Source organism: Hemiscyllium ocellatum, unplaced genomic scaffold (genome assembly GCF_020745735.1).
Source record: "Hemiscyllium ocellatum isolate sHemOce1 unplaced genomic scaffold, sHemOce1.pat.X.cur. scaffold_763_pat_ctg1, whole genome shotgun sequence".
In the NCBI taxonomy this organism is placed as follows: Eukaryota; Metazoa; Chordata; class Chondrichthyes; order Orectolobiformes; family Hemiscylliidae; genus Hemiscyllium; species Hemiscyllium ocellatum.
In genome coordinates, this window is record NW_026869221.1 from 134,088 (window position 1) to 206,176 (window position 72,089).

General features: G+C 48.7%; 1 protein-coding gene across 1 annotated transcript; it reads left to right on the forward strand.

Moving 5' to 3' along the window:
• Nucleotides 1–25,120: 25,120 nt before the first annotated feature.
• On the forward strand, nt 25,121–44,151 carry LOC132814239 (SLAM family member 6-like). The gene is made up of 5 exons (XM_060823431.1): nt 25,121–25,239; nt 41,499–41,837; nt 42,059–42,349; nt 43,651–43,785; nt 43,979–44,151. Exons 1-5 carry the CDS (start codon nt 25,182–25,184, stop codon nt 44,149–44,151), a joined length of 996 nt encoding a protein of 331 aa, XP_060679414.1. The 5' UTR covers nt 25,121–25,181.
• The last annotated feature ends 27,938 nt before the right edge of the window (nt 44,152–72,089 follow it).

Sequence of the window (72,089 nt, forward strand, 5' to 3'; positions counted from 1 at the left end):
AAGAGGGGTGTCGGCACAGTGAGTGAGCAACAACTTGGCAGATCAAAAACAGTGTGGGAAAATGTGAGGTGATGCACATTGGCAGAGAGAACAGAGGAGCTGAATATTATCTAAATGAACAAAGACTGCAGTATGCTATGGAACGGTGAGATTTGGGAGTTATCATGCATGAGTCACATGATGATGTTTTCACTGAGGATGAACAATCAGTCCTCAAAGGCCTAACCTTCATCCCACTACGCTCCCGGATCCATGAGTATGACACTGGACGTGGCATTAAACATTTCTTCCTCTGTCTCCGTCTCCGGGCTTACTTTTTCTGTCAAGACTCCTGCCCACCCTCCGAGAACCCCTTCTCACACCTCCACTACACCCCATCCACCTGGACGATCAGTGCCGCTCTGTTACCTGCCCTCAATCTCTTCATTTCCAGCTGCCGCTGTGACATTGACCACCTCAACCTGTCCACCGCCCCCCCCCATCCACTCCAATCTCTCACCCTCTACTGCCTCCGCTCCAACCCCAACCTCACCATCAAACCTTTGTCTAAGGGGGGAGGGGAGGAACTGTGGGAGTGTGGCGCCCCGGCATCTATAAGGCTGAAGCCAGGCACCAAACCGTGGACACCTCTTCCTACTGCCCCCTCAACCATGACCCGACCTCCCATTGCCAAACCATCATCTCCCAGACCATCCGCAACCTCATCACCTCTGGGGATCCACAGATTCCAACCTCCTCGCCTGGGAACTCCGTACCACCTGACTCTACCTCCTTGCCAAAATTGACAAACCTGGGTGCCTCGGTCGATCCATTGTCTCAGCCTGCTGCTGCTCCCACCGAACTTATCTCCGAACTTATACCTTGTCTCTGTCCTGTCCTCCTTGATCCACGATCTCAATGAGTCACATAAAACCCGTATCCAAGTTCAGTGGCAAGGCAAGTGGAACGCAGGCCTTCATTTCAAAGGGAACAAGTTGAAAAAGTAGTTAAGTTTTCCGAAAAACCATACAAGGCACTAGTAAGACCACAGCTGGAATACTGTGAATAGGTTTGGGCCCCTTACTGTAAGGAAAGCAGTTCAGAGAAGGCGCACTGGCCTGACCCCAAATATTGAGCGACTATCTTACGAGGAGAGGTTCAGTAGGTTGGAGCTTTTTTCATTGGAATTGAGCAGGAGAAGTGGTAACCTTAACTGAAACCTACAATATTCTTAGGGGACTGGATAGTGGAGAGGTTGTTCCTCCTTTTAGGAGAGTGGAGAACCAAAGAGTATAATCTCAGAATAAAGGGTGGCACATTTAAGGCACTTAAGGAGGGATTTCTTCTCTCAGACTGTAGATAAACTCTTTACCTGAGGGGGCTCGCAGTGATTCACTTCCTTGACAAGACTTGCCCTCTGGTGGGTAAATTTACAATGAATTCCGTCACCACCTCTCTGTGGTTCTGATCTTCTCTGCAATGCCTACATTTGTTGTCTATTTTCACTTGTTAATCAATTCCTCGGTCCTCCTTTGCTAACTGTTCTCAATCCTCAGCTCTGTCGTTTCTTCTTGCCAGTTTGTGTGCCCTTTTCTGTTTGTATCTAATACTACCTCAGACTTCCCTCGTAAGCCATGGTTTGGCCACTGTTCTCTTGTGCCAGACAGGGACAAACGGTTTTTGTAGTCCACTCATTCGCCCTTCGAACGGTTGCCTTTGCTTCTCCACTGTCATTCCTTTCTGTAGCATTCCCCAATCTATCATAGCCAACACACACCTTATACTCTCTTAGCTTCCCCTAATAAGGTTCAGAATCAATTATCTCCCTGTCCACCTTGATGAGGAATTCTGTCATATTATGGTCACCCACCCCCAAGGGGTCTCTTGCAACTACATTACCCCCAATTATTCCTTTCTCGTTGTGTAACACCCAATTTAAGATGGCCACATCTCCAGTTGGTTTGTCAGTGTATTGATCCAGAAAACCATCCCATATTGACTCCAGGAATGCACCCTCTACGTTATCGTGAATAGATTTTAAGGGGATACAGATGTAAGTTTGCATTAGCAATTAACAAGCTTTCCACCAGAGGATAAGTTTCTTTTAGCAGGGAGCTTTTGGCCCTCCCTGTTTATTGTTGAAACCGAGAGTGAGTATCTTTTATCCTAGGTAGCGGCCTCAGCCAGCTGATGGCTGTCCTAGAGTTTAAATTGGTCGTGTTTCATATTTGTGACAAGATGCGGGTAAGTGGGACCTGATTTCCACCCTGTCCTTCTCACCAGGCTCATGACGGTACATGCCATCATTAACATTACCACGAAAGCTGTGCGGGCTCCGAGTTTACACACACACACACAGACACAGAGACACAGTCACAGAGACACACACACACACACACAGATCAGTGTCAGCAATGCAATCGCAACAGTGACCCTCCGGTTCCAGAAGCTGCTGTTGAGCACGGGGTATGCATTGCTGGGAAGAGAGTCAGTGGGAACCTCAGATGTCAGCGTGATAAAGAAGGGCAGGGTCACTACATGGAGGAGGGGATCTATATGAGGGAGTGGGCACTTTGTGGAAGGAGCAGAGACTCGGGGACAGCAGACCTTTGTCTAATCTGTTTCTCCTCCTCCCTCCCTGTTCCTCTTTGTAACTCCTGTCCCTCCCGCCCTCCCCATTGCACCTCTTCCCCCTTTTCACACCCTCCCCTCCTTATCCTTCATTACTCTCTTGCCTCCCCTTACTCTTCCGTTCCTCTGCCCTCATTGCTCCCGACTTTCCTGACGGTGGTCCCTCCCCACCGATCCTCGTCTGTCCCGTTCTCCGGCTTTGCAGACCAGCTCCGGGCACTCTCCTCCAACACCCGCTTGATGACCGCCGTCAGGGGCGGAGGAGTGACGTTCCCCGGGGGCCCGAAAAGAGACCCTGACTCCATCGAGTGGACCTACAGCAGAGCAGCGGGCAGTAAAAGCACCAGCATCTGTAACTGGTACCGCAACAATGCTGTGGACTGCACTGCAGCCTATGGGCGGCGGGTCCAACTGCACCTCAACGGCTCCCTAACCATTCGAGATCTCCGCATAGCCGACTCCGGCTGGTATCACCTCACCATCGTGTACGGCTGGTCTGACTTCTACAAGAAGAACATCAGGCTTCAGATTCGTGGTGAGTAGCTGCCTGCCTTTACTCCTCAACCACCCCGTCTTCCTCACCTTCCAATTCCTCCCCATCCTCCCGTCGCTTTATCCTCTTCCTTCTGTTCCTCCATTTTTCTACTTGCTTCTCTGCACTCTCTTCCTCCAGGATAATTCTACAGCCACAGTGAGTCACTTCCACTATCTCCTCAGCAGCTTGATTCATATCTCTCAGTCCCCCCTCTCTCTCAGGGAGATATCTGTACAGTGACTGGTGTCTCTCAGTCCCCTCTCTCTCAGGGAGATATCTGTACACTGACTGGTGTCTCTCAGTCCCTCTCTCTCTCTCAGTGAGATATCTGTACAGTGACTGGTGTATCTCAGTCCCTCTCTCTCTCAGGGAGATATCTGTACACTGACTGGTGACTCTCAGTCCCCTCGCTGTCTCTCAGGGAGATATCTGTATACTGACTGGTGTTTCTCAGTCCCCTCTCGCTCTCAGGGAGATATCTGTTCACTGACTAGTGTCTCTGTGTCCCCTCTCTTTCTCAAGGATATATCTGTAACTGACTGGTGTCTCTCAGTCCCCTCTCCCTCTCAGGGAGATATCTGTACACTGACTGGTGTGTCTCAGTCCCTCTCTCTCTCTCTCAGTGAGATATCTGTACACTGACTGGTGTCTCTCAGTCCCCTCTATCTCTCAGGGGAGATATCTGTACACTGACTGGTGACTCTCAGTCCCCTCCCCCTCTCTCTCAGGGAAATATCTGTACACTGACTGGTGTCTCTCAGTCCTCTCTCTCTCTCTCTCTCTCTCTCTCTGAGATATTTGTACACTGACTGGTTTCTCTCAATCCCCTCTCCCTCGCAGGGAGATATCTGTACACTGACTGGTGTCTCTAAGTCTCTGTAGAGCTTTACTCTGTATCTGACCCCGTGCTGTCCCTGTGCTGGGAGTGTTTGATGGGGACAGTATAGTGGGAGCTTTACTCTATAACTTATCCCATGTTTTCCCTGTGCTGGGAGTGTTTGATGGGGGACAGTGTAGAGGGAGCTTTACTCTGCATCTAATCCCGTGCTGTCCCTGTCCTGGGAGTGTTTGATGGGGGGACAGTGTAGAGGGAGCTTTACTCTGTATCTAACCCCGTGCTGTCCCTGTCCTGGAATTCTGATGAAGGGCTTATGCAGGAAACATCGGTGCTCCAGCTCCCTCGGATGCTGCCTGACCTGCTGCGCTTTTCCAGCACCACACTCTCCACTCTGATCTCCAGCATTTTCAGTCCCTCACTTTCTCCTAATGTTTGACGGAGTCCGTGTCAAGGGAGCTTTACTCCATATCTAAACCTGCTGAAGCTTCCTCCATTAGCCTGTGCTTTTCAATTGGATTGTAATAAATGTTCTTTCCTTTTTAGCCTCAGCATCCCGGACAGATCCAGTCCAACTTTTTCTCATACACGGACTGTTCCTTTTCAAGTATATATTGTGGTGAACGAACGAGGAGGAAGGTAATCAGTTTTCAGTTTGAATACAGGTCGTAGTTCCTGTTTCTCCAAGTCTCTGATGATTTGTCAATGGGGGAGGTAAGGAAAGAATGGAGATCCACTTGATTTAACTTATTCATGGGACTTGCTTGTCAACGGCTGGTCCACATTCCTTGCCCGTCCCTAGTTGCTCCCCTTGAGAAGGTGGGGGGTGAGCTGCCTTCTTGACCCTCATGTAGACCCACAATGCCCCTGAGGAAGGGAATTCGAGGATTCTGACCCAGCCACACTGAAGGGACGGCGAGATATTTCCGGAGAGGGGCTCGGAGGGGAACCTGGAGGTGTTATTGTTTTTTGTTGGAATGGGGTTTGTGATCATACAAAAGTCTGTAGCAGTTTCTGAGAGTTTACTGAGTCTGTGAAGAAGCAGTAGTTCAGACACATCACTTAATTAGTCCCGGGAAAGTATACAGTGGTGACAGGTGAGAATGTTTCACTGATCCTGGTATTTCCTAGAGACTGGAAGAGCACCGGGCAATGATATTGAAGTGCTGGTCTCGAATGACATGTAGGCTTGGTGGGAACAGTGTTGGTTCTTTCTACAGGCTGGGCTAGGGGATTTCCAAGTGTTCTTGAAAGAAGATGGATCCTCTCTCTTTCCCTCCCTCTCTCTCTGTCTTGCCTTCGCTCCCATCTATCCCTGTTAATATCCCTGATTCCAGCTGGTACTCTTTGATGTGTTACTGGGGACAGGCAATAAATGCTGGCTGCTGAGACAATCAAAAAAAAATTCTTGGCTTCCAAAACACTCTGCTTATGGGCGGCACGGTGGCTCAGAGGTGAGCACTGCTGCCTCAGAGGTCTCGGGTCCGAGGTTCGATTCCAGCCTCAGGCGACTGTCTGTGTGGAGATTGCACATTCTCCCCGAGTCTGAGTGGGTTTCCTCTGGGTGCTCCAGTTTCCTCCCACAGTCCAAAGATGTGCAGGTTAGGGTGGATTGGTCATGCTAAATTACCCATAGTGCTCAGGGATGTGTAGGTTAGGGTGGACTGGCCATGCTAAATTACCCGTAGTGCTCAGGGATGTGTAGGTTAGGGTGGATTGGCCATGCTAAATTACCCATAGTGCTCAGGGATGTGTAGGTTAGGGTGGATTGGCCATGCTAAATTACCCATAGTGCTCAGGGATGTGTAGGTTAGAGTGGATTGGCCGTGCTAAATTACCCATAGTGTTCAGGGATGTGTAGGTGAGGGTGGATTGGCCATGCTAAATTACCCATAGTGCTCAGGGATGTGCAGGTTAGGGTGGATTGGTCATGCTAAATTACCCATAGTGCTCAGGGATGTGTAGGTTAGGGTGGATTGGCCATGCTAAATTACCCATAGTGCTCAGGGATGTGTAGGTTAGAGTGGATTGGCCGTGCTAAATTACCCCATAGTGTTCAGGGATGTGTAGGTTAGGGTGGATTGGCCATGCTAAATTACCCCACTGTGATGGGGGAGAGTGTAGATGGGGCAGTGGGAGGGGGGTGAATGGGGGTGTACAGACTGTGATGGGGGAGAGTGTAGATGGGGCAGTGGGAGGGGGGTGTACAGACTGTGATGGGGGAGAGTGTAGATGGGGCAGTGGGAGGGGGGTGAATGGGGGTGTACAGACTGTGATGGGGGAGAGTGTAGATGGGGCAGTGGGAGGGGGGTGAATGGGGGTGTACAGACTGTGATGGGGGAGGGTGTAGATGGGGCAGTGGGAGGGGGGTGTACAGACTGTGATGGGGGAGAGTGTAGATGGGGCAGTGGGAGGGGGGTGAATGGGGGTGTACAGACTGTGATGGGGGAGGGTGTAGATGGGGCAGTGGGAGGGGGGTGAATGGGGGTGTACAGACTGTGATGGGGGAGGGTGTAGATGGGGCAGTGGGAGGGGGATTGAATGGGGGTGTCCAGACTGTGATGGGGGAGAGTGTAGATGGGGCAGTGGGAGGGGGGTGAATGGGGGTGTACAGACTGTGATGGGGGAGAGTGTAGATGGGGCAGTGGGAGGGGGGTGAATGGGGGTGTACAGACTGTGATGGGGGAGAGTGTAGATGGGGCCGTGGGAGGGGGATTGAATGGGGGTGTACAGTCGGTGGCACGGTGGCACAGTGGTTAGCACTGCTGCCTCACAGCGCTTGAGACCCGGGTTCAATTCCCGCCTCAGGCGACTGACTGTGTGGAGTCTGCACATTCTCCCCGTGTCTGCATGGGTTTCGTCCGGGTGCTCCGGTTTCCTCCCACAGTCCAAAGATGTGCGGGTCAGGTGAATTGGCCATGCTAAATTGCCTGTAGCGTTAGGTAAGGGGTAAATGTAGGGGTCTGGGTGTGTTGCGCTTTGGCGGGTCGGTGTGGACTTGTTGGGCCGAAGGGCCTGTTTCCATACTGTAAGTAATCTAACCCCAAACTACACCATGTCTCCTTGACAGCTCATTTGGCCATTTGAGGTCTCGAGGATCACGTTGGTGCCAAGAACCAGTGTCCTGAGGCTCATGTTGTTTCATAAACCAGCCATTCTCTCCTCCCATATAGTCCAAGCTGAATCTGGGGGGAATCCACTCGCTAATGTGGAATCTTGCTGTGTATCTACAAGCTGTTCATTCTTGCTGTTTGTGTGCGAGGTCGTCGCTGGTTGCTGACACCCCATCTTCCCTGCTTTCTTCGCAGGGTGATCCCACTCCGACCTCGAATCCAGCCAAGGTCAAAGGTTGCCCGTCAACCCGCGGAAGAAGGGGGTGGGTGCCGTCGTCGTCGTCAGTCCCTGGACCGAGAATCCCCTCCTGGCTGGAACCTCTGACCAAACTGGGACCTGGTGGGACAGCCAGTCTGATGGGGCCATCAGTGAGGTTGACCCGATAGCTCACTGCCCACCCTTGCCCCTCCCTGCCCCGTGATCGCCCCACGCGTTGTCAGCCTCCGTCGCCCCACTTCGCAGTTCCCAGTGTGTTCAAACCTGATTCACACTGTCGCAAAGGACCCCTCCCCACCCTGAGTACCTCAGGTACTGCCTCTCTATCTCCCCCCTCCCCATCTCTCTGTTCAATCCTGTGGTCTGCACTGAGTTGCTGCAGTGCGGCTGCCGGATGTCCAGCAGGATTCCAGAGTTCTCCAGCTTCTTTGGAATTCACCGAGGGTGCTCATGTGACCTGTGCCCAGGCCTTGACTCTGCCTTGGCATTATTACAAGCTGGCTGTCATGTGATTCGGCATTGACTTCCACGCTCCCCTTCATTTCACATCTGAACACCCGAGGGGCAGCAGCAGCTACATGGGCAGGTGACCCTCACTCCGGCTGGAGGGCTTGGCTACTGCCCATCCTCCAGCCCGCCCACGCCGCGCCGGTCCCGAGGGGTGGCGGGTGGGGGCAGCGAGGTGAGGGCGTGTCTGGGGGGCGCCGGGCGAGGGTCCCCGCTGTAATGCTCAGAGCTCAGCACCGAGTGCAAGGTTTCTCTGAGACCTTCCAAATAAAAGTGCTCAGATGCTTCAAGGTTGTCAAGTGTTGGGCCTCTGTTACCTGCAACCGCGCTGGCTCTGGCCCCCGGGAGGGAGTGGGTGCCCCGGGCACTGCCACCACCAGCAGCCACGCTGTTTTGCGCACAGCCATCGACGTTGGCACGCCGACCGCGGCATCGACTTCCACATGCGGAGAACCGGGCAGCTGGTGAAGGGAACGCCACCAGTGAACCTTCTGGGAATCGCTGGAGTCAGGGAGAGTCCCTGAGATCCCTATGTGAGAAAAAGCAGAGGGTAGAAGATGTGAAATTATAGCCCGGTTACCCTGACCTCAGTCGTTGGTAAGGTTTTAACGTCCATTATTAAGCATGAGATTGGAAGTGCATGGTAAAATAGGGCTGAGGCAGGGTGGCATCATCAAGGGGAGGTTACGCGTGAGAAATCTGTTAGAATTCTTTCAAGAGGTACTGAGCAGCTTAGACAAAAGAGAGCCAGTGGATGTGATCTATTTGGGTTTCCAGTCGGCATTTGATGCCACACAGGAGGCTGCTAAATAAGATTAGCACCCATAATGTTATAGGGCAAGGTGGAGGATTGGCTGGCTGGCAGAAGGCAGAGATTGGGGATAAAGGAGTCTTTTTTTCAGGAGGGCATTCGGTGACGAGTGGAGTTCTGCTGGGGTCCATTGTCGGGACCACAACTATTCACGTAACGCATTAACGATCTGGGAGAAAGGATGAGGTAATTGTAGCTAAGTTTGCAGATACTTGGAGGGACAGGTAGTGTTGAGGAAGCAGGAAGGCTGCTGAAGGACTTAGACAGGCCGGGAGAGATGGAATTCAGTGTGGGGAGGTGTGAGGTTATGCACTTTGGTAGGAGACTGACAGGTCTGGAAAGGGTGGACGTAGCGGCGATGTTTCCACGAGTAGGAGAGACTAGGACCTGAGGGCACAGCCTCAGAGTGAAGGGGTGTCCCTTCAGAACTGAGGTGAGGAGGAGTTGTTTCAGCCAGCGGGTGGGAAATCTGTGGAATTTATTCCCGCAGAGGCCTGGAGAGGCCAAGTCATTGAGTGCATTTAAGACAGAGATAGATAGGTTCTTGATGAGTCAGGGGATCAAGGGTAATGGGGAGAAGGCAGGAGAATCAAGTTGAGAAGCGCATCAGCCATTACTGAATGATAACACAAACCTGATGGGCCGAACGGTCTAATTCTGATCTATATTTAATGGTCTAATGGTAATGTTAAGGATATTGTTTGTCATGAGTGTGAGAGTTAGTGAGTTATTAAGTTTGATTGTGAATTTGGAGTGAAGGTTTGAGATACTGAGTGGGTCTGGTTAGCTGTTGCTAGGTTGGTTTTGGCCTGCTAGATTTGGAGCGCTGGGATTAGATTTTCAGATTTGGAGTCCTGGCTTCAAATAAAGGATCAAAGGGAGAGGGAAATCCCACGTTTTTGAAGAGTTGAGGAGATATTGTAGAGCCCCACGATTTGGTGACATCGAGGAGAGATCCCTCGGTGTAAGGCTGTGCTGGGATGTCCCACAGCTTGTGGAGAAGGAATTGAGGAGTCCCACTGTTTGGGACGGGCAATGAGGAGTGCCGACGTTGGGAGGGCATGGGTCTACAGCTTTGGGTGGTGGGAAAGTGCTGAGAAGTCCCATCATTTGCGGGAGGCGTGTATGAGGAGCCCCACAGTTTGGAGTTCACAAGATAAGGAATCTCCTACTTTGGGCTGAGGCTGGAATATGGAATGGACTTCATTTCCATCTCAGCTGAGGGGTCCCAGAGCGGTAAATTGTATTTCAGCAGTGACTTGGTACAGTACATAGCAGCATAGCACTTCAGAGGAAGGCAATCAAATAATATCGAACACCGAGCCACATAGGAGACGTTAAAGACATTGACTAAGAGGTGAGTTGGAAGAGGTACTTTAAAGGGGAGAGAGTAGAAAGTGGAGTGTTCAAGAGAGCAGAGCCCAGTCAGCTGAAGGCATGGTAGTTGCCTTTTGAGGCGTAAGCGTTTGTTTAAGCGTATCTATCTCTGTGTTAAATGCACTCAATGAGGTGTTGCTGCTCCCTCTGCTTGGCCTCGAGTTAAGGTGCTTACCGCTGGCTCTCTCTTTCTCTCTTCCTGCCTCTCTGTCCAATCGGTTTAGTTCAGTTGGCTTCATCGTTGGTTTGCAGAGCGGTGTGATGCCACCAACGTGGGTTCAATTCCCAACACCAGTTTGAGGTTACCATGAAGGACTCTTCCCCTACCTGAGGTCTGGTGGCCCTCAGGTTAACTCACCACCATTCGCTTCTCTCTAATGAGAGAGCAGCCCCCCCCCCCCCGCCACACCATGGTCTGGTAGGACGATGGCAACACAACATCCCTTTCTCAGTGTCTGTTTGAGGGTGAGAACTGAGAGTCCAAGACTAGTGTCTTAAACCCAAGTCATTATTCACAAGGATGGGAAGACAGAGTTGACTGGAGCAAACTGGAAAAATAGGTTAAAAGGTTAGAGAAGCAAACGTTTCAAGAAATATTTCACAACTTTCAACAAAGATATACTCCGGTAAGAAGACAAAACTGAGAGGACGCCTCGTCCCGTAGCTAAGTAAAAATGTTCAGGATCAAAATCAGATTGAAAGATGAAGATTACAGCACTGCAAAGGGGCAGGCGGAAGCTGGGGGACACGGGAACTGGTTGTGTTCCAGGATCCCCGAGAGAGTCCGCTGAGCTGTTCCTGCTCAAGGCCTCGCTTCAAGGAAGAAAGGCTCCAGACTGGTGAGTGTTTGTCCCCTGGCTTAACCCTTTCTTATCCAAACAGATTTACCGCAGTGGAAACTTCGTTTTAGTTAACCTTACTGATAGAGGGGTAGGAAATCCGCTGTCTGGTAAGGAGTTAGTAAATCACACAACCCAGGTTATAGTCCAACAGGTGTATTTGGAAGCACTGGTTTTCGGAGCGCTGCTCCTTCGTCAGGTAGCTGTGTCTTATGATTCTGCTCCACAACCACCTGAAGAAGGAGCGTCGCTCCGAAAGCTGGTGTTTCCGATTAATCCTGTTGGACTATAACCTGGTGTTGTGTGATTTTTAACTTTGTCCACCCCAGTCCAACACCGGCATCTCCAAATCATTACGTAAGACCGTATAAAGTTCAAGCCCTTAAAGTGTTAGATTAGTGGAAATGTGGTTTACAGAGAAGTAAGGTAGACGCTACTTAGTGGAAATATGGTTTACAGAGAAGTAGGGTAGACACTACTTAGAATTTTTTTGTTCGTGAGATACTATCTGTGTGAAGTTTAGTGAAAAATTAGGCAAAGTGACTGCTTAATTGACTAGAACCAAATAAAATAAGAGGGTGGTGTTTACATACGTATGTTTCCTAATTAAACAGTAACTAGAAGGTGAAAGCCACAGTCTTTCCTTCATTTCCTTCAGGCTGGCCTTCAATAACAAGAGGAATTGAATGCAGAGGCAAAGAGGTTCTTCTGCAGCTGTACAGGGCCCTGGTGAGACCATACCTGGAGTACTGTGTGCAGTTCTGGTCTCCAAATTTGAGGAAAGACACTCTGGCTATTGAGGGAGTGCAGCATAGGTTCACGAGGTCAATTCCTGGAATGGCAGGACTACATTACACTGAAAGACTGGAGTGACTGGGCTTGTATACCCTTGAGTTTAGAAGACTGAGAGGGGATCTGATTGAGACATATAAGATTATTAAAGGATTGGACACTGGCAGCAGGAAACATGTTTCCGCTGATGGGTGAGTGCCGAACCAGAGGACACAGCTTAAAAATACGGGGTAGACCATTTAGGACAGAGATGAGGAGAAACTTCTTCACCCAGAGAGTGGTGGCTGTGTGGAATGCTCTGCCCCAGAGGGCATGGGGGCCCAGTCCCTGGATTCATTTAAGAAAGAGTTGGATAGAGCTCTCAAAGATAGTGGAATCAAGAGTTATGGAGATAAGGCAGGAACAGATACTAATTAGGAATGATCATATTGAAGGGCAGTGCAGGCTCGAAGGGCAGAATGGCCTACTCCTGCACCTACTGTCTATTGTCTATAGTCAGGGGTTCTACATGAGGCGTCTCCGGGAGAGTTTAACAGATGGCTTCACTTGCAGGAAGTGTGCTACAGCTGCAGTCCTTAACAGATCACTTAGACCGACTGGAGCAGTAGGTAGACACCCTTAGGAGCATACAGGAGGCCGAAAGGGTGACAGATAGGAGTTTCAGGGAGGTGGCCACACCCAAGGTTAAGGAAGAGAGATGGGTGATGGTCACACAGGGCAGGCAGTCAGGAGCAACACCACCCCACCCCCACCCCAGTGTGGCTGTTCCCTCTCTCAAACAGGTATGCCACTTTAGGTTCTGTTTAGGGCGATAGCCTACCAGGGGGTGACAACAGCAGTAGCCACAACAGAGGCACCACGACTGGCTCTGCGGGTCAAAGTCTAGGGAAGTGGAGGTCAGAGGCCCAACAGTTAGAGGCACACACAGTTGTTTCTAAACCAGACTCCAGGGTGGTGTGTTGCCTCCTAGGCGCCAGGCGAAAGTGAGGACTGCAGATGCTGGAGATTAGAGTCAAGAGTGTGGCGTTGGAGAAGCACAGCAGGTCAGGCAGCATCCGAGGGGCAGGAAAATTGGCGTTTTGGGCAAAAGACCTTCATCAGGAAGAATGAAGGGCTTGTGCCCAAAACATCAACTTTGCTGCCTGACCTGCTCCTCGCTGCCAGGGTCAAGGATGTCTCCAAGTGTGCTCAGGGACATACTGAAGGTGGGGGGAAGGTTATGGTCCACGTTGGTACCAGTGACATAGTCAGGACGAATGATAAGGTCCTGCAAGGAGCATTCATGGAGGTTGAAAAGCAGGAACCTCCATGATTGTTATCTCAAGATTGCTCTATGTGCTATGTGGAAGTGAGGCAAAGACAGAAAGGTGTAGAGCTGTGTACACGTGGCTAAAGAGCTGGTGCAGGCAGGAGGATCTTTGAATCATTGGGATCTCTTCCACGGCAGGTGGGACTTGGACAAAAAGGACTTAACTGGAGAGGCACCAGCCTCCTGGCAGGGAAGGTCAGGGAGCGAGCAGAGGATCGAGGTTCAGAGAATGAACAGGCACACTCTCACAACCAAAGTGAGGGAAGGAACCATAAAAGGTCAAAACGTGAGTTGCAACTTGGAACAGATGATCGAGGTGAGGCTCAGGTTTGCCCGGGGTTAACAAGAATGTGAAAAGCAGAGTGCACAAGAGAACATTAAACACACAAAAACTAACCGGGAGGTAAAAACCGAAAGAAATGTGGTAATCAGAAACAAACACAGACATTACGGGAAAAACTCAGCAGCTCTGGCAGCATCCATGGAGAGAAATCAGATATAACGCTTCGGACGCCATGACCCTTCCTCCAGTTCTGAGGAAGGGTCACCGGACCCGAAGCGTTATCTCTGATTTCTCTTCTCAGACGCTGCCAGACCTGCTGAGCTTTTCCCGCAATGTCTGTCTCCATGACAAATCGGTAGAACGTGTTTAAGAACCTTGCACCAAAATGGACGCAGTGTTTGGAATAAAATTGATGAGTTGACAGCACAGATGGGGCCAAATGGGTACGACATGGTGGGGAATGCCTGAAGTATGGTTACAGGAAGGTCAGGGCTGAAGACCAGAGTGAAATGTCCCAAGGTTACACGCTATTCCGAAAGGGTAGACCACCAGGAGGTGGAGTTGCTTTACTGGCTAAGGATGGCATCAAGGCATAAGGATAACATAGGGATTACTTCATGATATTATTAAGAATTGATATTGGCGCCAGGGACCAAAATATTGATTAGATGAGATTAGATTCCCAAAGTGTGGAAACAGGTCCTTCAGCCCAACGAATCCACACTGACCCTCTGAAGAGTAACCCACCTAGACCCATTTCCCTCCGACTAATACACCTAACTCTATGGGGTAATTTAGCATGGCCAATCCACCCTAACCTGTACATCCCTGAACACTATGGGGTAATTTAGCATGGCCAAACCACCCTAACCTGTACATCCCTGAACACTATGGGGTAATTTAGCATGGCCAATCCACCCTAACCTGTACATCCCTGAGCACTATGGGTAATTTAGCATGGCCAATCCACCCTAACCTACACATCCTTGAACACTATGGGGTAATTTAGCATGGCCAATCCACCCTAACCTACACATCCCTGAACACTATGGGGTAATTTAGCATGGCCAATCCACCCTAACCTGCACATCCCTGAGCATTATGGGGTAATTTAGCATGGCCAATCCACCCTAACCTACACATCCCTGAACACTATGGGGTAATTTAGCATGGCCAATCCACCCTAACCTACACATCCTTGAACACTATGGGGTAATTTAGCATGGCCAATCCACCCTAACCTACACATCCCTGAACACTATGGGGTAATTTAGCATGGCCAATCCACCCTAACCTACACATCCTTGAACACTATGGGGTAATTTAGCATGGCCAATCCACCCTAACCTACACATCCCTGAGCACTATGGGGTAATTTAGCATGGCCAATCCACCCTAACCTACACATCCTTGAACACTATGGGGTAATTTAGCATGGCCAATCCACCCTAACCTACACATCCCTGAGCACTATGGGGTAATTTAGCATGGCCAATCCACCCTAACCTACACATCCTTGAACACTATGGGGTAATTTAGCATGGCCAATCCACCCTAACCTGCACATCCTTGAACACTATGGGGTAATTTAGCATGGCCAATCCACCCTAACCTACACATCCCTGAACACTATGGGGTAATTTAGCATGGCCAATCCACCCTAACCTACACATCCCTGAGCACAATGGGTAATTTAGTATGGCTAAAGTGTTATTTGGATTGACAAATATTATTCACTGTCCAGCCTTACTGTGCTCGGTGGATTGACACTAGCCTATTCCCTGTACAGGCTTAAGCATTGCATTGGATTAACACTGAGGTGTTCACTGTCCAGCCTTACTGCCCTCACCAGATTGACACTATTGCATTTACTGTGCGACCTTAATGTGTTCAGTGCATTGATACTGATCTATTCATTGTACAATCTTACTCCAATGTGTTCACTTTACAGCCTTACTGTCTTTGTCTTATTAAATTGGAGAGGGTTCAGATAATGTTTACCGGGATGTTGCCGGAACCGAAGGGTTTGAGTTATAGGGAGAGGCTGAATAGACTGGCATGTAACCCACTGGAGCATGGGAAGTGTCACAAAGCTTTTTTTTAAAGCTGTTCCCTGGCTCAAGGAGACTCTGTCCTTGACTTTTTTCAGGGGGGTGGGGTAATAGACCAGGCTGGGCTCCCATCAGTCTGGTTTGGTACAGAGATGAAAAGGATTTTGGGAGGCCTTTTGTTTCTATGTAAACAGATGAGACTTCAGGCCAAAGTGGTCATGCTTTAGAAGTGACCTGTATGAAGAGAGGGGAGTGGTCAGCTCTCTAGCTGAGCTGAGCAGTTTTAGTTCAGCCTTGAACTGGTTGGAAGTTCAACAGGGAGCTGTGTGGAAACTCTCTCTCTCTCTCTCTCTCTTTCTGCCCTTCAACTTCACCCTGTAAATATGTGTTCCATTTATGCTGGGTTTTAAAGGGTGGTACAGTGGCTCAGTGGTTAGCACTGCTGCCTCACAGCACCAAGGACCCAGGTTCGATTCCAGTTTCAGGCAACTGTCCGTGTGGAGTTTGCACATTCTCCGCCTTGCCTGCGTTGGTTTCCTCCGGGTGCTCCGGTTTCCTCCCACAATCCAAAGATGTGCAGGTTAGGGTGAATTGGCCATGCTAGATTGCCCATAGTGTTAGGTGCATTAGTCAGAGGGAAATGGGTCTGGGTGGGTTACTATTTGGAGATTCGGTGTGGACTGGTTGGGCCAAAGGACCTGTTTCCGCACTATAGGGAATCTAATCTAAAGGGAGTTTGCTTATTGGGAGTGTGTGTGTATTTGGAACAGCATAGTTAAGTCTAGCTGGATAGGTTGAGTTCTGTAGCTCTTCTTTGTGTTTCATTGTGTAATTTTGTGAATAAATTGTTTTGCCTGTTATAAAATCTAGCAGTCAACCTAGCTATCTTACTCCGGGTAATTTTCACTGTACACTTATTGGAACAAATTGCAAAGTCAGGTCTAGGGCTGCCTGCTGAAGTGTGATTTGGAGATGCTGGTGTTGGACTGGGGTGTACACAGTTAAAAATCACACAACACCAGGTTATAATCCAACAGGTTTATTTGGATGCACACTAGCTTTCAGAGCGACGCTCCTTCATCAGGTGATAGTGGAGGACACAATTCTAAGGCACAGAATTTATAGGAAAAACTTAGTGTGGTGTAACTGAAATTATACATTGAAAAATACCTTGATTGTCTGTTGAGTCTTTCATCTGTTCTAATACCATGTTAGTTTCACTTCTTTCATGTGTAAATCACAAAACCTTTTTTTAAAAGTTGCATTCTTGGGTTAGCTGTAACAATGGGCGTTAGCTGGACAATATGTTAAAGGTGTTAGCCCCCTGTGTTCTCTGTCTGTGCCATGATGTTTAGATTGATTCTCATCTAAACAGTGAGAAAACAGAGTTCTACATGGATTCATGCAGTTTTTGAGCAAAGTACAATGTAAGTACAAATTCACCCCACAAATGTGTCCGTGTGGGTGTTTGTCTGTCTGTGTGTGTGTGTGTCTGGGGTGGGGAGTTGTGAGTGTCTGTGAGAGAGAGTGTATATGTGTGTGCATGAGGATGAGTGTAGAGTGGTTTAAGTGTGTGTGTGTGTGTGTGTGTGTGTGTGTGTGTGTGTGTGTGTGTGTGTGTGTGTGTGTGTAGTGCAATGGAGGTCACCTGTAATGTGACATGAACCCAAGGTCCCGGTTGAGGCCCTCCCTATGGGTACTGAACTTAGCTATCAGCCTCCGCTCGGCCACTTTCCTCTGCTGCCTGTCCCGATGTCCACCTTGGAGGATGGTCACCCGAAGGTCTGAGGTTGAATGTCCTGGACCACTGAAGTGTTCCCCAGCTGGGAGGGAACCCTCCTGTCTGATGATTGTTATGCGGTGCCCATTCATCCGTTGTTGTAGCCTTTGCTTGGTTTCCCCAGTGTACCATGCCTCAGGGCATCCTTGCCTGCAACGTATAAGATAGACAACGTTGGCTGAGTCACATGAGTACCTGCCATGTACAAGGTGGGAGGTGTCCCCAGGTGTAATGGTGTCCATTAGTGGTCCAGGACATTCGACCTCGGATCTTCGGGTGACCATCCTCCAAGGTGGACTTCGGGACAGGCAGCAGCGAAAAGTGACCGAGCAGAGGCTGATAGCTAAGTTCGGTCCCCATAGGGAGAGCCTCAACCGGGACCTTGGATTCATATCACATTACAGGAGACCACCATTGTACTATACACACACACACACACACACACACACTCCTATCCTTTACACACGGACATACGTATTTTTCAATGTATAATTTCAGTTACACCACACTAAGTTTTTCCTATAAATTCTGTGCCTTACAATTGTGTCCTCCACTATCACCTGATGAAGGAGTGATGCTCCGAAAGCTAGCGTGCTTCCAAATAAACCTGTTGGACTATAACCTGGTGTTGTGTGATTTTTTAACTTCGCTTGAGTATGTTTTGAGTGATCTGGCCCAGTCCCTAACTTTATAAAATCCTGAGAGGCATAGATAAGGTGAAAAGCAAAGATCTTTTCTCGAGGGGCTTGGGGAGTTCAGAACTACAGGCAATAGGTTTAAGATGAGAGGAGAAAGATTTAAAAGGGACTTGTGGGGCAACCGTTTCACACAGAGGGTGGTTTGTATGTGGAATGAAATGCCAGTGGAAGTGGTAGATTCAGGTAGAGTTGCAACATTTAAAGGACATTTGGACAGGTTCATGACTAGGAAATGTGGGCCAAATGTCGGCAACTGGGACTACTTTAATTTCAGAGACTTAGTCAGCATTGGCGAGTTGGACGGATGAGCCTGTTTGCGTGTTGTATGACTCTGTGACAGTTGAAGAGCAGTGACAAATGCTTGGAGGTATATCAATGCTTCCCAATTAAAGTACATTCCTGACGGGAAGAGGAATTGTAAAAAGGTGAAAACTCATCCATGGCTAAACAAGGAAGTCAAGGATAGCATAAAAACGAAAGCTAGGGCACATCCGATTGCAAAAGTTAAGAGGCCGTCTGGAGGATGAGGAGAAGTGTAACAGACAGCAAAGGCTGACAGAGAAAACCACACGTGAAAGAGCTGAGGTGGGCTGTGGAAGGAAACTAACAGAAAAGAAGCACTGATAACGAGAACTTCTCAAAGTAAATAAACCGAAAGAGAACAGTGAGAGGAAATGCTGGCCTGTTAGAGGTAGTAATGGGAAACACAGAAATGGCAAAGACACAAAGCTAATGTTTTGTCTGTTGTAACAGTGGAATATAATAATTTCTTCCCAAAAAAACAGTTATTACAGAGGAACCTGGTGAAATAACTGTAACTAGGGAGAAGGTATGAGGTAAACAGATGGGATTGAAGGCAGTTAAGTCCCCAAGGTCTGATGCCCTGCACCCTTGGGTATTACAGGAGGTGGCAGTAAAGATAGAACATAGAACATTCCAGCACAGAACAGGCCCTTCGGCCCTCGATGTTGTGCTGACCTGTGAACCAATCTGAGCCCATCTAACCTACACTATTCCATTTTGTTCATATGTCTATCCAATGACCATTTGACTAAAAGACTACCTCTGACATCTGTCCGACATCTATCACCCCTCAATTCAAAGCTATGTCCCCTTGTGCTAGCTATCGCCATCCAAGGAAAAAGGCTCTCACTGTCCACCCTATCTAACCCTCTGATTACCTTCTACGTCTCAATTATGGCACCTCTCAATCTTCCTGTCTCCAACGAAAACAGCCTCCAGCCTCTCAGCCTTTTCTCATGAGACCTCCAGACCATTCAACATCCTGGTAAATCTCCTCTGAACCCTTTCCAAAGCTTCCACATCCTTCCTATAATGCGGTGACCAGAACTGGACACAAAATCCCAGTTGCGGCCGCACCAGAGTTGCAGCATGACCTCGCGGCTCCAAAACGTAACCCTTCTACTAACACACCATATGCCTTCTTAACAACCCTATCGACCTGGGCGGCAACTTTCAGGGATCTATGCACATGGAATAGTGGATTAGTTAGTTCTAATATTCCAAAATTCTCTGGATTCTGGATAGGTGCTAGTGGATTGGAAAGATGCTAATGTGACACCCTTATTCAAAAAGGAGATAGGCAATAAGTGGGCAATTATAGACCGGTTACTTTGACCTCTGTAGTGGGGAAGTTGCTGGAGTCAGTCATAGAGAAGGAGGTAACTGATCACTGGAAAAACAAAGCTCAATCCACCAGCATCAGCACGGTTTCATGAAGGGCGTCATGCTTGACAAACTTGCTGGAGTTCTTTTGAGGATGTAACCAGCAAGTAGATAATGGGGACCCAGTGGATGTGGTACATCTAGGCTTCCAGAAGGCATTTGACAAGGTGCTGCATTTGAAAAGTCTGGTCCAAAAGGTTAGGTGCCAGCAGGTTGGGGGTAGAGTTTTTGGCTTGGTCGGAGGAACGACTGACTGCCCGAAAGCAGAGGGTCAGGATGGAAGAACCCTTCTCTGGATGGCCAACTGGGACACCCCAGGGCTGGGCTGTCAAACCTCAACTATTTACAATCAACTGAATGGCCTGCGAGCAGGGACAGGGTGGAACATAGCAACATTGGTGGATAATACTAAGATAGGACTGGGAGTGATGAAGAGATAAAGAATTTACAGGTGACCAAGAGCTTGCCCCAGGTTTTGGCAGATGGACGGACTGTGATGTGGATTAGTGCGACGCTGTCCATTAAAAATAAAAGGTCAAGCTATTTAAATAGAAAGCTGATTCAAAGTACGTCAGTGCAGGGGGAGCTGTGTGTCTGAATTGCAGGGAGTAGGTACGTAGGTGCAGCAGACAGTAAGAGAGACAAAGGGAATCCTACCATTTATTGCAAAAACACTGGATTATAGAAGTGTTGTTGTGATTGTATAAGGCATCTGAAACATGTGTTGCTGGAAAAACACAGCAGGTCAGGCAGCATCTGAGGAGCAGGAGAATCGACATTTCGGGCATGAGCCCTTCTTCAGGAATCATTCCTGCTTTTTTGTCGATTCTCCTGCTCCTTGGATGCTGCCTGACCTGCTGCGCTTTTCCAGCAACACATTTTTCAGCTCTGATCTCCAGCAGTCCTGACTTTCTGCATTGTATCAGGCATCAGTGAGACCACACCCTGGAATATTGTGTCCCGTTTCGATCTCTTCACTTGAGAAAGGATGCGGGTGTCCTCGGAGGGCGTTCAGAGGAGCTTCACCGGATTGATTCCAGGGTTCGATGTTGGTATGCAGATTCAGCAAGTGATTAGATGGATAAATTGAATCTTGCTGTTATTGCAGTGGAATACCAAAGCACATAAGTACTGCAACAGCCTTACAAAACCTGAGTGTGACTGTACCTGGAGTATTGTGACCAGTTCTGGGTGCCTTGCTGAAGGAGAGATGGAATTGCATTCGATACTGATTCTTGACAGAGTTATCTTATCAAAGTGGTTTAGTTGGTTGTGCCTGAATCTGTTGGGATTGAGAAGGATTGAGAAGTGACCATAGAATCCCCTGCAGTGTGGAAGTAGGCCATTCAGCCCATCGAGTCCACACCGACCCTCCCCAGAGCATCCCACCCAGACCCACCCTTCTGTCCTAAACCAGTATTCTCCATGGCTCATCCACCTCGCCTGAACATCCCCTGGGCAATTTGCCATGACCAGTCCACATCAGCTGCACATTTCTACACATGCGGGAGGAAACCAGAGCACCCAAGGAAGCCGGCGCAGAGTCAGGGAGAGTGTGCAAACACCTCACAGGCTAGAATTGATCCTAGGTCCCTGGCCCCTGTGAGACAGCAGTGCCAAACACTGAGCCACCATGCCACCCAAACGTGTAAAGATCCTGAGAGAGGAATGTACTGGGCCAACGCTGAGCAGGTGAAACCAAGCCGAGGAGACGCAGTCTGAAGTTTGGAGGATTGTTTTAAGCTGGAGAATGTCTTTCTTCTGTACGGGCTGTGATTGTCTTCCCCAGAGAGCTGTGCAGTCTGGGCCATTGAGTATATTCAGCCTTGAGTTAGACTGATTTTGGATCTGTGAGAAGTCGGGGGTTATGAGAAGCAGATAGAGAAGTGGAACTGAGGCCCCGATCAGGTTACCCATGACCTCAATGTTTCCTTGAATCGTCGTTCTTTACTTCTAAGTGCTATTTCCAGCGTTCTTTGTATTTGTGCTAGAACTCTGTCAGTGTTTGGTGTAAGAATAATGGGCAGAGAGTGAAATTCACACCTTGGGCAAACATCAGTATTGGTAGCTGTTCATAGCAAGGGGAGCGGCTAAGTGTGTTTTTTAAAGTCTAACCATGCTCTGTTTTGTTTTTTTTGTAAATCTACAATAGTGAGTAGGGTGAACCTTTTCATTGTTTTATTGAGACCTGCCTCTAGATTCTAGGTACTAAGTTACCCCAGAGCAGTGTTTCTTTTTAAGAGCAGTAAGACTGGGCTGTTTTCTGGATCTGTGGATTGCAAAGGTACAAAAGATGGCCTTTAGCAGAGGGATGTGCTCGTCCTGTCGGATGCGAGAGACCAGGGAGAATTTCCACGTTCCTGTTGGTTGTGTCTGCAGCAAGTGTGTTTGGTTGTGAATCCTGTCGGATCGCATGGATGTGTTGGAGGCAAAGAGGAACCTACAGGAGCCGGGGGGTGTGACAGCGGCTGGCAATTTCAGGAAGGTAGAAAAATGGCAGATACACTTGTGCAGATGGGTTACCTCTTGGAAAGGTAGGCAGGTAGCGCAGATAGCATGGCTATCCCCGTCTCAAACAAGTACGCTGTTTTGGCAAAGGTAGGGGGGTGATGGACTCTCAGGGGACTCCAACACTGACAGCCGAGCTTCTGGTGTCAAGAATGGCACTGCTGTAACGAGGGGTACATCAGGTCCCCAAGCATTCGATTGTGATAAGAGTCTCTGTAGTCAGAGGCACAGACAGGCCGTACTGCAGGCAGCAACAAGATATCAGAGTGGTGCTCGGCCTCTTGGGTGCCAGGTCCAGGATGGCCTTGGAAGGACTGTAGTATATTCTCAAAGAGGGGGGAGAGAGAGAGAGAGACACCAGTAGGAATACATTGGAAGAGAAAAGGACAAGGTTCTGAGGAGAGGAGATAAGAAATTAGGCAGGAGGTTTAAAGGCACATCCTCAAGGCTAGTAATATCTGGATTACTCCCGGTGCTGTGAGCTGGTGAGGGGAGGAATAGGAGGATAGAGCAGATGAATGTGTGGCTGAGGAGCTGGTGCGGGGGAGAAGGGTACACATGTTTGGATCATTGGAATCTTTTCTGGGGTAGAGAGAGGGAGACGGACTGAACCTGAATTGGAAGGGGACGAACATTGGAGATTTGCGAGAGTCGCCTGGGAGGATTTAAACTAATAAAGGGCGGGGTGTGGGGGGGTGGGGCGGGCGGGGTGTGGGGGGGGGGGGGGGGGGGGGTCCAGAGAGATGGGACCCAGAGAGCTCGTGAGAAGAGGGGTCAGTCTGAGGCCGGTGAAGTTGGGAAAAGGAGCGAGTCAACTAGGCAAGGCAGGCAGGAGCAAAGCAGAGAACAAGAGAGAAGTTAAACTGCATCGATTTCCATGCAAGACGTCTGTCAGGTAATGGTTGGGGCACATGGGTCTGGGATATCTTAGCTGTTACAGAGACGTGGCTCAGGAAAGGCCAGGGGCTGGCAGCTTAATGTTCCAGGATACAGATGCTTCCGGAAGGATAGAAAAAGGGGTAAGAGAGGAGGGGCAGTGGCGTATTTTGATTAGGGATAACATTACAGCCATAACGTCACCTCCCCTGGGCGCCTGTCCTTTCTTGATCTGAAATGGTTAACCTCACGCTTGCTTACATTAAAATCCACCTACCACAACTCTGCCCACTCACCTCATCGATCGACATCCTGTTGTCACTTCCTGCTGCTGTCAACGCGTCATCGGCAAATTTGGGCAGTTGATCTTTTTTCAATGCCATTATCCAATGAATGTTGTGAATAATTGAGGTCCCAACACAGTAATTTGTCAGGAATTTGCCCTCAATTCTGTGGGCTTCCACCCCAGCGAACAGTCTCTTGTGTGGGCATTTATCAAGCCCCCTTTTGGTGATCCAGTGTAAAGGGGAGGGAGCAGGAAGGGGATGGGAAGCTGGAGGCCTGAAGTTACAGGATCGGTGGGGGGGTGCCGATGACCCGGCTGTAGGAGCAGGCCTGAGGTCTCAGTCACTTACACCTCACTCCTGCAGCTCCCGATGCAGGCTCTGCGGCCTAACTCCCGGCTTCAAAGAGTAAGGCCTGAGGCCTAGGCTGTGACCTTCCAGTCCCGCAGTGAGAGGCCAAGTCCATGCCGACCAGATATCCCAACCCAATCTAGTCCCACCTGCCAGCACCCGGCCCATATCCCCCCAAACCCTTCCTATTCATATACCCATCCTGATGCCTCTTAAATGTTGTAATTGTACCAGCCTCCACCACTTCCTCTGGCAGCTCATTCCATACACGTACCACCCTCTGGGGGAAAACGTTGCCCCTTAGGTCCCTTTTATATATTTCCCCTCTCACCCTAAACCTATGCCCCTCTAGTTCTGGACTCCCCCACCCCAGGGAAAAGACTTTGCCTATTTGCCCTATCCATGCCCCTCATGATTAGTTCTTGTGTTTGTTGGGCCAATGGCCAATTCTTTTTTCCGTGCTACAATTTGCTGGTGATTTTGAGCATTAATTCTTGCTGTGTTCAGGCGCTGGTATTTTTTATTGAAGTGAGCCGATGACGGTAAATGAGCATGACAGAAAATACCAAATGGGGGGAAGCAGGGAGGTGGTGTTCCAGTCTCTGAGTTTCTAACATGAGTGGAACCGTTTGCTTTATGACTTGGGTCTCACCGTCCACATGAATGAAGAGGGGTGTTGCGGTGAAGGAGTAAGAAATGGTCATGGATGGGTTCGGTGATCGGACCCAAATTTGTGCAGATGAGCTTAAACGTTGAGAAGTCTGAGGTTCTCTACTCTGGTCAGAGGAATGGAAAGGGCAGTTGTTATCTAAGTGGGGGAGAAACTTCAGAGTGCTATGGTGCAGAGGGATCTGGGTGTTTTTGTGCATGACTCACAGTAAACTAGCCAATAGGTACAGCAGGTCGTAAGGAACGCCAAAGGAATTGTGGCATTTCTTGCAAAAGGAATAGAATATAGTGAGATCACACCTAGACTATCGTGGGCAATTCTGGTCCCCTTACTTGAGGAGAACGTAGGTGGTTTGGAGGAGGTTCACGAGATTGATACGTGGGGTTTGTCCCACGAAGAGAGATTAAACAGTTTAGGCCTTCTGGAGTTCAGAAGGCTTCAGAGGAGATCTTACTGAGGTCTAGAAGATGCTAAAGGGGATCGATAGAGTCAACGTAGCAAGGATGTTTCCTCACTTGGGACAGTGCAGGATGAGAGGGCATCGTTTCAGCATAAGGAGTGGCAAATTTACATCAGGGATGAGGAGGGAACTATTTCTCTCCAGAAGGTTGTGAATCTGTGGAGTTGACTCCCCCAGCGTGCAGCGGATGCTGGAACAGTGAGTAAATTTGCGGAGGAGATGGACGGACAGAGTTCTAAATGGTAACAGGTTGACGGCTGAAGGAGAGGAAAATGAGGTTGAGGCCGAAGCCCTATCACCCATGATCATGAGCAGGCTCGAGGGGCTGAATGGCCTCTTGCTGCCCCTATTTCATGTGTTTTCTCTTACTTTCTTTGTCAGTCTCTCTCTCTCTCTCCCTTGGTCCCTCTCAATGCTACTGTCTTTCTCTCTTGCTCTCTCTCTCGCTCTGTAGACCACAGGATGTGAGCACAACTGCGATAGTCACACCCGTGACTTAGAACGATCCCAACGACGGCTGAGCATTTGAACTTCCGTCGCTGCTCTGCACGGGCTGTCTGACCCGGTGAGGCAACACATTTGGAGGGGAATGGCGGCTAGCCGTCTGAGGGCCCTGGTTTTCCTCCTGCCTGCTGTTCTGTGCGCCGGTAAGAACCTGTTGTTCCACTGACTTCCTGTCACCAGCATCCCCCCAGCTCCTGCTCATCCTCGGAGCGGGGAAGCAGTGAGAGCACCTGACCTTCTCCACACCTCACCTCGTCACTCACTCTGACTTTGCCATCCCTCCCCCTCCCTCTCTCTCTCCCTCTCCCTCCCTCCCTCTCTCCCTCCCCCTCTCTCCCTCCCCCTCCCTCTCTCCCTCTCCCTCCCCCTCCCTCCCTCCCTTTCTCCCTCCCCCCCTTTCTCCCTCCCCTTCATCCTCCCCCTCCCTCCCTCCCTTTCTCCCTCCCTTTCTCCCTCTCCCTCCCTCCCTTTCTCCTTCCCTCCCTCCCTCCCTCTCTCTCTCCCCTCCCTCCTCCCTCTCTCTCTCCCTCCCTCCCTCTCTCCCTTTCTTTGTCTCTCCCTTCCTCCCTTTCTCCCTCCCTCCATCCCTCCCTCCCTCCGTGTCTTTCACCCTCCCTCTCTCCCTCCCTCTCTCCTTCCCTCCCTCCCTCTCTCCTTCCCTCCCTCTCTCCTTCTCCTTCTCCTTCTCCCACTCTGTTTCCCTGCTCTCTATCTCTCTCTCCATCTCTCTCGCCCAGTCTTCTTCCCCTTTATCATTTCCGTCAACACCGCTGTGCTCTTACTCTGCACGTCAGCTTTTTATGTCACTGTCTTGACTTTTCTTACATTTGAGTCTGTTGTTCATTTTCTATTTCTATGTCTATCCCTCTCTTGTCTGACTCATCTTTCCATTCTCCTCTTTCCACTCTTGAACCTTTTCACACCCACCCTGCAATCCCGTCTTCTCATTTCCCTGTCTCCCCTCTTCCATACCCCCCCTTTATCATTGCGATCTCTCTCTCTCTCTGTGTCTCTCTCTGTGTCTCTCTCTGTGTCTCTCTCTCTCTGTCTCTCTCTCTCTCCTTCTCTCTGTCTCTCTCTCTCTCTGTCTGTCTCTCTCTCTCTGTCTCTCTCTCTCTCTCTGTCTCTCTCTTTCTCTCTGTCTCTCTCTCTCTTTCTCGCTGTCTCTCTGTGTCTCTCTCTCTCTCTCTGTCTCTGTCTCTGTCTCTCTCTCTCTCTCTCTCTCCGCCTTTCCCCCACCGCCTCTCACACCCTCTCTGCATTCATTTCAGGCTTGACACCATTTACGCCTTCACTCAGAGAGCACACATTAACCAGTAGGAAGTGAAGTTAAACCTCATGGTTTCCTGTCCCAGGACTTGCCGAGCTTCACATCTTTTCCGGGTTCACTTAACCGTCCGGGGACTTCCCAGTCTGATGGGGTGGAGGGCTGGGAATGGTGTCGGAGCGGTTGGGGGACTTTGTGAGGGGGGACGATATCGGGAACTACCCTACCAGCACCCAGGGTCTGTGGAGCTGCGAGTGGCTTCACGCTGTCTTGGGTGAGGCAGCAAGGCTGGGGATATGTGCATTTTCTTTTAAAAGAGCAAAGGCGGATGGGGTAACCAATCAGTGCTCCAGCCTGATCCACCCGCAATATGTAATATATCTCTGTGCCTGACTGAACCATCAATCTGAGATTAAAATGGAACCATTATCTCTCACCAGCCACCGCCCTCCCTGTCCCGACCCGTCCCAATTTAGCTTGAACTTTCTTCGCAGGTTTTGTTCCTCTCTTCTTCTTGCTTCAGGGCAGCAGTTGTTTATCATTCTGCAATCTTCCAGCCAGCTGGTTTGTTTCAGTGTCTGTCCAGTGACCACTCTGTTTGCTCCTGTACCACCGACTCGTCTGCCCTTTAGTCTGTCAGCCCACCCACGGATGTTCGCTCTGGTTCTTTTTTACACTCACCAGCCTTACCCCCGCAACTCCTCGCACACAGACGCACACTCTGTCTCTCACACGTATATACACACACACACACACACACACACACACCCCACCACACACACACCCCACACACACACACACCACACACACACACACACACACACACACACCCCACCACACACACACCCCACACACACACACACCCACACACACACACACCACACACACACACACTACACACACACCCCCCACACACACACCACCCCACACATAAACCACACACACACACCCCACACACACCCCATACACACACACCACACACACCCCACACACACACACCACACACACCCCACACACCCCCACCCCCACACACACACACCCCCCACACACACACCACACACACACACACACACACACACCCTCACACACACACACCACACACACACACACACACACACCACACACAGAGTTGGGTACCTCTTGGAAGGAGCAGTCACGGTACGGTTGGATTGAGAATACAGATGGAGAGTGTGAAGGTAAAATCCAATACCAGGGTCTTGTGCTGAAACAAGGGAGACTCCAATAGGATGAGGGAGGAGTTGGCTGAAGTAGACAAGAAGTAAAGGCTTTGTGGTGGGACAGTTGACAAAACGCTCAGCAGAAGTGTATACCAGCTGAAAGGAAGGACAGCAGGAAAAGGGGTGATCTGCCCCTTAAGGAAATAAGGAAGCCTATCAAACTGACAGAGAAGGCATTCAGAGTGGCCCAGATCAGCGGGAAATTGGAAGGTTGGGAACACTTTCAAGGTCAACAGAAAGCCACAAAAAAAGAAAAGTAAGATGGAGTATGAGAATATAGTGGCTCAGAATATAAAGGTTTCTACAAATGTGTAAAATGGAAAAGAGTGGCTGAAGTAAACATTGGTCCTTTAGAGGCTGAGAAGGGGGATTTAGTCATGGGATATGAGGAAATGGCCGAGGCATTGAACAGGTATTTTGTGTCGGTCTTCAAAGTAGAGGCCATCGTGTTTTTAATTGACAAGGAGACGAAGGGAGGCGAAGACCTGGAATCAATCATTATCACGAAAGAGGTAGCGTTGTGCAAGACAAAGAGCTAAAGGTGGACAAGTCTCCTGGGCCTGATGGAATGCATCTCAGGGTGCTAAAAGAGGTGGCAGGAGAAATAACAAGAAAACTTGTGGTAATTTTCCCAAGTTCTCTGGGCTCTGGGGCAGTTCCAGCAGATTGGAAAACAGCGGAGGTGGCGCCACTGTTTATAAAAGGCAGGTAGACAAAAGGTGGGGAATTGTAGACCAGTTAGCTTAACCTCAATAATGGGGAAAATCATCAAGGAAGGAGTAACAAGGTATCAAGTTAGAAATTGTCCCGTTCGGCAGATGCAGCATGGGTTCATGAAGGGCAGGCCATGCTTCGCTAATCTAATGGAGTTCTGTGAAGGCATTAGGAATGTGGTGGACAACGGAGACCCAGTAGATGTGGTGTATCTGGGTTTCCAAAAGCCATTCAAGAAGATGTTGCACAAAAAGGCTGCAAGGGATATGGGCAATGTATTAGCACGGATAGAGGATTGGTTGTCTAATAGGAAGCCAAGAGCGGGGACAAATGAGTGCCCTTCTGGCTGGCGCTCAGTGACTAGTGGTGTGCCTCAGGGAAACCGTGATGGGACTGAAATTATTGACAACTTACATCGATGATTTGGAGTTGGGCACCACGTGTAGTGTGTCAAAGTTTGCAGATGACATGAAGCTGAGTAGTAGAGCAAGGTGTGCAGAGGATTGTAAAACTTAGCACAGGGACATAGAGGGTTTGAGTGGGCAAAGGTCCGGCAGATGGAGTACAATGTTAATAAATGTGAAGTGATCCATTATCATTTGAATGGTAAAAAGTTGCAGCATGCTGCTGTGCAGAGGGACCTGGGTGTCCTTGTACATGAATCACAGAGAGTCAGTCTGCAGGTACAACAAGTAATTGGGAGGGCAAATATTGTCCTTCATTGCTAAAGGGACTGAGTTTAATAGCTGGGAGGTTATATTACAGCTGTATAGGGCGCTGGTGAGGCCACCCCTGGAGTACTGCGTGCAGGTTTGGTCTCCTTACTTCAGGAAGGATGTACTGGCACTGGAGGGTCACTAGGTTGATTCTGGAGTTGAGGGGGTTGGCTTATGAGGAGAGACTGAGTAGACTGGGATTATATTCATTGGAATTCAGAAGAAAGGGGGGAATCTTATAGAAACATACAAAATCGTGAAGGTAATAGATAAGATAGACGTAGGGAGGATGTTACCACTGGCAGGTGAGACCAGGACAAGAGGGCATAGCCACAAGATTAGGGGAGGCAGGTTTAGGCCTGAATTGAGAAGGAACTTCTTCACCCAGAGGGTTGTGAATCTATGGAATTCCCTGCTCCATGAACTGGTTGAGGCTTCCTCAATAAATGTTTTTAAAGCTAAGATATGTTCTCAAACAGTAAAGGAATTAAGGGTTTCGGTGAGAGGGCGGGTAAGTGGAGCTGTGATCTTGTTGAATGGTGGAGTGGGCTCGATGGGCCAGATGGCCTGCTACTGCTCCTGGTCCTTGTGTTCCTGCGAAGAGTTCTTCACAAGAGTCGCTGGACTCAATACGTTAATTCTGCTTTGCCTCCACAGAAGCTGAGTTCCTTCAGCATTTCATTGCAACTTCCTTATGTCCTCTTCAGCTTTCCTATATGTCTTTCTTTCATTTGCAATTCTCGGGGGGGTGGGGTGGGGGGGAATTTACCCAAAATGGTAGCTCACAGCTTATCTGAGCAAATGTGTTAATTTCAAAGATGAGATTTTATTGCACAAAACAGCCATCAGTTTTGTTGGAATTCCCTGTGGTGTACTTCTGGTTTCCCGGTCTCTCAGAAGCTCTGAATTCCCACACTTTTATAAGGAGTAAGAGGGCTATGGGTCACATGCTGGCAAATGGGATTAGATTAGCTGAGGATATCTGGTCGGCCTAGACGAGTTGGACTGAAGGGTCTGTTCCCGCGCTGTCCAGCTTTCTGACTGGATGAGTAGTTGTGTTGTCCAAGGTCTGGCAGAATTCCAAACATCCCTCTTTAAGACCTCATCCTTTGATAACCCATCAGAATGCTTTGGTTTTGGAAATGATGAATCATGTTTCTTCTGGGAGCCATCTTGTAAAATTCTACATCCATTTTGAAAAGGCACATTCGCCTTCCTTACAAAACATATTGGACTAGTTACACAGCCGTGACTCCTGAGTGTATTCTAGTTTTGTTACTCGCTTGTACGACATGGACATTACTGCCTGACCAGCAACTTTTCTATTACCTGTACCTACTTGTTGTTGAGACGGTCATAGAGTCATCGCAGTTTTAACAGCATGGAAACAGGCCCTTCGGCCCAACTTGACTGTTCCGCCCAGTTCTCCCAATTAATCTAGTCCCATTTGCTGGCATTCGGTCCATGTCCCTCCATACCTATCCCATCCACGCACCCGTAGCTGTGTTTCTTATATGACAATATTGCACTCGCCTCCATCACTGCCTCTGTCAGACCGTTCCAGACATTCATCACCCTCTGTGTGAAAACATTGCCCCTCTGGACCCCTTTGACTCTCTCTCTCTCCCCCCTCTCACCTTAAACCTGTGTCCTGTAGTTTTAGACCCCCCCTACCATGGGGGAAAACTGTCTGTCTCTCATGATTTTATAAATCAATATATAAGGTCACCCCTCAGTCTCCTGCGCTCTAAGGAAAAAGGTGCTCAGCCAATCTAGTCACTCCTTGTAATTCAGAGCTCCCAGGCCAGGTAGCGCCCTGGTAAATCTTTTCCGCTATGGTGGTATTGACCCACCTTCTTGTACCGCTGCAGCCCACACACTTCTTTCTTGAGACTTTGCCACCGTTGATAGAGCTGAGGGGCTTGTTAGGCCATTTCTGAGGACAGTTGAGAATCAACCACATTGCTGTGGGTCTGGAGTCCCATGTAGGCCAGACCAGGTAAGGATGGCAGGTTTCTTTTCCCTCAAGGACACACTGAGCTAGATGGGGGATTCCTGACAGTCGACAGTGGTTTCATGGTCTTTGGTAAATTCTTAATTCCAGAGTTTTTTTAAAACCAAATTCAAATTCCACCATCTGCTATGGGATTTGAACCAGGGTCCCCAGAGCAGGAGCTGATTTTCTGGATTAATAGCCTAGTATAGGGGCAGCACGGTGGCTCAATGGTTCACACTGCTGCCTCACAGCGCCAGGGGACCCGGGTTCGATTCCAACCTCAGGCGACTGTCTGCCTGGAGTTTGTGTATTCTCCCCTCTCTGTATAGGTTTCCTCCCACAGTCCAAAGGTGTGCCGGTCAGGTGGATTGACTATGCTACAGTGCCCAGGCATGAACAGGCTAGGTGGGTTAGGGCCAGGAAATGTAGGGTAAACAGGTAGGTCTAGATGGGGACGCTCTTTGGAGGGTCAGTGTAGAGTCGATGGGCTGAATGGCCTGCTTCCACACTATAGAGATTCTGTAATACCACAAGACCATCACCATCCCTTCTCTAAGCATCAGTACCTCTGAATAGAATACTGAAGATTCCCAACACACTCAAGTGAAGAACTTTATCCATATCTCAGTCCCAAATGGCCAAGCTCTTATTCTGAGACAGACCAGGCCAAATCCCCTCAACACACTTTGAAATAAGGAAAAGTTAGGGGCTGGGCGACCTTCTTAAAGGTAAATGCGGATGGATATTCCAGGAGCTGGTCAAACCACTCTGCTTGAAGCAAAACAGAACGTATTTCCACACTAGGGCCGAAACCAAAGAAAACAGAATTTAGAATATTGGAAACCCAACCGACTCGAAATCGCAGCTTAACAGGGGAGCTGTCCCAATCCCCATAACATCTCAAAGGCACGCTCCTTGGCAAATGGTAAATTCAAAATCGGGTTCTCACACACACACACGAGAGATTTCAGAGAGAAGAGTCAGGCAACTTGAAGGAGGGACTTTCTTTTTTACACAGTAACGGCTTCTCTGCTACCAGCAGTTTCTGACGGCATGCTAAAACCTAAAACTAGAAAACAAAACCTGATCACTCCCCTGCCTCTGTTAGAGCAGACGTGTCAACATCTCTGCCTTTACAACCCCACTGAGAAAAAACAGCCACGGCCAGAATAACCTTTTTAAAGTGACAGCATTGTCACACGATCCTTAAGATTAGATTTGAATTCCCACAGTGCGGAAACAGGCCCTTCGGCCCGACTAGTCCACACCGACCCTCCGAAGAGTAACCCACCCAGACCCATTTCCCTCTGACTAATGCACCTAACACTATAGGGTAACTTAACATGACCAATTCACCCTAACCTACACATCTTTGGAGTGTGGGAGAATACCCACGCAGACACGGGGGAGAATGCGCAAACTCCACCCAGGCAGTCACCCGAGGCTGGAATCGAACCTGGGACCCTGGTGCTGTGGGGCAGCCATGCTAACCGCTGAGCCACTGTGCCGCCCAAAGGGTTCAGTATTTTGCGGCCAAGGAGAAGCTAGAGACTCTCCACACCTGCCCTGTTAAGTCCCATAAACAGATTCACTAACCCAGGGCATGCCAACCACTCCCAGCCAAGTAACCACCATTCGGGATGGAGCCACTGTTGTAGAAGGCTATGATGTGGAGGTGCCTGTGTTAGACTAGGGTGGACAAAGTTAAACACTCACAACATGGAGGTTATAGTCCAGCAGGTTTATTTGGAAACTTTCAGAGCGCTGCTCCTTCGTCAGGTCGCTAGTGAAGCAGGATCATCGGTCACAGAATCTATAGCAAAAAGATCACAGTGTCACCCACTGATGTGATATATTGAATGGGTTGCAGGTTTCGGTTCATCGGTCTGTAAATCCCAGAACTTCTTTCAAGTTCACATTCCCGAGATAACTTTAAAAAAAAGGGTGAGAGCTCAGCTCAGAGAATGCATTAAAGGTGTAAGGTTAGTGACTCGAAAGAAGGTCTGGGATTTACATATTAATGAACCGAAACCTGCAGCCCACTCTAAAAGATGAAAGACTTAACATCAACCAAGGTTTGTTCAATCTATCGTTTCAGTTGCATGACACTGTGATCTTTTGCTATAAATTCTGTGCCTTATGATCCTGCTTCACTAGCGACCTGACGCAGGAACAGCGCTCCGAAAGCTAGTGCTTCCAGATAAAGCTGTTGGACAATAACCTGGTGTTGTACGATATTGTGGGGGGCAAGTCAGCCACTCTGCATACAGCAGGCTCCTCCAAACAGCAAGACGACAGGGACCAAACCAGCTGTTTCGGAGATGCCAGGTGATAGATGAGTATAGATCACAGCCGAGCTGATAGTGAGAGAATCCCTACAGTGGGATCTATCCCACCATTCGGTGTGATAACAGACGAGCTGTGAGAGTATCCTGACAGTGGTACTGTCCCACCGTTCAGTGTGATCACAGCCGAGCTGATAGTGAGAGAATCCCTACAGTGGGATCTGTCCCACCGTTCGGTGTGATCACAGCCGAGCTGATAACCAGAGAATCAGTGTGGAAGCCAGGCCATTTGGCCCATTGAGTTGACACCAACTCTCGGAACAGTATCCCAGCCAGACCCACCTCCCTATCCTATTGCTGTAACCCTGTATTTCCCGTGGCCAATCCACCTACCCAGCACACCTTTGGACTATGGAAGGGAAGACACAGGGAGAACATGTGAACTGCACACAGACAGACAGTCCCCCGAGGGTGGACTCAAACAGCAGGTGCTCTGAGACTGCAGTGTGAACCGCTGAGCCATCACCCTGTCCAAATACTCCTCTTGTGGGCGGCATGGTAGTACAGTGGTTAGCACTGCTGCCTCACAGCGCCAGAGACCCGGGTTCAATTCCCACCTCAGGCAACTGACTGTGTGGAATTTGCACATTCTCCCTGCGTTTGTGTGGGTTTCCTCCAGGTGCTCCGGTTTCTTCCCACAGTCCAAAGATGTACAGGTTAGGGTGGATTGACCATGCTAAATTACCCCATAGTGTTCAGGGATGTGTAGGTTAGGGTGGATTGGCCATGCTAAATTACCCCATAGTGTTCAGGGATGTGCAGGTTAGGGTGGATTGGCCATGCTAAATTACCCCATAGTGCTCAGGGATGTGTAGGTTAGGGTGGATTGGCCATGCTAAATTACCCCATAGTGTTCAGGGATGTGTCGGTTAGGGTGGATTGGCCATGCTAAATTACCCCATAGTGTTCAGGGATGTGTAGGTTAGGGTGGATTGGCCATGCTAAATTACCCCATAGTGTTCAGGGATGTGTAGGTTAGGGTGGATTGGCCATGCTAAATTACCCCATAGTGTTCAGGGATGTGTAGGTTAGGGTGGATTGGCCATGCTAAATTACCCCATAGTGTACAGGGATGTGTAGGTTAGGGTGGATTGGCCATGCTAAATTACCCCATAGTGTACAGGGATGTGTAGGTTAGGGTGGATTGGCCATGCTAAATTACCCCATAGTGTTCAGGGATGTGTAGGTTAGGGTGGATTGGCCATGCTAAATTACCCCATAGTGTACAGGGATGTGTAGGTTAGGGTGGATTGGCCATGCTAAATTACCCCATAGTGTACAGGGATGTGTCGGTTAGTGTGGATTGGCCATGCTAAATTACCCCATAGTGCTCAGGGATGTGCAGGTTAGGGTGGATTGGCCATGCTAAATTACCCCATAGTGTACAGGGATGTGTCGGTTAGTGTGGATTGGCCATGCTAAATTACCCCATAGTGCTCAGGGATGTGTAGGTTAGGGTGGATTGGCCATGCTAAATTACCCCATAGTGCTCAGGGATGTGTAGGTTAGGGTGGATTGGCCATGCTAAATTACCCATAGTGCTCAGGGATGTGTAGGTTAGGGTGGATTGGCCATGCTAAATTACCCCATAGTGTTCAGGGATGTGCAGGTTAGGGTGGATTGGCCATGCTAAATTTCCCCATAGTGCTCAGGGATGTGCAGGTTAGGGTGGATTGGCCATGCTAAATTACCCCATAGTGTTCAGGGATGTGTAGGTTAGGGTGGATTGGCCATGCTAAATTACCCATAGTGTTAGGTGAAGGGGTGAATGTAGGGGTATGGGTGGGTTGCGCTTCGGCGGGTCGGTGTGGGCCGAAGGGCCTGTTTCCACCCTGTAAGTAATCTAACCTAAGTCCACTTTCCTGCCTTCTCCCCGTAACCCACGATTCACTGACTGATTTAAAATCTTGAATATGGGTAATGACCCAGCCTAGACAGCCCTCTGTGGTAAAGAATCCCTCAGGTTCACTCCCCTCAGAGAGAAATCCCTCCTCCCCCTCTGTCTCCGATGGGCGACCCCTTACTCAGAGATTCTGTCACCTTGTCACGGACTCCCCCACAAGGGGGAACGACCTCTCCACATTCGTGCCGATCAATCCCCCTGAGAGGGGTGGGGTTCTCTATAAGGTCACCTCTCAATCTTCCAAGCTCCCAGGAGTACAGGTCTGACCTACTCAGCCTCTCCTCATCCGAAAATCCCTCTCAAAGTGGAACCGGCGTAGTGAACCTTCTGCGAACTGCCTCCAGTGCCAGTATTTCCTCAGGCAAGGAACCCAGAACGGTTCACAGCAGTTACTCCAGCTGGTAATCTTTGCAGAGTTTGAACAGCAAACCCTTGTTTTTTCTCCTCTGTGTTCCTTTGAAAGAAAGGCCAACTGTCCATTTGCCCTCCCTATGCCCCACCGAACTTGGGCGCTAGTTTATCATGATTCATGCTTAAACCCCGCCCCCCAAACCCTTCTGTAATGCACCTTCCTGTAGTCTGCCCTGTATCAGTAATATTTAGCTCCTGTATCCTTCCCGCCAAAGTGCATCACCTCTCATTTTTCGACATTACATCTCATCTGCCAAGTTTTTTACCAATCACTTGTCAATATCTAAGTGCTGATTGTGACCTGCCAGGACTGGTTGGACCAGTGGGTCTGTTCCCATACTGTATGACTTTATGACTATGACTCTATGTAGTGGATCCATGCTGATCAGTCATCCTCCATTAATCTAGTCCCATTGGCCAGCACTTCGCCCTCTGAACCCTTCCTATTCTTACACCCATCCAGATGTCTTTTAATATACCCAGATGGGGTAGCACGGTGGCTCAGTGGTTAGCACCACTGCCTAACAGTACCACAGTCCCAAGTTCAATTTCAGCCTTGGGGTGACTGTCTGTGTGGAGTTTGCACATTCTCCCCGTGTCTGCTCCGGTTTCCTCCCACAGTCCAAAGATGTGCAGATTAGGGTGGATTGGCCATGCTAAATTACCCATAGTGTTCAGGGATGTGTAGGTTAGGGTGGATTGGCCATGCTAAATTACCCATAGTGCTCAGGGATGTGTAGGTTAGGGTGGATTGGCCATGCTAAATTACCCATAGTGTTCAGGGATGTGTAGGTTAGGGTGGATTGGCCATGCTAAATTACCCCGTAGTGTTCAGGGATATGTAGGTTAGGGTGGATTGGCCATGCTAAATTACCCATAGTGCTCAGGGATGTGCAGGTTAGGGTGGATTGGCCATGCTAAATTACCCATGGTGCTCAGGGATGTGTAGGTTAGGGTGGATTGGCCATGCTAAATTACCCATAGTGCTCAGGGATGTGTAGGTTAGGGTGGATTGGCCATGCTAAATTACCCATAGTGCTCAGAGATGTGTAGGTTAGGGTGGATTGGCCATGCTAAATTACCCATAGTGTTCAGGGATGTGTAGGTTAGGGTGGATTGGCCATGCTAAATTACCCATAGTGTTCAGGGATGTGCAGGTTAGGGTGGATTGGCCGTACTAAATTACCCATTGTATTTTAAGTGCATTAGTCAGGGGTAAATGTGTTGGGTAGGGGCATGGATCTAGGTGGGTTACACTTCAGAGGGTCAGTGTGTACTTGTTGGGCTGAAGGGCCTGTTTCCACAATGTAGGGAATCTAACTTTAAGAAAAATACCGTAATTGTTCCAGTCTCAAGGACTTCCTCTGGCAGCTCATTCCATACACATTAAGTTGTCCCTTAAGTTCCTTGTAAATCTTTCCCCTCTCACCTAAAATCTGTGCCCTCTAGTTTTGGTCTCCCCTACCCTGGGAAAAATGATTCAATTAGTCAGCCTATCCATGCCCATCATGATTTTATAAACCTCTATAATGTCACCCCTCAGCCTCTGACACTCCATTGAAAACAGCCCTGGTAACATCCTTGTACATCTTTTCTGAGCTCTTTCATTGCATCTTGCCTGCAGCAGGGAGACTGGAATTGAACGCAGTATCCCAAAAGTGGCCTAACCAAGTATTATTGTATCATCCCCAAACTTGGCTAAAGTAGCACTCCCTCAGCACTGACCTGGTTATAATATAGCACTCCCTCAGCACTGACCTCGTTATAATACAGCCCTCCCTCAGCACTGACCTTGTTATAATGTAGCACTCCCTCAGCACTGACCTTGTTATAATACAGCCCTCCCTCAGCACTGACCTGGTTATAATACAGCCCTCCCTCAGCACTGACCTGGTTATAATACAGCCCTCCCTCAGCACTGACCTGGTTATAATACAGCCCTCCCTCAGCACTGACCTGGTTATAATGTAGCCCTCCCTCAGCACTGACCTCGTTATAATACAGCCCTCCCTCAGCACTGACCTGGTTATAATACAGCCCTCCCTCAGCACTGACCTTGTTATAATGTAGCCCTCCCTCAGCACTGACCTTGTTATAATACAGCCCTCCCTCAGCACTGACCTGGTTATAATACAGCCCTCCCTCAGCACTGACCCTGTTATAATGTAGCCCTCCCTCAGCACTGACCTTGTTATAATGTAGCCCTCCCTCAGCACTGACCTGGTTATAATACGGCCCTCCCTCAGCACTGACCTTGTTATAATACAGCCCTCCCTCAACACTGACCCTGTTATAATGTAGCCCTCCTTCAGCACTGACCTGCTGATAATGTGGCACTCCCTCAGCACTGGCCTTGTTATAATGTAGCCCTCCCTCAGCACTGGCCTTGTTTTCATGTAGCCCTCCTTCAGCACTGATTTGCTGATAATGTGGCACTCCCTCAGCACTGACCTTGTTATAATGTAGCACTCCCTCAGCACTGACCTGGTTATAATACAGCCCTCCCTCAGCACTGACCTGGTTATAATACAGCCCTCCCTCAGCACTGACCTGGTTATAATACAGCCCTCCCTCAGCACTGACCTTGTTCTAATGTAGCCCTCCCTCAGCACTGACCTTGTTCTAATGTAGCCCTCCCTCAGCACTGACCTTGTTCTAATGTAGCCCTCCCTCAGCACTGACCTTGTTATAATGTAGCACTCCCTCAGCACTGACCTTGTTATAATGTAGCACTCCCTCAGTACTGACCTGGTTATAATACAGCCCTCTCTCAGCACTGACCCTGTTATAATGTAGCCCTCCCTCAGCACTGACCTTGTTATAATACAGCACTCCCTCAGCACTGACCCTGTTATAATACAGCCCTCTCTCAGCACTGACCCTGTTATAATGTAGCCCTCCCTCAGCACTGACCTTGTTATAATACAGCCCTCCCTCAGCACTGGCCTTGTTATAATGTAGCACTCCCTCAGCACTGGCCTTGTTATAATGTAGCCCTCCCTCAGCACTGACCTTGTTATAATGTAGCCCTCCCTCAGCACTGACCTTGTTATAATGTAGCCCTCCCTCAGCACTGACCTCGTTATAATGTAGCCCTCCCTCAGCACTGGCCTTGTTATAATGTAGCACTCCCTCAGCACTGGCCTTGTTATAATGTAGCCCTCCCTCAGCACTGACCTTGTTATAATGTAGCCCTCCCTCAGCACTGACCTCGTTATAATGTAGCCCTCCCTCAGCACTGACCTCGTTATAATGTAGCCCTCCCTCAGCACTGGCCTTGTTATAATGTAGCACTCCCTCAGCACTGGCCTTGTTATAATGTAGCCCTCCCTCAGCACTGACCTTGTTATAATGTAGCCCTCCCTCAGCACTGACCTTGTTATAATGTAGCACTCCCTCAGCACTGACCTTGTTATAATACAGCCCTCCCTCAGCACTGACCTTGTTATAATGTAGCCCTCCCTCAGCACTGACCTGGTTATAATACAGCCCTCCCTCAGCACTGACCTGGTTATAATACAGCCCTCCCTCAGCACTGACCTTGTTATAATGTAGCCCTCCCTCAGCACTGACCTTGTTATAATGTAGCACTCCCTCAGCACTGACCTGGTTATAATACAGCCCTCCCTCAGCACTGACCTGGTTATAATGTAGCCCTCCCTCAGCACTGACCTTGTTATCATGTAGCACTCCCTCAGCACTGACCTGGTTATAATACAGCCCTCCCTCAGCACTGACCTGGTTATAATACAGCCCTCCCTCAGCACTGACCTGGTTATAATGTAGCACTCCCTCAGCACTGACCTTGTTATAATACAGCCCTCCCTCAGCACTGACCTGGTTATAATACAGCCCTCCCTCAGCACTGACCTTGTTATAATGTAGCCCTCCCTCAGCACTGACCTTGTTATAATGTAGCACTCCCTCAGCACTGACCTGGTTATAATACAGCCCTCCCTCAGCACTGACCTGGTTATAATGTAGCCCTCCCTCAGCACTGACCTTGTTATAATACAGCCCTCCCTCAGCACTGACCTGGTTATAATACAGCCCTCCCTCAGCACTGACCTGGTTATAATGTAGCCCTCCCTCAGCACTGACCTGGTTATAATACAGCCCTCCCTCAGCACTGACCTGGTTATAATACAGCCCTCCCTCAGCACTGACCTGGTTATAATGTAGCCCTCCCTCAGCACTGACCTCGTTATAATACAGCCCTCCCTCAGCACTGACCTGGTTATAATACAGCCCTCCCTCAGCACTGACCTTGTTATAATGTAGCCCTCCCTCAGCACTGACCTGGTTATAATACGGCCCTCCCTCAGCACTGACCTTGTTATAATGTAGCACTCCCTCAGCACTGATCTTGTTATAATGTAGCACTCCCTCAGCACTGACCTTGTTATAATACAGCCCTCCCTCAGCACTGACCTGGTTATAATACAGCCCTCCCTCAGCACTGACCTGGTTATAATACAGCCCTCCCTCAGCACTGACCTGGTTATAATGTAGCCCTCCCTCAGCACTGACCTCGTTATAATACAGCCCTCCCTCAGCACTGACCCTGTTATAATGTAGCCCTCCCTCAGCACTGACCTTGTTATAATGTAGCCCTCCCTCAGCACTGACCTTGTTATAATGTAGCCCTCCCTCAGCACTGACCTGGTTATAATACGGCCCTCCCTCAGCACTGACCTTGTTATAATGTAGCCCTCCCTCAGCACTGGCCTTGTTATAATGTAGCCCTCCCTCAGCACTGGCCTTGTTATAATGTAGCCCTCCTTCAGCACTGACCTGCTGATAATGTGGCACTCCCTCAGCACTGGCCTTGTTATAATGTAGCCCTCCCTCAGCACTGGCCTTGTTATAATGTAGCCCTCCCTCAGCACTGACCCTGTTATAATGTAGCCCTCCCTCAGCACTGACCCTGTTATAATGTAGCCCTCCTTCAGCACTGACCTGCTGATAATGTGGCACTCCCTCAGCACTGACTCTGCAATAATGTGGTACTCCTTCAGCACTGACCTGCTGATAATGTAGCACTCCCTCAGCACTGACTCTGCAATAATGTGGCACTCCTTCAGCACTGTTCCAACGTCTTTTCATTTCTTAGCCCTGGTTTTGGTGACCTGCCCTAGTTGTATTTGATATCTAATGGAGACATTACCTCTTTAGGAGCTGTTTTCTCACTGTGTCCAGGGCACATCAATGGAGCAATATTCCATCCCTGCTACCACACAGTGAGTGTGTAGTTGGCACTTCCAAATGGTGTCAATGTCCTGTGGAATGAGTGTGGTCAGATGGTGCTCTCCAGTCACAAGTGTCAAGTGTTCCTGTTCTCCACCCCATGCAATGGGCAGAATAATGCAGGGTGGGAGAAAAGGAGAGTGATCAGAAGGCTGAGCGAGTGACAGAGAGAGAGAGAGATGATTCGATTGACAGTAATACAGAACAGATCAAGAATGAAGACTGAGACATTTCATGTCACCCTGATAGTCCAACTTTCCTTGGGGGGGTGTTCGAAGGTCATTTCATTTGCATCACCCAGCCTGCATCGGTGTTTGACTACTCTCTGGCTAAGACTGCTCCTGCCCACTGTGCTCAGCCCCAGAAATGTCACTCTCCCTCCACTGCCTCTGGTACCCACCCCACTGAGACCCTCAGAGAGAAAACAGGCATATAGAGGGAGTGAGCTGAAAATGTGTTGCTGGACTCCAGCATCTGCAGTCCTCACTTTCTCCTTATAAAGGGAGTGAGGCAGAGTACTGGACAGGGAGAGAGTCACTAACATTTCTATCTTTTCCATTTGAAGGTCAGGGTGTGGTGGATATTAAAACTCCAGCTCTCCCTGTGAATGGGACTGTGGGACACTCTGCCTGGTTACCTGTGGAAATAAACCCCATCCCAGAGAAAGCAGAAATCACCTGGAAATTCACTGAAATTGGTCGTGCAGCATCTATCGCTCGATTGGACACCAGTGACGGGAAAATTAAAATATTTGAAGACACGGTGTTTGATGGAAGGGTCACAGTGCACGAGAACGTGACCCTTCAGATAGACAACCTGACGATGGATGACGGAGGGACTTACACAGTGACTCTAGCAGGAGGAGGAAGAGATTATACAGGAAAGGTTACTCTGCAAGTTTATGGTGAGTTTATTCATCACAATCACACAGTCCCTGTCCCTCAGTGAGGGGGAGGTGTGTCTCTCTGTGTCCCTGTCCCTCAGTGAGGGGGGGTCTCTCTGTGCCCCTGTCCCTCAGTGAGGGGGGGGGGGAGTCTCTCTGTGCCCCTGTCCCTCAGTGAGGGGGAGGTGGGAGACAGTGGGATGTTTCTGGGAGTTACTCACAGCCTGTCCTTGTCCATACAGAGCCCGTGTCTGTACCCACTGTGGAGCTGATTGAGAACATCACTGCTGAGAACTGTAATGTCACCCTGCTGTGCTCTGTGGAGATGGGGAGTAACATCAGCTATACCTGGACATCGCTGGGAACCACCCAGAAAGATGGGGAGGTGGAACAGCTCTCCGGGAACACGGGGGAACTGAAACTGTCAGTGGGAATGTCTGACCCCATCCACTATCGGTGTACCGTGTGGAACGCAGTCAGTGAGGAGAGCAGGGAGATCAGGGTAGGTCCACCCTGTACGCAGTCACAGAAAGGTCAGTATTTATTGTACACTCCACAGAGTGTACATATTGACAACCAGCTGATGAAGGAGCATCGCTCCGAAAGCTAGTGTGCTTCCAATTAAACCTGTTGGACTATACCTGGTGTTGTGTGATTTTTAACATTGTACAGCCCAGTCCAACACCAGCATCTCCAAAGCTTGAAGAATGATCAGCAGTAATAGAAGGAAGGTGAACTGCTGGAATCTACAAAATTTACATTCCAGGGAGAGATGGTCAGACCAATGTATTCCATGGAGATTCAAGTGTTTTTGTCTGACTCGGTCAGTCTTCAATCTACTGAGGGGATCAGAGAGAGCAGATGGAGACTCCGAGAGGAGGTAACGTAATTTAAATATGAAAGCAGTGCCTCTCAGCTCAGCCATTCGGAAATATCTCTGCTGATGACAAACACCATTCATCAACAGATCATTTACAATCTGACATTGGTCATGAGTTATGAACACACTGTGCTCAGTACTTTGTGTAGTCTGACGAAGTGATACAGAGACTAGAACTGTGCACGGTGCTCCAAGTGTGGTCTAACTGAGGGATACGGAGACCAGAACTGTGCACGGTGCTCCAAGTGTGGTCGAACTGAGGGATACAGAGACCAGAACTGTGCACGGTGCTCCAAGTGTGGTCTAACTGAGGGATACAGAGACCAGAACTGTGCACGGTGCTCCAAGTGTGGTCTAACTGAGGGATACAGAGACCAGAACTGTGCACGGTGCTCCAAGTGTGGTCTACCTGAGGGATACGGAGACCAGAACTGTGCACGTTGCTCCAAGTGTGGTCTAACTGAGGGATACAGAGACCAGAACTGTGCGCGGTGCTCCAAGTGTGGTCTAACTGAGGTATATAGCACTCCATGTTTGTTCTACCAAGGTCAGGTTAACTCGGAGAAAGTGAGAGCAGGCGATGCTGAAGATCAGAGTCGTGGGTGTGTTGCAGGATAAACACAGCCGCTCAGGCAGCCTCTGAGGAGCAGGAGAGTCGACGTTTCAAGCATGTGCTCCTAGTTCATTAAACCTTTGCGGTGTTTAATGCACTTGTGTGGAGATTCTCCCTCGTCCCTGCCTTGCCCCCTGCTGTGTCCTGGGTTGCCTGTGTGACTGTTTGTGGTGATCTGTAACCCTGCCATCAGTAACCCCCACCTGGTGATCCCTCTGCTCTCATTCCCCATTTTATTCCCTCCGCCGTAGAACACATCCTCATTTCTGTGACATCGCTTCTATCTTTCTCTGATTTGAAATGTGTTTGGTGATTGTTTTGTTCTATTCCCTGTCTTGCAGGGTCTCTGCCTGTGGGAGGTTTAAATATTGATTTGCGCATTGTTGTTCCCATCATCATCATCATCGTCATCATCATCGTCATCATCATCACCATCCGCTTTAAATGTCAAAAATCAAGAACTAAAAACCGGGAAGGTAATCAGTCAATCTTCATCTCAAACAGACGGTCACAGGACATTCAATTCTGTCGTGTCTCCTATCAGTGACACACAGTATCATATTTAAGCTTCGTGCTGCTGACATGCGGTTGTTCAGCCTGGACTTGGCATCATTTATTCACTCAGTATTCTCACACTCTCTCTCTCTCTCTCTCTCTCTCTCGTTTCAGAACAAACACAGTCTGATCAGCCCTTCACACGGGTCCCCACCATCCCCAACAACTACGTGAGTACTGATCTGGTGGTTTTCAATCCTGCTGCCCACACCAAGGTCCCAGCAAAGATCCCGGGCTCCGCCGCCCGCTGGGGCGTCTCACGGCCATACCCAGCGTTGAGGAGATGATTTAAGTCTGCCCTGAGTCCGGCTTGTTTAAATGCTGGCTATTCCTCTGGTCGCTGGAGGAGGTGGGACTTGACCCGGTTCAGAGGTAGGGATCAGAGTGGCGCTGGAAAAGCACGGCAGGTCAGGCAGCATCCGAGGAGCAGGAACAATCGACGGCTCAGGGAGGAGCCCTTCATCAGGAAGGGCTTTTGGCCGAAACGTCGATTGTTCCTGCTCCTCAGATGCTGCCTGACCTGCCGTGCTTTTCCAGCGCCTCTCTGATGTTGGACTCCGATCTGCAGTCCTCACTTTCGCCTGGGTTAACAGGGAGGCACACTAACCTCTGCATCACAGGAACCCTGCACTTCAAGTCGGCTGCCATGATCAATAATGAGCTCCATTGGAAGGAATTTGCTTGATGAATGCAGTGGTAGTGAGCCAGGTGGCCTGGGTTCAAGTTCCATCTCCTCCAGAAATGTACCCAACGTCTCAAAATGGTTGATGAGAAATACCTCAAGAGTGAACATTGAATCTGCAAGTGCGACTGAATCCAATTGTTCTCCATCTAACATGTCCCAGGGCGGGCTCAGTGGTTCGCACCGCTGCCTCACGGTGCCCGGGTTCGATGCCACCCTCGGGGGCGACTGGCCGTGTGTGGAGTTTGCACATTCTCCCCGTGTCAGCGTGGGTTCCCTCCGGGTGCTCCCGTCCCCTCCCACAGTCCAAAGGTGTGCAGGTCAGGCTGGGTTGTTAAATTGGCCAGAGTGTCCAGGCCAGGTGGGAAATTCAGGGTGGCAACAGATTGGGGGGGATGCTCTGCAGAGGGGACAGTGTGGACTTGGTGGGCCAAATGGCCTGTTTCCACGCTGTACGGATTCTGAGTCCCACTTGAAGGAGCCTCGACACGATTGTAATAGAACATAGAACTGTACCGCACAGAAAGAGGCCCTTCGGCCCACAATATTGTGCTGGCTGTCATTGCCAAATTAAACTAATCTCCCCAACCTGCCCTTGGTCCATACTCTCCATCCTTTGCAATACTCATGTACTTATCTCAAAGTCCTTAAATCCCCCCTATCGTACCTGTCCCCACCGCCACCACTCCTGGGCAGCACGATCCACACTCCTACCACTCTCCTCCTCATCACATCTCCCTACTCACCTGAAATGTATTAGACATTTCAACTCTGAGGAAAACAGGAATTCTGACTATCAACCCGATCTATGCCTCTCACAGACTTCCATCATGTCTCCCCTCAGCCTCTACCGTTTCAGGAGTTTTGCCAGCCTCACCTTATAGCTCAGACCCTCTAATCCAGGCAGCATCCTGGTAAACCTCTTCTGCTCCCTCTCCAGATGCTCTTGATGTTTTTTGGCCTTATTAAACATCCAGGGGACCTGGGCATGGCTGGCTGGGACCGTGATTGTGGTCTGTCCCTGATCTCCTTGGAGAAGGTGGCACAGTGGCTCAGTGGTTAGCACTGCTTCCTCACAGCGTCAGGATCCCAGGTCCGATTCCAGCCTCTGATGACTGTCTGTGTGGGAGTTTGCACATTCTCCCCGTGTCTGCATGGTGCTCCTGTTTCCTCCCACAGTCCAAAGATGTACAGGTTAGGGTGGATTGGCCATGCTAAATTACCCATAGTGTTCAGGGATGTGTAGGTTAGGGTGGATTGGCCATGCTAAATTACCCATAGTGTTCAGGGATGTGTAGGTTAGGGTGGATTGGCCATGCTAAATTACCCATAGTGTTCAGGGATGTGTAGGTTAGGGTGGATTGGCCATGCTAAATTACCCATAGTGTTCAGGGATGTGTAGGTTAGGGTGGATTGGCCATGCTAAATTACCCAGAGTGTTCAGGGATGTACAGGTTAGGGTGGATTGGCCATGCTAAATTACCCCATAGTGTTCAGGGATGTACAGGTTAGGGTGGATTGGCCATGCTAAATTACCTCATAGTGATCAGGGATGTGTAGGTTAGGGTGGATTGGCCATGCTAAATTACCCCATAGTGTTCAGGGATATGTAGGTTAGGGTGGATTGGCCATGCTAAATTACCCCATAGTGCTCAGGGATGTGTAGGTTAGGGTGGATTGGCCATGCTAAATTACCCCATAGTGCTCAGGGATGTGTAGGTTAGGGTGGATTGGCCATGCTAAATTACCCATAGTGTTCAGGGATGTACAGGTTAGGGTGGATTAGCCATGCTAAATTACCCCATAGTGTTCAGGGATGTGTAGGTTAGGGTGGATTGGCCATGCTAAATTACCCATAGTGCTCAGGGATGTGTAGGTTAGGGTGGATTGGCCATGCTAAATTACCCCATAGTGCTCAGGGATGTGTAGGTTAGGGTGGATTGGCCATGCTAAATTACCCATAGTGTTCAGGGATGTGTAGGTTAGGGTGGATTGGCCATGCTAAATTACCCCATAGTGTTCAGGGATGTGTAGGTTAGGGTGGATTGGCCATGCTAAATTACCCCATAGTGTTCAGGGATGTGTAGGTTAGGGTGAATTGGCCATGCTAAATTACCCCATAGTGCTCAGGGATGTGTAGGTTAGGGTGGATTGGCCATGCTAAATTACCCCATAGTGCTCAGGGATGTGTAGGTTAGGGTGGATTGGCCATGCTAAATTACCCCATACTGCTCAGGGATGTGCAGGTTAGGGTGGATTGGCCATGCTAAATTACCCCATAGTGTTCAGGGATGTGTAGGTTAGGGTGGATTGGCCATGCTAAATTACCCCATAGTGTTCAGGGATGTGTAGGGTGGGGTGGATTGTCCATGCTAAATTACCCCATAGTGCTCAGGGATGCGTAGGTTAGGGTGGATTGGCCATGCTAAATTACCCCATAGTGCTCAGGGATGTGTAGGGTGGGGTGGATTGTCCATGCTAAATTACCCCATAGTGTTCAGGGATGCGTAGGTTAGGGTGGATTGGCCATGCTAAATTACCCCATAGTGTTCAGGGATGTGTAGGTTAGGGTGGATTGGCCATGCTAAATTACCCATAGTGTTCAGGGATGTGTAGGTTAGGGTGGATTGGCCATGGTATATTACCCCATAGTGTTCAGGGATGTGTAGGGTGGGGTGGATTGGCCATGCTAAATTAACCCATAGTGTTCAGGGATGTGTAGGTTAGGGTGGATTGGCCATGCTAAATTACCCCATAGTGTTCAGGGATGTGTAGGTTAGGGTGGGTAGGCCATGCTAAATTACCCATAGTGTTCAGGGATGTGTAGGTTAGGGTGGATTGGCCATGGTATATTACCCCATAGTGTTCAGGGATGTGTAGGGTGGGGTGGATTGGCCATGCTAAATTACCCCATAGTGTTCAGGGATGTGTAGGATAGGGTGGATTGGCCATGGTATATTACCCCATAGTGTTCGGAGATGTGTAGGTTAGGGTGGATTGGCCATGCTAAATTACCTCATAGTGATCAGGGATGTGTAGGTTAGGGTGGATTGGCCATGGTATATTACCCCATAGTGTTCAGGGATGTGTCGGGTTGGGGTAGATTGGCCATGCTAAATTACCTCATAGTGTTCAGGGATGTGTAGGTTAGGGTGGATTGACCATGGTATATTACCCCATAGTGTTCAGGGATGTGTAGGTTAGGGTGGATTGGCCATGCTAAATTACCCCATAGTGCTCAGGGATGTGCAGGTTAGGGTGGATTGGCCATGCTAAATTACCCCATAGTGCTCAGGGATGTGTAGGTTAGGGTGGATTGGCCATGCTAAATTACCCGATAGTGTTCAGGGATGTGTAGGTTAGGGTGGATTGGCCATGCTAAATTACCCCATAGTGTTCAGGGATGTACAGGTTAGGGTGGATTGGCCATGCTAAATTACCCCGTAGTGTTCAGGGATGTGTAGGTTAGGGTGGATTGGCCATGCTAAATTACCCCACAGTGTTCAGGGATGTGCAGGTTAGGGTGGATTGGCCATGCTAAATTACCCCACAGTGTTCAGGGATGTGTAGGTTAGGGTGGATTGGCCATGCTAAATTACCCATAGTGTTCAGGGATGTACAGGTTAGGGTGGATTCGCCATGCTAAATTACCCATAGTGTTCAGGGATGTGCAGGTTAGGGTGGATTGGCCATGCTAAATTACCCGATAGTGTTCAGGGATGTACAGGTTAGGGTGGATTGGCCATGCTAAATTACCCCATAGTGTTCAGGGATGTACAGGTTAGGGTGGATTGGCCATGCTAAATTACCCCGTAGTGTTCAGGGATGTACAGGTTAGGGTGGATTGGCCATGCTAAATTACCCCATAGTGTTCAGGGATGTGTAGGTTAGGGTGGATAGGCCATGCTAAATTACCCATAGTGTTCAGGGATGTGTAAGTTAGGATGGATTGGCCATGCTAAATTACCCCATAGTGCTCAGGGATGTGTAGGTTAGGGTGGATTGGCCATGCTAAATTACCCCATAGTGCTCAGGGATGTGTAGGTTAGGGTGGATTGGCCATGCTAAATTACCCCATAGTGTTCAGGGATGTGTAGGTTAGGGTGGATTGGCCATGCTAAATTACCCCATAGTGTTCAGGGATGTACAGGTTAGGGTGGATTGGCCATGCTAAATTACCCCGTAGTGTTCAGGGATGTACAGGTTAGGGTGGATTGGCCATGCTAAATTACCCCGTAGTGTTCAGGGATGTGTAGGTTAGGGTGGATTGGCCATGCTAAATTACCCATAGTGTTCAGGGATGTGTAGGTTAGGGTGGATTGGCCATGCTAAATTACCCCATAGTGCTCAGGGATGTGTAGGTTAGGGTGGATTGGCCATGCTAAATTACCCCATAGTGCTCAGGGATGTGTAGGTTAGGGTGGATTGGCCATGCTAAATTACCCATAGTGTTCAGGGATGTGTAGGTTAGGGTGGATTGGCCATGCTAAATTACCCCATAGTGCTCAGGGATGTGTAGGTTAGGGTGGATTGGCCATGCTAAATTACCCCATAGTGTTCAGGGATGTGTAGGTTAGGGTGGATTGGCCATGCTAAATTACCCCATAGTGCTCAGGGATGTGTAGGTTAGGGTGGATTGGCCATGCTAAATTACCCCATAGTGCTCAGGGATGTGTAGGTTAGGGTGGATTGGCCATGCTAAATTACCCCACAGTGTTCAGGGATGTGTAGGTTAGGGTGGATTGGCCATGCTAAATTACCCCATAGTGTTCAGGGATGTGTAGTTTAGGGTGGATTGGCCATGCAAAATTACCCCATACTGTTCAGGGATGTGCAGGTTAGGGTGGATTGGCCATGCTAAATTACCCCATAGTGTTCAGGGATGTGTAGGTTAGGGTGGATTGGCCATGCTAAATTACCCCATAGTGTTCAGGGATGTGTAGGGTGGGGTGGATTCTCCATGCTAAATTACCCCGTAGTGTTCAGGGATGCGTAGGTTAGGGTGGATTGGCCATGCTAAATTACCCCATAGTGCTCAGGGATGAGTAGGGTGGGGTGGATTGTCCATGCTAAATTACCCCATGGTGTTCAGGGATGCGTAGGTTCGGGTGGATTGGCCATGCTAAATTACCCCATAGTGTTCAGGGATGTGTAGGTTAGGGTGGATTGGCCATGGTATATTACCCCATAGTGTTCAGGGATGTGTAGGGTGGGGTGGATTGGCCATGCTAAATTACCCCATAGTGTTCAGGGATGTGTAGGATAGGGTGGATTGGCCATGGTATATTACCCCATAGTGTTCAGGGATGTGTAGGTAAGGGTGGATTGGCCATGCTAAATTACCCCATAGTGTTCAGGGATGTGTAGGTTAGGGTGGATTGGCCATGGTATATTACCTCATAGTGTTCAGGGATGTGTAGGTTAGGGTGGATTGGCCATGCTAAATTACCCCACAGTGTTCAGGGATGTGTAGGTTAGGGTGGATTGGCCATGCTAAATTACCCCATAGTGTTCAGGGATGTGTAGTTTAGGGTGGATTGGCCATGCAAAATTACCCCATACTGTTCAGGGATGTGCAGGTTAGGGTGGATTGGCCATGCTAAATTACCCCATAGTGTTCAGGGATGTGTAGGTTAGGGTGGATTGGCCATGCGAAATTACCCCATAGTGTTCAGGGATGTGTAGGGTGGGGTGGATTCTCCATGCTAAATTACCCCATAGTGTTCAGGGATGCGTAGGTTAGGCTGGATTGGCCATGCTAAATTACCCCATAGTGCTCAGGGATGAGTAGGGTGGGGTGGATTGTCCATGCTAAATTACCCCATAGTGTTCAGGGATGCGTAGGTTAGGGTGGATTGGCCATGCTAAATTACCCCATAGTGTTCAGGGATGTGTAGGTTAGGGTGGATTGGCCATGCTAAATTACCCATAGTGTTCAGGGATGTGTAGGTTAGGGTGGATTGGCCATGGTATATTACCCCATAGTGTTCAGGGATGTGTAGGTTGGGGTAGATTGGCCATGCTAAATTACCTCATAGTGTTCAGGGATGTGTAGGTTAGGGTGGATTGACCATGGTATATTACCCCATAGTGTTCAGGGATGTGTCGGTTAGGGTGGATTGGCCATGCTAAATTACCCCATAGTGCTCAGGGATGTGTAGGTTAGGGTGGATTGGCCATGCTAAATTACCCAGTGTGTTCAGGGATGTGTAGGTTAGGGTGGATTGGCCATGCTAAATTACCCCATAGTGTTCAGGGATGTGTAGGTTAGGGTGGATTGGCCATGCTACATTACCCCATAGTGCTCAGGGATGTGTAGGTTAGGGTGGATTGGCCATGCTAAATTACCCCATAGTGCTCAGGGATGTGTAGGTTAGGGTGGATTGGCCATGCTAAATTACCCCATAGTGTTCAGGGATGTGTAGGTTAGGGTGGATTGGCCATGCTAAATTACCCCATAGTGTTCAGGGATGTACAGGTTAGGGTGGATTGGCCATGCTAAATTACCCCGTAGTGTTCAGGGATGTACAGGTTAGGGTGGATTGGCCATGCTAAATTACCCCGTAGTGTTCAGGGATGTGTAGGTTAGGGTGGATTGGCCATGCTAAATTACCCATAGTGTTCAGGGATGTGTAGGTTAGGGTGGATTGGCCATGCTAAATTACCCCATAGTGCTCAGGGATGTGTAGGTTAGGGTGGATTGGCCATGCTAAATTACCCCATAGTGCTCAGGGATGTGTAGGTTAGGGTGGATTGGCCATGCTAAATTACCCATAGTGTTCAGGGATGTGTAGGTTAGGGTGGATTGGCCATGCTAAATTACCCCATAGTGCTCAGGGATGTGTAGGTTAGGGTGGATTGGCCATGCTAAATTACCCCATAGTGTTCAGGGATGTGTAGGTTAGGGTGGATTGGCCATGCTAAATTACCCCATAGTGCTCAGGGATGTGTAGGTTAGGGTGGATTGGCCATGCTAAATTACCCCATAGTGCTCAGGGATGTGTAGGTTAGGGTGGATTGGCCATGCTAAATTACCCCACAGTGTTCAGGGATGTGTAGGTTAGGGTGGATTGGCCATGCTAAATTACCCCATAGTGTTCAGGGATGTGTAGTTTAGGGTGGATTGGCCATGCAAAATTACCCCATACTGTTCAGGGATGTGCAGGTTAGGGTGGATTGGCCATGCTAAATTACCCCATAGTGTTCAGGGATGTGTAGGTTAGGGTGGATTGGCCATGCGAAATTACCCCATAGTGTTCAGGGATGTGTAGGGTGGGGTGGATTCTCCATGCTAAATTACCCCATAGTGTTCAGGGATGCGTAGGTTAGGCTGGATTGGCCATGCTAAATTACCCCATAGTGCTCAGGGATGAGTAGGGTGGGGTGGATTGTCCATGCTAAATTACCCCATAGTGTTCAGGGATGCGTAGGTTAGGGTGGATTGGCCATGCTAAATTACCCCATAGTGTTCAGGGATGTGTAGGTTAGGGTGGATTGGCCATGCTAAATTACCCATAGTGTTCAGGGATGTGTAGGGTGGGGTGGGTAGGCCATGCTAAATTACCCATAGTGTTCAGGGATGTGTAGGTTAGGGTGGATTGGCCATGGTATATTACCCCATAGTGTTCAGGGATGTGTAGGGTGGGGTGGATTGGCCATGCTAAATTACCCCATAGTGTTCAGGGATGTGTAGGATAGGGTGGATTGGCCATGGTATATTACCCCATAGTGTTCAGGGATGTGTAGGTAAGGGTGGATTGGCCATGCTAAATTACCTCATAGTGTTCAGGGATGTGTAGGTTAGGGTGGATTGGCCATGGTATATTACCTCATAGTGTTCAGGGATGTGTAGGGTGGGGTGGATTGGCCATGCTAAATTACCCCATAGTGTTCAGGGATGTGTAGGATAGGGTGGATTGGCCATGGTATATTACCCCATAGTGTTCAGAGATGTGTAGGTTTGGGTGGATTGGCCATGCTAAATTACCTCATAGTGATCAGGGATGTGTAGGTTAGGGTGGATTGGCCATGGTATATTACCCCATAGTGTTCAGGGATGTGTAGGTTGGGGTAGATTGGCCATGCTAAATTACCTCATAGTGTTCAGGGATGTGTAGGTTAGGGTGGATTGACCATGGTAAATTACCCCATAGTGTTCAGGGATGTGTCGGTTAGGGTGGATTGGCCATGCTAAATTACCCCATAGTGCTCAGGGATGTGTAGGTTAGGGTGGATTGGCCATGCTAAATTACCCAGTGTGTTCAGGGATGTGTAGGTTAGGGTGGATTGGCCATGCTAAATTACCCCATAGTGTTCAGGGATGTGTAGGTTAGGGTGGATTGGCCATGCTACATTACCCCATAGTGCTCAGGGATGTGTAGGTTAGGGTGGATTGGCCATGCTAAATTACCCCATAGTGCTCAGGGATGTGTAGGTTAGGGTGGATTGGCCATGCTAAATTACCCCACAGTGTTCAGGGATGTGTAGGTTAGGGTGGATTGGCCATGCTAAATTACCCCATAGTGTTCAGGGATGTGTAGTTGAGGGTGGATTGGCCATGCAAAATTACCCCATACTGTTCAGGGATGTGCAGGTTAGGGTGGATTGGCCATGCTAAATTACCCCATAGTGTTCAGGGATGTGTAGGTTAGGGTGGATTGGCCATGCAAAATTACCCCATACTGTTCAGGGATGTGTAGGTAAGGGTGGATTGGCCATGCTAAATTACCTCATAGTGTTCAGGGATGTGTAGGTTAGGGTGGATTGGCCATGGTATATTACCTCATAGTGTTCAGGGATGTGTAGGGTGGGGTGGATTGGCCATGCAAAATTACCCCATAGTGTTCAGGGATGTGTAGGATAGGGTGGATTGGCCATGGTATATTACCCCATAGTGTTCAGAGATGTGTAGGTTTGGGTGGATTGGCCATGCTAAATTACCTCATAGTGATCAGGGATGTGTAGGTTAGGGTGGATTGGCCATGGTATATTACCCCATAGTGTTCAGGGATGTGTAGGTTGGGGTAGATTGGCCATGCTAAATTACCTCATAGTGTTCAGGGATGTGTAGGTTAGGGTGGATTGGCCATGGTATATTACCCCATAGTGTTCAGGGATGTGTAGGTAAGGGTGGATTGGCCATGCTAAATTACCTCATAGTGTTCAGGGATGTGTAGGTTAGGGTGGATTGGCCATGGTAAATTACCCCATAGTGTTCAGGGATGTGTAGGTAAGGGTGGATTGGCCATGCTAAATTACCTCATAGTGTTCAGGGATGTGTAGGTTAGGGTGGATTGGCCATGGTATATTACCCATAGTGCTCAGGGATGTGTAGGTGAGGGTGGATTGGCCATGCTAAATTACCCCATAGTGTTCAGGGATGTGTAGGTTAGGATGGATTGGCCATGCTAAATTACCCCATAGTGTTCAGGGATGTGCAGGTTAGGGTGGATTGGCCATGCTAAATTACCCCATAGTGCTCAGGGATGTGTAGGTTAGGGTGGATTGGCCATGCTAAATTACCCATAGTGTTCAGGGATGTGTAGGTTAGGGTGGATTGGCCATGCTAAATTACCCCATAGTGTTCAGGGATGTGTAGGGTGGGGTGGATTGGCCATGCTAAATTAACCCATAGTGTTCAGGGATGTGTAGGTTAGGGTGGATTGGCCATGCTAAATTACCCCATAGTGTTCAGGGATGTGTAGGTTAGGGTGGGTAGGCCATGCTAAATTACCCATAGTGTTCAGGGATGTGTAGGTTAGGGTGGATTGGCCATGGTATATTACCCCATAGTGTTCAGGGATGTGTCGGGTGGGGTGGATTGGCCATGCTAAATTACCCCATAGTGTTCAGGGATGTGTAGGATGGGGTGGATTGGCCATGGTATATTACCCCATAGTGTTCGGAGATGTGTAGGTTAGGGTGGATTGGCCATGCTAAATTACCTCATAGTGATCAGGGATGTGTAGGTTAGGGTGGATTGGCCATGGTAAATTACCCCATAGTGTTCAGGGATGTGTCGGGTTGGGGTAGATTGGCCATGCTAAATTACCTCATAGTGTTCAGGGATGTGTAGGTTAGGGTGGATTGACCATGGTAAATTACCCCATAGTGTTCAGGGATGTGTAGGTTAGGGTGGATTGGCCATGCTAAATTACCCCATAGTGCTCAGGGATGTGCAGGTTAGGGTGGATTTGCCATGCTAAATTACCCCATAGTGCTCAGGGATGTGTAGGTTAGGGTGGATTGGCCATGCTAAATTACCCATAGTGTTCAGGGATGTGTAGGTTAGGGTGGATTGGCCATGCTAAATTACCCCATAGTGTTCAGGGATGTACAGGTTAGGGTGGATTGGCCATGCTAAATTACCCCGTAGTGTTCAGGGATGTGTAGGTTAGGGTGGATTGGCCATGCTAAATTACCCCACAGTGTTCAGGGATGTGCAGGTTAGGGTGGATTGGCCATGCTAAATTACCCCACAGTGTTCAGGGATGTGTAGGTTAGGGTGGATTGGCCATGCTAAATTACCCATAGTGTTCAGGGATGTACAGGTTAGGGTGGATTGGCCATGCTAAATTACCCATAGTGTTCAGGGATGTGCAGGTTAGGGTGGATTGGCCATGCTAAATTACCCGATAGTGTTCAGGGATGTACAGGTTAGGGTGGATTGGCCATGCTAAATTACCCCATAGTGTTCAGGGATGTACAGGTTAGGGTGGATTGGCCATGCTAAATTACCCCGTAGTGTTCAGGGATGTACAGGTTAGGGTGGATTGGCCATGCTAAATTACCCCATAGTGTTCAGGGATGTGTAGGTTAGGGTGGATTGGCCATGCTAAATTACCCATAGTGTTCAGGGATGTGTAGGTTAGGATGGATTGGCCATGCTAAATTACCCCATAGTGCTCAGGGATGTGTAGGTTAGGGTGGATTGGCCATGCTAAATTACCCCATAGTGCTCAGGGATGTGTAGGTTAGGGTGGATTGGCCATGCTAAATTACCCATAGTGTTCAGGGATGTGTAGGTTAGGGTGGATTGGCCATGCTAAATTACCCCATAGTGTTCAGGGATGTACAGGTTAGGGTGGATTGGCCATGCTAAATTACCCCGTAGTGTTCAGGGATGTACAGGTTAGGGTGGATTGGCCATGCTAAATTACCCCGTAGTGTTCAGGGATGTGTAGGTTAGGGTGGATTGGCCATGCTAAATTACCCCATAGTGTTCAGGGATGTGTAGGGTGGGGTGGATTCTCCATGCTAAATTACCCCATAGTGTTCAGGGATGCGTAGGTTAGGGTGGATTGGCCATGCTAAATTACCCCATAGTGCTCAGGGATGTGTAGGGTGGGGTGGATTGTCCATGCTAAATTACCCCATAGTGTTCAGGGATGCGTAGGTTAGGGTGGATTGGCCATGCTAAATTACCCCATAGTGTTCAGGGATGTGTAGGTTAGGGTGGATTGGCCATGCTAAATTACCCATAGTGTTCAGGGATGTGTAGGGTGGGGTGGGTAGGCCATGCTAAATTACCCATAGTGTTCAGGGATGTGTAGGTTAGGGTGGATTGGCCATGGTAAATTACCCCATAGTGTTCAGGGATGTGTAGGGTGGGGTGGATTGGCCATGCTAAATTACCCCATAGTGTTCAGGGATGTGTAGGATAGGGTGGATTGGCCATGCTAAATTACCCCATAGTGTTCAGGGATGTGTAGGTAAGGGTGGATTGGCCATGCTAAAGTACCTCATAGTGTTCAGGGATGTGTAGGTTAGGGTGGATTGGCCATGGTATATTACCTCATAGTGTTCAGGGATGTGTAGGGTGGGGTGGATTGGCCATGCTAAATTACCCCATAGTGTTCAGGGATGTGTAGGATAGGGTGGATTGGCCATGGTATATTACCCCATAGTGTTCAGAGATGTGTAGGTTAGGGTGGATTGGCCATGCTAAATTACCTCATAGTGATCAGGGATGTGTAGGTTAGGGTGGATTGGCCATGGTAAATTACCCCATAGTGTTCAGGGATGTGTAGGTTGGGGTAGATTGGCCATGCTAAATTACCTCATAGTGTTCAGGGATGTGTAGGTTAGGGTGGATTGGCCATGGTAAATTACCCCATAGTGTTCAGGGATGTGTCGGTTAGGGTGGATTGGCCATGCTAAATTACCCCATAGTGCACAGGGATGTGTAGGTTAGGGTGGATTGGCCATGCTAAATTACCCAGTGTGTTCAGGGATGTGTAGGTTAGGGTGGATTGGCCATGCTAAATTACCCCATAGTGTTCAGGGATGTGTAGGTTAGGGTGGATTGGCCATGCTAAATTACCCCATAGTGCTCAGGGATGTGTAGGTTAGGGTGGATTGGCCATGCTAAATTACCCCATAGTGCTCAGGGATGTGTAGGTTAGGGTGGATTGGCCATGCTAAATTACCCCATAGTGTTCAGGGATGTGTAGGTTAGGGTGGATTGGCCATGCTAAATTACCCATAGTGTTCAGGGATGTACAGGTTAGGGTGGATTGGCCATGCTAAATTACCCCGTAGTGTTCAGGGATGTACAGGTTAGGGTGGATTGGCCATGCTAAATTACCCATAGTGTTCAGGGATGTGTAGGTTAGGGTGGATTGGCCATGCTAAATTACCCATAGTGTTCAGGGATGTGTAGGTTAGGGTGGATTGGCCATGCTAAATTACCCCATAGTGCTCAGGGATGTGTAGGTTAGGGTGGATTGGCCATGCTAAATTACCCCATAGTGCTCAGGGATGTGTAGGTTAGGGTGGATTGGCCATGCTAAATTACCCATAGTGTTCAGGGATGTGTAGGTTAGGGTGGATTGGCCATGCTAAATTACCCCATAGTGCTCAGGGATGTGTAGGTTAGGGTGGATTGGCCATGCTAAATTACCCATAGTGTTCAGGGATGTGTAGGTTAGGGTGGATTGGCCATGCTAAATTACCCCATAGTGCTCAGGGATGTGTAGGTTAGGGTGGATTGGCCATGCTAAATTACCCCATAGTGCTCAGGGATGTGTAGGTTAGGGTGGATTGGCCATGCTAAATTACCCCACAGTGTTCAGGGATGTGTAGGTTAGGGTGGATTGGCCATGCTAAATTACCCACAGTGTTCAGGGATGTGTAGTTTAGGGTGGATTGGCCATGCAAATTACCCCATACTGTTCAGGGATGTGCAGGTTAGGGTGGATTGGCCATGCTAAATTACCCCATAGTGTTCAGGGATGTGTAGGTTAGGGTGGATTGGCCATGCTAAATTACCCCATAGTGTTCAGGGATGTGTAGGGTGGGGTGGATTCTCCATGCTAAATTACCCCATAGTGTTCAGGGATGCGTAGGTTAGGGTGGATTGGCCATGCTAAATTACCCCATAGTGCTCAGGGATGTGTAGGGTGGGGTGGATTGTCCATGCTAAATTACCTCATAGTGTTCAGGGATGCGTAGGTTAGGGTGGATTGGCCATGCTAAATTACCCCATAGTGTTCAGGGATGTGTAGGTTAGGGTGGATTGGCCATGCTAAATTACCCATAGTGTTCAGGGATGTGTAGGGTGGGGTGGGTAGGCCATGCTAAATTACCCATAGTGTTCAGGGATGTGTAGGTTAGGGTGGATTGGCCATGGTATATTACCCCATAGTGTTCAGGGATGTGTAGGGTGGGGTGGATTGGCCATGCTAAATTACCCCATAGTGTTCAGGGATGTGTAGGATAGGGTGGATTGGCCATGGTAAATTACCCCATAGTGTTCAGGGATGTGTAGGTAAGGGTGGATTGGCCATGCTAAAGTACCTCATAGTGTTCAGGGATGTGTAGGTTAGGGTGGATTGGCCATGGTATATTACCTCATAGTGTTCAGGGATGTGTAGGGTGGGGTGGATTGGCCATGCTAAATTACCCCATAGTGTTCAGGGATGTGTAGGATAGGGTGGATTGGCCATGGTATATTACCCCATAGTGTTCAGAGATGTGTAGGTTAGGGTGGATTGGCCATGCTAAATTACCTCATAGTGATCAGGGATGTGTAGGTTAGGGTGGATTGGCCATGGTATATTACCCCATAGTGTTCAGGGATGTGTAGGTTGGGGTAGATTGGCCATGCTAAATTACCTCATAGTGTTCAGGGATGTGTAGGTTAGGGTGGATTGACCATGGTATATTACCCCATAGTGTTCAGGGATGTGTCGGTTAGGGTGGATTGGCCATGCTAAATTACCCATAGTGCACAGGGATGTGTAGGTTAGGGTGGATTGGCCATGCTAAATTACCCAGTGTGTTCAGGGATGTGTAGGTTAGGGTGGATTGGCCATGCTAAATTACCCCATAGTGTTCAGGGATGTGTAGGTTAGGGTGGATTGGCCATGCTACATTACCCATAGTGCTCAGGGATGTGTAGGTTAGGGTGGATTGGCCATGCTAAATTACCCCATAGTGCTCAGGGATGTGTAGGTTAGGGTGGATTGGCCATGCTAAATTACCCCATAGTGTTCAGGGATGTGTAGGTTAGGGTGGATTGGCCATGCTAAATTACCCCATAGTGTTCAGGGATGTACAGGTTAGGGTGGATTGGCCATGCTAAATTACCCCGTAGTGTTCAGGGATGTACAGGTTAGGGTGGATTGGCCATGCTAAATTACCCATAGTGTTCAGGGATGTGTAGGTTAGGGTGGATTGGCCATGCTAAATTACCCATAGTGTTCAGGGATGTGTAGGTTAGGGTGGATTGGCCATGCTAAATTACCCCATAGTGCTCAGGGATGTGTAGGTTAGGGTGGATTGGCCATGCTAAATTACCCCATAGTGCTCAGGGATGTGTAGGTTAGGGTGGATTGGCCATGCTAAATTACCCATAGTGTTCAGGGATGTGTAGGTTAGGGTGGATTGGCCATGCTAAATTACCCCATAGTGCTCAGGGATGTGTAGGTTAGGGTGGATTGGCCATGCTAAATTACCCCATAGTGTTCAGGGATGTGTAGGTTAGGGTGGATTGGCCATGCTAAATTACCCCATAGTGCTCAGGGATGTGTAGGTTAGGGTGGATTGGCCATGCTAAATTACCCCATAGTGCTCAGGGATGTGTAGGTTAGGGTGGATTGGCCATGCTAAATTACCCCACAGTGTTCAGGGATGTGTAGGTTAGGGTGGATTGGCCATGCTAAATTACCCATAGTGTTCAGGGATGTGTAGTTTAGGGTGGATTGGCCATGCAAAATTACCCCATAGTGTTCAGGGATGTGCAGGTTAGGGTGGATTGGCCATGCTAAATTACCCCATAGTGTTCAGGGATGTGTAGGTTAGGGTGGATTGGCCATGCTAAATTACCCCATAGTGTTCAGGGATGTGTAGGGTGGGGTGGATTGGCCATGCTAAATTACCCCATAGTGTTCAGGGATGCGTAGGTTAGGGTGGATTGGCCATGCTAAATTACCCCATAGTGCTCAGGGATGAGTAGGGTGGGGTGGATTGTCCATGCTAAATTACCCATAGTGTTCAGGGATGTGTAGGTTAGGGTGGATTGGCCATGCTAAATTACCCCATAGTGTTCAGGGATGTGTAGGTTAGGGTGGATTGGCCATGCTAAATTACCCATAGTGTTCAGGGATGTGTAGGGTGGGGTGGGTAGGCCATGCTAAATTACCCATAGTGTTCAGGGATGTGTAGGTTAGGGTGGATTGGCCATGCTAAATTACCCCATAGTGTTCAGGGATGTGTAGGGTGGGGTGGATTGGCCATGCTAAATTACCCCATAGTGTTCAGGGATGTGTAGGTTAGGGTGGATTGGCCATGCTAAATTACCCCATAGTGTTCAGGGATGTGTAGGTAGGGTGGATTGGCCATGCTAAATTACCTCATAGTGTTCAGGGATGTGTAGGTTAGGGTGGATTGGCCATGCTAAATTACCCCATAGTGTTCAGGGATGTGTAGGGTGGGGTGGATTGGCCATGCTAAATTACCCCATAGTGTTCAGGGATGTGTAGGTTAGGGTGGATTGGCCATGCTAAATTACCCCATAGTGTTCAGGGATGTGTAGGTTAGGGTGGATTGGCCATGCTAAATTACCCATAGTGTTCAGGGATGTGTAGGTTAGGGTGGATTGGCCATGCTAAATTACCCCATAGTGTTCAGGGATGTGTAGGTTGGGGTAGATTGGCCATGCTAAATTACCCCATAGTGTTCAGGGATGTGTAGGTTAGGGTGGATTGACCATGCTAAATTACCCATAGTGTTCAGGGATGTGTAGGTTAGGGTGGATTGGCCATGCTAAATTACCCCATAGTGCTCAGGGATGTGTAGGTTAGGGTGGATTGGCCATGCTAAATTACCCAGTGTGTTCAGGGATGTGTAGGTTAGGGTGGATTGGCCATGCTAAATTACCCCATAGTGTTCAGGGATGTGTAGGTTAGGGTGGATTGGCCATGCTAAATTACCCATAGTGCTCAGGGATGTGTAGGTTAGGGTGGATTGGCCATGCTAAATTACCCATAGTGTTCAGGGATGTGTAGGTTAGGGTGGATTGGCCATGCTAAATTACCCATAGTGTTCAGGGATGTGTAGGTTAGGGTGGATTGGCCATGCTAAATTACCCCATAGTGTTCAGGGATGTGTAGGTTAGGGTGGATTGGCCATGCTAAATTACCCCATAGTGCTCAGGGATGTGCAGGTTAGGGTGGATTTGCCATGCTAAATTACCCATAGTGCTCAGGGATGTGTAGGTTAGGGTGGATTGGCCATGCTAAATTACCCATAGTGTTCAGGGATGTGTAGGTTAGGGTGGATTGGCCATGCTAAATTACCCCATAGTGTTCAGGGATGTACAGGTTAGGGTGGATTGGCCATGCTAAATTACCCATAGTGTTCAGGGATGTGTAGGTTAGGGTGGATTGGCCATGCTAAATTACCCCATAGTGTTCAGGGATGTGCAGGTTAGGGTGGATTGGCCATGCTAAATTACCCATAGTGTTCAGGGATGTGTAGGTTAGGGTGGATTGGCCATGCTAAATTACCCATAGTGTTCAGGGATGTGTAGGTTAGGGTGGATTGGCCATGCTAAATTACCCATAGTGTTCAGGGATGTGTAGGTTAGGGTGGATTGGCCATGCTAAATTACCCATAGTGTTCAGGGATGTACAGGTTAGGGTGGATTGGCCATGCTAAATTACCCCATAGTGTTCAGGGATGTACAGGTTAGGGTGGATTGGCCATGCTAAATTACCCCATAGTGTTCAGGGATGTACAGGTTAGGGTGGATTGGCCATGCTAAATTACCCATAGTGTTCAGGGATGTGTAGGTTAGGGTGGATTGGCCATGCTAAATTACCCATAGTGTTCAGGGATGTGTAGGTTAGGTGGATTGGCCATGCTAAATTACCCATAGTGCTCAGGGATGTGTAGGTTAGGGTGGATTGGCCATGCTAAATTACCCCATAGTGCTCAGGGATGTGTAGGTTAGGGTGGATTGGCCATGCTAAATTACCCCATAGTGTTCAGGGATGTGTAGGTTAGGGTGGATTGGCCATGCTAAATTACCCCATAGTGTTCAGGGATGTGTAGGTTAGGGTGGATTGGCCATGCTAAATTACCCCATAGTGTTCAGGGATGTACAGGTTAGGGTGGATTGGCCATGCTAAATTACCCATAGTGTTCAGGGATGTGTAGGTTAGGGTGGATTGGCCATGCTAAATTACCCATAGTGTTCAGGGATGTGTAGGTTAGGGTGGATTGGCCATGCTAAATTACCCCATAGTGCTCAGGGATGTGTAGGTTAGGGTGGATTGGCCATGCTAAATTACCCATAGTGTTCAGGGATGTGTAGGTTAGGGTGGATTGGCCATGCTAAATTACCCATAGTGTTCAGGGATGTGTAGGTTAGGGTGGATTGGCCATGCTAAATTACCCCATAGTGCTCAGGGATGTGTAGGTTAGGGTGGATTGGCCATGCTAAATTACCCCATAGTGTTCAGGGATGTGTAGGTTAGGGTGGATTGGCCATGCTAAATTACCCCATAGTGCTCAGGGATGTGTAGGTTAGGGTGGATTGGCCATGCTAAATTACCCCATAGTGCTCAGGGATGTGTAGGTTAGGGTGGATTGGCCATGCTAAATTACCCCATAGTGTTCAGGGATGTGTAGTTTAGGGTGGATTGGCCATGCAAAATTACCCCATAGTGTTCAGGGATGTGCAGGTTAGGGTGGATTGGCCATGCTAAATTACCCCATAGTGTTCAGGGATGTGTAGGTTAGGGTGGATTGGCCATGCTAAATTACCCCATAGTGTTCAGGGATGTGTAGGGTGGGGTGGATTCTCCATGCTAAATTACCCCATAGTGTTCAGGGATGTGTAGGTTAGGGTGGATTGGCCATGCTAAATTACCCCATAGTGCTCAGGGATGTGTAGGGTGGGGTGGATTGGCCATGCTAAATTACCCCATAGTGTTCAGGGATGTGTAGGTTAGGGTGGATTGGCCATGCTAAATTACCCCATAGTGTTCAGGGATGTGTAGGTTAGGGTGGATTGGCCATGCTAAATTACCCATAGTGTTCAGGGATGTGTAGGGAGGGGTGGATTGGCCATGCTAAATTACCCATAGTGTTCAGGGATGTGTAGGTTAGGGTGGATTGGCCATGCTATATTACCCCATAGTGTTCAGGGATGTGTAGGTTGGGGTGGATTGGCCATGCTAAATTACCCCATAGTGTTCAGGGATGTGTAGGTTAGGGTGGATTGGCCATGCTAAATTACCCCATAGTGTTCAGGGATGTGTAGGTAGGGTGGATTGGCCATGCTAAATTACCCATAGTGTTCAGGGATGTGTAGGTTAGGGTGGATTGGCCATGCTAAATTACCCCATAGTGTTCAGGGATGTGTAGGTTAGGGTGGATTGGCCATGCTAAATTACCCCATAGTGTTCAGGGATGTGTAGGTTAGGGTGGATTGGCCATGCTAAATTACCCCATAGTGTTCAGGGATGTGTAGGTTAGGGTGGATTGGCCATGCTAAATTACCTCATAGTGATCAGGGATGTGTAGGTTAGGGTGGATTGGCCATGCTAAATTACCCCATAGTGTTCAGGGATGTGTAGGTTGGGGTGGATTGGCCATGCTAAATTACCTCATAGTGTTCAGGGATGTGTAGGTTAGGGTGGATTGACCATGGTAAATTACCCCATAGTGTTCAGGGATGTGTAGGTTAGGGTGGATTGGCCATGCTAAATTACCCCATAGTGTTCAGGGATGTGTAGGTTAGGGTGGATTGGCCATGCTAAATTACCCATGTGTTCAGGGATGTGTAGGTTAGGGTGGATTGGCCATGCTAAATTACCCCATAGTGTTCAGGGATGTGTAGGTTAGGGTGGATTGGCCATGCTAAATTACCCCATAGTGCTCAGGGATGTGTAGGTTAGGGTGGATTGGCCATGCTAAATTACCCCATAGTGTTCAGGGATGTGTAGGTTAGGGTGGATTGGCCATGCTAAATTACCCATAGTGTTCAGGGATGTGTAGGTTAGGGTGGATTGGCCATGCTAAATTACCCCATAGTGTTCAGGGATGTGTAGGTTAGGGTGGATTGGCCATGCTAAATTACCCCATAGTGTTCAGGGATGTACAGGTTAGGGTGGATTGGCCATGCTAAATTACCCATAGTGTTCAGGGATGTGTAGGTTAGGGTGGATTGGCCATGCTAAATTACCCATAGTGTTCAGGGATGTGTAGGTTAGGGTGGATTGGCCATGCTAAATTACCCCATAGTGCTCAGGGATGTGTAGGTTAGGGTGGATTGGCCATGCTAAATTACCCCATAGTGTTCAGGGATGTGTAGGTTAGGGTGGATTGGCCATGCTAAATTACCCATAGTGTTCAGGGATGTGTAGGTTAGGGTGGATTGGCCATGCTAAATTACCCCATAGTGCTCAGGGATGTGTAGGTTAGGGTGGATTGGCCATGCTAAATTACCCCATAGTGTTCAGGGATGTGTAGGTTAGGGTGGATTGGCCATGCTAAATTACCCCATAGTGCTCAGGGATGTGTAGGTTAGGGTGGATTGGCCATGCTAAATTACCCCATAGTGCTCAGGGATGTGTAGGTTAGGGTGGATTGGCCATGCTAAATTACCCATAGTGTTCAGGGATGTGTAGGTTAGGGTGGATTGGCCATGCTAAATTACCCCATAGTGTTCAGGGATGTGTAGTTTAGGGTGGATTGGCCATGCTAAATTACCCCATAGTGTTCAGGGATGTGCAGGTTAGGGTGGATTGGCCATGCTAAATTACCCCATAGTGTTCAGGGATGTGTAGGTTAGGGTGGATTGGCCATGCTAAATTACCCATAGTGTTCAGGGATGTGTAGGGTAGGGTGGATTGGCCATGCTAAATTACCCCATAGTGTTCAGGGATGTGTAGGTTAGGGTGGATTGGCCATGCTAAATTACCCCATAGTGTTCAGGGATGTGTAGGGTAGGGTGGATTGGCCATGCTAAATTACCCCATAGTGTTCAGGGATGTGTAGGTTAGGGTGGATTGGCCATGCTAAATTACCCCATAGTGTTCAGGGATGTGTAGGTTAGGGTGGATTGGCCATGCTAAATTACCCATAGTGTTCAGGGATGTGTAGGGTGGGGTGGGTAGGCCATGCTAAATTACCCATAGTGTTCAGGGATGTGTAGGTTAGGGTGGATTGGCCATGCTAAATTACCCATAGTGTTCAGGGATGTGTAGGGTAGGGTGGATTGGCCATGCTAAATTACCCCATAGTGTTCAGGGATGTGTAGGTTAGGGTGGATTGGCCATGCTAAATTACCCATAGTGTTCAGGGATGTGTAGGTTAGGGTGGATTGGCCATGCTAAATTACCCATAGTGTTCAGGGATGTGTAGGTTAGGGTGGATTGGCCATGCTAAATTACCCCATAGTGTTCAGGGATGTGTAGGGTAGGGTGGATTGGCCATGCTAAATTACCCCATAGTGTTCAGGGATGTGTAGGATAGGGTGGATTGGCCATGCTAAATTACCCCATAGTGTTCAGGGATGTGTAGGTTAGGGTGGATTGGCCATGCTAAATTACCCATAGTGTTCAGGGATGTGTAGGTTAGGGTGGATTGGCCATGGTAAATTACCCCATAGTGTTCAGGGATGTGTAGGTTAGGGTGGATTGGCCATGCTAAATTACCCATAGTGTTCAGGGATGTGTAGGTTAGGGTGGATTGGCCATGCTAAATTACCCATAGTGTTCAGGGATGTGTAGGTTAGGGTGGATTGGCCATGCTAAATTACCCCATAGTGCTCAGGGATGTGTAGGTTAGGGTGGATTGGCCATGCTAAATTACCCATAGTGTTCAGGGATGTGTAGGTTAGGGTGGATTGGCCATGCTAAATTACCCCATAGTGTTCAGGGATGTGTAGGTTAGGGTGGATTGGCCATGCTAAATTACCCATAGTGCTCAGGGATGTGTAGGTTAGGGTGGATTGGCCATGCTAAATTACCCATAGTGTTCAGGGATGTGCAGGTTAGGGTGGATTGGCCATGCTAAATTACCCCATAGTGTTCAGGGATGTGTAGGTTAGGGTGGATTGGCCATGCTAAATTACCCATAGTGTTCAGGGATGTGTAGGTTAGGGTGGATTGGCCATGCTAAATTACCCCATAGTGTTCAGGGATGTGTAGGTTAGGGTGGATTGGCCATGCTAAATTACCCATAGTGTTCAGGGATGTGTAGGTTAGGGTGGATTGGCCATGCTAAATTACCCCATAGTGTTCAGGGATGTGTAGGTTAGGGTGGATTGGCCATGCTAAATTACCCATAGTGTTCAGGGATGTGTAGGTTAGGGTGGATTGGCCATGCTAAATTACCCATAGTGTTCAGGGATGTGTAGGTTAGGGTGGATTGGCCATGCTAAATTACCCATAGTGTTCAGGGATGTGTAGGTTAGGGTGGATTGGCCATGCTAAATTACCCCATAGTGTTCAGGGATGTGTAGGTTAGGGTGGATTGGCCATGCTAAATTACCCATAGTGTTCAGGGATGTGTAGGTTAGGGTGGATTGGCCATGCTAAATTACCCATAGTGTTCAGGGATGTGTAGGTTAGGGTGGATTGGCCATGCTAAATTACCCCATAGTGTTCAGGGATGTGTAGGTTAGGGTGGATTGGCCATGCTAAATTACCCATAGTGTTCAGGGATGTGTAGGTTAGGGTGGATTGGCCATGCTAAATTACCCATAGTGTTCAGGATGTGTAGGTTAGGGTGGATTGGCCATGCTAAATTACCCATAGTGTTCAGGGATGTGTAGGTTAGGGTGGATTGGCCATGCTAAATTACCCCATAGTGTTCAGGGATGTGTAGGTTAGGGTGGATTGGCCATGCTAAATTACCCATAGTGTTCAGGGATGTGTAGGTTAGGGTGGATTGGCCATGCTAAATTACCCATAGTGTTCAGGGATGTGTAGGTTAGGGTGGATTGGCCATGCTAAATTACCCATAGTGTTCAGGGATGTGTAGGTTAGGGTGGATTGGCCATGCTAAATTACCCATAGTGTTCAGGGATGTGTAGGTTAGGGTGGATTGGCCATGCTAAATTACCCATAGTGTTCAGGGATGTGTAGGTTAGGGTGGATTGGCCATGCTAAATTACCCCATAGTGCTCAGGGATGTGTAGGTTAGGGTGGATTGGCCATGCTAAATTACCCCATAGTGCTCAGGGATGTGTAGGTTAGGGTGGATTGGCCATGCTAAATTACCCATAGTGTTCAGGGATGTGTAGGTTAGGGTGGATTGGCCATGCTAAATTACCCATAGTGTTCAGGGATGTGTAGGTTAGGGTGGATTGGCCATGCTAAATTACCCCATAGTGTTCAGGGATGTGTAGGTTAGGGTGGATTGGCCATGCTAAATTACCCCATAGTGTTCAGGGATGTGTAGGTTAGGGTGGATTGGCCATGCTAAATTACCCCATAGTGTTCAGGGATGTGTAGGTTAGGGTGGATTGGCCATGCTAAATTACCCCATAGTGTTCAGGGATGTGTAGGTTAGGGTGGATTGGCCATGCTAAATTACCCATAGTGTTCAGGGATGTGTAGGTTAGGGTGGATTGGCCATGCTAAATTACCCCATAGTGTTCAGGGATGTGTAGGTTAGGGTGGATTGGCCATGCTAAATTACCCCATAGTGTTCAGGGATGTGTAGGTTAGGGTGGATTGGCCATGCTAAATTACCCATAGTGTTCAGGGATGTGTAGGTTAGGGTGGATTGGCCATGCTAAATTACCCATAGTGTTCAGGGATGTGTAGGTTAGGGTGGATTGGCCATGCTAAATTACCCCATAGTGTTCAGGGATGTGTAGGTTAGGGTGGATTGGCCATGCTAAATTACCCATAGTGTTCAGGGATGTGTAGGTTAGGGTGGATTGGCCATGCTAAATTACCCATAGTGTTCAGGGATGTGTAGGTTAGGGTGGATTGGCCATGCTAAATTACCCCATAGTGTTCAGGGATGTGTAGGTTAGGGTGGATTGGCCATGCTAAATTACCCATAGTGTTCAGGGATGTGTAGGTTAGGGTGGATTGGCCATGCTAAATTACCCATAGTGTTCAGGGATGTGTAGGTTAGGGTGGATTGGCCATGCTAAATTACCCATAGTGTTCAGGGATGTGTAGGTTAGGGTGGATTGGCCATGCTAAATTACCCCATAGTGTTCAGGGATGTGTAGGTTAGGGTGGATTGGCCATGCTAAATTACCCATAGTGTTCAGGGATGTGTAGGTTAGGGTGGATTGGCCATGCTAAATTACCCCATAGTGTTCAGGGATGTGTAGGTTAGGGTGGATTGGCCATGCTAAATTACCCCATAGTGCTCAGGGATGTGCAGGTTAGGGTGGATTGGCCATGCTAAATTACCCCATAGTGTTCAGGGATGTGTAGGTTAGGGTGGATTGGCCATGCTAAATTACCCATAGTGTTCAGGGATGTGTAGGTTAGGGTGGATTGGCCATGCTAAATTACCCCATAGTGTTCAGGGATGTGTAGGTTAGGGTGGATTGGCCATGCTAAATTACCCATAGTGTTCAGGGATGTGTAGGTTAGGGTGGATTGGCCATGCTAAATTACCCCATAGTGTTCAGGGATGTGTAGGTTAGGGTGGATTGGCCATGCTAAATTACCCATAGTGTTCAGGGATGTGTAGGTTAGGGTGGATTGGCCATGCTAAATTACCCATAGTGTTCAGGGATGTGTAGGTTAGGGTGGATTGGCCATGCTAAATTACCCATAGTGTTCAGGGATGTGTAGGTTAGGGTGGATTGGCCATGCTAAATTACCCATAGTGTTCAGGGATGTGTAGGTTAGGGTGGATTGGCCATGCTAAATTACCCCATAGTGTTCAGGGATGTGTAGGTTAGGGTGGATTGGCCATGCTAAATTACCCATAGTGTTCAGGGATGTGTAGGTTAGGGTGGATTGGCCATGCTAAATTACCCCATAGTGTTCAGGGATGTGTAGGTTAGGGTGGATTGGCCATGCTAAATTACCCATAGTGTTCAGGGATGTGTAGGTTAGGGTGGATTGGCCATGCTAAATTACCCATAGTGTTCAGGGATGTGTAGGTTAGGGTGGATTGGCCATGCTAAATTACCCATAGTGTTCAGGGATGTGTAGGTTAGGGTGGATTGGCCATGCTAAATTACCCATAGTGTTCAGGGATGTGTAGGTTAGGGTGGATTGGCCATGCTAAATTACCCATAGTGTTCAGGGATGTGTAGGTTAGGGTGGATTGGCCATGCTAAATTACCCCATAGTGTTCAGGGATGTGTAGGTTAGGGTGGATTGGCCATGCTAAATTACCCCATAGTGTTCAGGGATGTGTAGGTTAGGGTGGATTGGCCATGCTAAATTACCCATAGTGTTCAGGGATGTGTAGGTTAGGGTGGATTGGCCATGCTAAATTACCCCATAGTGTTCAGGGATGTGTAGGTTAGGGTGGATTGGCCATGCTAAATTACCCCATAGTGTTCAGGGATGTGTAGGTTAGGGTGGATTGGCCATGCTAAATTACCCCATAGTGTTCAGGGATGTGTAGGTTAGGGTGGATTGGCCATGCTAAATTACCCATAGTGTTCAGGGATGTGTAGGTTAGGGTGGATTGGCCATGCTAAATTACCCATAGTGTTCAGGGATGTGTAGGTTAGGGTGGATTGGCCATGCTAAATTACCCATAGTGTTCAGGGATGTGTAGGTTAGGGTGGATTGGCCATGCTAAATTACCCATAGTGTTCAGGGATGTGTAGGGTAGGGTGGATTGGCCATGCTAAATTACCCATAGTGTTCAGGGATGTGTAGGTTAGGGTGGATTGGCCATGCTAAATTACCCCATAGTGTTCAGGGATGTGTAGGTTAGGGTGGATTGGCCATGCTAAATTACCCATAGTGTTCAGGGATGTGTAGGTTAGGGTGGATTGGCCATGCTAAATTACCCATAGTGTTCAGGGATGTGTAGGTTAGGGTGGATTGGCCATGCTAAATTACCCCATAGTGTTCAGGGATGTGTAGGTTAGGGTGGATTGGCCATGCTAAATTACCCCATAGTGTTCAGGGATGTGTAGGTTAGGGTGGATTGGCCATGCTAAATTACCCCATAGTGTTCAGGGATGTGTAGGTTAGGGTGGATTGGCCATGCTAAATTACCCCATAGTGTTCAGGGATGTGTAGGTTAGGGTGGATTGGCCATGCTAAATTACCCATAGTGTTCAGGGATGTGTAGGTTAGGGTGGATTGGCCATGCTAAATTACCCATAGTGTTCAGGGATGTGTAGGTTAGGGTGGATTGGCCATGCTAAATTACCCCATAGTGTTCAGGGATGTGTAGGTTAGGGTGGATTGGCCATGCTAAATTACCCATAGTGTTCAGGGATGTGTAGGTTAGGGTGGATTGGCCATGCTAAATTACCCATAGTGTTCAGGGATGTGTAGGTTAGGGTGGATTGGCCATGCTAAATTACCCCATAGTGTTCAGGGATGTGTAGGTAGGGTGGATTGGCCATGCTAAATTACCCATAGTGTTAAGGGATGTGTAGGTTAGGGTGGATTGGCCATGCTAAATTACCCCATAGTGTTCAGGGATGTGTAGGTTAGGGTGGATTGGCCATGCTAAATTACCCATAGTGTTCAGGGATGTGTAGGTTAGGGTGGATTGGCCATGCTAAATTACCCCATAGTGTTCAGGGATGTGTAGGTTAGGGTGGATTGGCCATGCTAAATTACCCCATAGTGTTCAGGGATGTGTAGGTTAGGGTGGATTGGCCATGCTAAATTACCCATAGTGTTCAGGGATGTGTAGGTTAGGGTGGATTGGCCATGCTAAATTACCCATAGTGTTCAGGGATGTGTAGGTTAGGGTGGATTGGCCATGCTAAATTACCCCATAGTGTTCAGGGATGTGTAGGTTAGGGTGGATTGGCCATGCTAAATTACCCATAGTGTTCAGGGATGTGTAGGTTAGGGTGGATTGGCCATGCTAAATTACCCCATAGTGTTCAGGGATGTGTAGGTTAGGGTGGATTGGCCATGCTAAATTACCCATAGTGTTCAGGGATGTGTAGGTTAGGGTGGATTGGCCATGCTAAATTACCCCATAGTGTTCAGGGATGTGTAGGTTAGGGTGGATTGGCCATGCTAAATTACCCATAGTGTTCAGGGATGTGTAGGTTAGGGTGGATTGGCCATGCTAAATTACCCCATAGTGTTCAGGGATGTGTAGGTTAGGGTGGATTGGCCATGCTAAATTACCCATAGTGTTCAGGGATGTGCAGGTTAGGGTGGATTGGCCATGCTAAATTACCCCATAGTGTTCAGGGATGTGTAGGTTAGGGTGGATTGGCCATGCTAAATTACCCATAGTGTTCAGGGATGTGTAGGTTAGGGTGGATTGGCCATGCTAAATTACCCATAGTGTTCAGGGATGTGTAGGTTAGGGTGGATTGGCCATGCTAAATTACCCATAGTGTTCAGGGATGTGTAGGTTAGGGTGGATTGGCCATGCTAAATTACCCATAGTGTTCAGGGATGTGTAGGTTAGGGTGGATTGGCCATGCTAAATTACCCATAGTGTTCAGGGATGTGTAGGTTAGGGTGGATTGGCCATGCTAAATTACCCATAGTGTTCAGGGATGTGTAGGTTAGGGTGGATTGGCCATGCTAAATTACCCCATAGTGTTCAGGGATGTGTAGGTTAGGGTGGATTGGCCATGCTAAATTACCCATAGTGTTCAGGGATGTGTAGGTTAGGGTGGATTGGCCATGCTAAATTACCCCATAGTGTTCAGGGATGTGTAGGTTAGGGTGGATTGGCCATGCTAAATTACCCCATAGTGTTCAGGGATGTGTAGGTTAGGGTGGATTGGCCATGCTAAATTACCCATAGTGTTCAGGGATGTGTAGGTTAGGGTGGATTGGCCATGCTAAATTACCCATAGTGTTCAGGGATGTGTAGGTTAGGGTGGATTGGCCATGCTAAATTACCCCATAGTGTCAGGGATGTGTAGGTTAGGGTGGATTG

Coding starts and splice junctions, on each gene's coding strand:
- LOC132814239 (XM_060823431.1), top strand. CDS start 25,182: ATGGCGGCTAGCCGTCTGAGGGCCCTGGTTTTCCTCCTGCCTGCTGTT. Junction 25,240..41,498: donor GCCTGCTGTTCTGTGCGCCG/GTAAGAACCTGT, acceptor TTCCATTTGAAG/GTCAGGGTGTGGTGGATATT. Junction 41,838..42,058: donor GGTTACTCTGCAAGTTTATG/GTGAGTTTATTC, acceptor TTGTCCATACAG/AGCCCGTGTCTGTACCCACT.